The 60,948-nt window shown below is 35.8% G+C and overlaps 1 protein-coding gene across 1 annotated transcript; it reads left to right on the top strand.

The window, feature by feature from the left end:
- The first annotated feature begins 1,197 nt into the window (after window positions 1-1,197).
- Window positions 1,198-54,789, top strand: LOC141287686 (serine-rich coiled-coil domain-containing protein 1-like). The gene is made up of 10 exons (XM_073819829.1): window positions 1,198-2,355; window positions 6,990-7,174; window positions 18,001-18,091; window positions 18,798-18,912; window positions 25,718-25,724; window positions 31,031-31,051; window positions 38,430-38,564; window positions 47,285-47,362; window positions 54,318-54,401; window positions 54,727-54,789. Exons 1-10 carry the CDS (start codon window positions 1,209-1,211, stop codon window positions 54,787-54,789), a joined length of 1,926 nt encoding a protein of 641 aa, XP_073675930.1. The 5' UTR covers window positions 1,198-1,208.
- The last annotated feature ends 6,159 nt before the right edge of the window (window positions 54,790-60,948 follow it).

Raw genomic sequence — 60,948 nt, 5'->3', positions numbered from 1 at the left:
AGGTGGCCTCACACTGCTTGGATTTACATTATTTTAAAAGATAACAAATAATACATTGTAAACAAAATGTAATATTTATTTTAATTATAATGAACATGATTGAAATGGATTAATTTGAGGAAAAAAAAGTATATAGTATTCTTGAAGAAATTGTTAACAAGAATGAAAGGGAAGTAAACACCGTAACCAAAAGTAATATAGTAAGCCTGTGCTCACTGGGAATCATATTTTCTTCAATGAAGAACAGGTAACTCTCATTTTACATACAGTATGCATTGAATATGACATTAATATGATGTATAGCAAACTGGATATAGAATAGCATAGTTTGAAATCAAGGGTTTAAAGTTGCTTGCCGAATGCCAAGAATACAATATATGAAAATTATTATAGCATTTGCCTTTTAGTTGTTAGAATTAATTAATGGTAAATTAATGAAGGCTCCTGTGCATTTTGCCAATTTTTCTTTGTGCGGTCATCAAACTTTTAACAAATTGGTTCCTCAAATGTGAGACTAGTAGAAAAGTTGCCTAGTAGAGAAGACAAAATTATTTGGCTGGTGGTCATTTACAATACTGATTGTGTCTGTTTGTTTAAGGGATAGTTCACCCAAAAAGGAAAATTCTGTCATTAATTACTTCCCATCATGTTGTTCCAAACCCATAAGACCTTTGTTCATCTTGGGAACACAAATTAGGATATTTTTGATTGAATCCCAAAGCTTTCTGATCCTCCATAGACAGCAATGCAACTGAAATCTGAAATGTCAGCAGCTTCCATGCAATCGGATTGGTACTCTTGATAATGGTGGCGGACGGTGACGCAGAGGAGAAGGATTGTCGAATAAAGTTGTTATTTTTGTTTTCTTTGCACACAAAAAGTATTCTTGTAAATTCGTAAAGTTTGGTTCAACCACTGATGTCACATGGACTAGTTTACATATGTCCTTACTACCTTTCTGGGCCTGGGAACATTTCAGTTACATTGCAGTTTATAGAGGGTCAGAAAGCTCTCAGATGTCCTCAAAAATATCTTCATTTGTGTTCTAAAGATGAATGAAAGTCTTATGGGTTTGGAACAACATGAGGGTGAGTAATTAATGACAGAATTTTCATTTTTGGGTAAACTATCCCCTTAAGGCCATCATGCTAATGCTGAGTCTGTCTTTTTACCTGTTTGCAGAGTGTCTGATCTGGTGCTCGATATTAATGGGCGAATCAGGGACACGCCGCTCCACCCTGGTCTCCAGGCTTCCCATCTTTAGACGTAGCGTGCGAAAGAGGCAGGACTCGCTCCCCTCCTCGCCCTCTTCCGGTGGTGTCGGCAATGGCGTCCACACTTCCTCTCCCTCCAGCACCAACTCCAGCTCCAGCAGCACGGGCAAACGCCGCAGCCTGTTCCGCACACCGTCCCTCAGCTTCCACTGCAAGAGGAACAGTGACCCGACCCAGCTCAGCCTGGACAATCGCAGCCAGGGATCTGAAGTCACCTTTCGAGACGGTTCCGCCTCAAAGACACGACATTCATTCGGATTTGGCGGACATAAGAAAAAAATCACCCGCTCTCAGACAGAAGACCTCGAGAAAGCACCCACCAACCGCAACGTGTTTATTAATTGCATCAGCTCAGGGACTAATGAGGGAGATGATTCAGGGTTCCTCGATGATGTGAGCAGCAAAAGATCTTCCAAGCAAAAGAAGCACCTGCTGCCCAAGTCCTTATCAGCTCACCAACGGTTTTCTAAGAACTCGTCCAATGTCCCAGACCAGAGCAAAGGTCAGGATGCTGTGGAAGATCCTCCTAAAACTGGTACTCCAGGTTCTTGGCCTGGAGAACTGGTTGAGAGTTCTCTACAGTCGCCTATGATTTCAGAAGACCGCACCACGGCAATAACACCATCCGATTTTGTTCCTGTCACCGAAGACTCTGTCTCAGAAGTGGACGCTTTGCCAGCACCCAGTCCAGCTGCTCCACCTGAAAACTTCAGCCAAGCTGTTTCTACCTCGCAGGTGTCCTTCACCCCAGTCCAGGCCAACACGGAAAAGCACGTACTGCCAGATACCAGCCACACAGCCAACACACAGTGCGAGAGCACCACTGCCCTTACAGAACCAGTCACGCTGCAGACAGTGAAAGAGATGAACCCGGACGCTAACCCTAACCCTAATGCTAACCCTGATCAGTCAGAGGCCAGTGAGATTGAGCAAGCTCCAGAACTGAGTGAAGGCAGCAGCTCCAATCCAGAGGCCCGTGGGAGGCGGTCCAGGAACACTGTGCTCATCCAGCAGGCTGGAAGATCATCAGGCCTGAGCAAGCTGGAGACCAGGTCAAGTCACCTGAGAAAGCCACACACAGGTAATGTCAGTCAACTCAGTTACTGTTTTGTGTGTTTGTACAGAGGCTGTTCTGTTTCTGTTTTTTTTTTTAGAGGAACAAGTTTCGAGGGAAAGTATTCACATACTTGTTCCATGACAGAAACATGTTAATCTTTGATCTTCAAACCAGTTTCACTAATCTTTCATTAAGATTTCATCTCTAGCTTTTATGACCTCAGAGCTTCCTAATTTTATGCTTCCACCAAGATAATGAACTGCTCTATTGATGGACACTTTAATATCACATGAGGCCATGGGTGCCAAAGTTTTTAAAAATTGGGGAAAAAAAACCCAATGCAAAACAGCATAAGTTGGGTACAACAGGTATGCATTAATTTTTTTTTCTGGTTTAACACAGAAAATTAAGTCTTCATGGTTGTTTTAATACGTAGTAAAGACAAACGACGTGACCAGCTATATGCACGTTTTCCTGCTTATTACATGGCTGCTTGCCATAATAAAAATAGGCTTGAAATAGTGATGTGACTTGAAATGTATTTAATAAATGAGAAGGGACCTCAGAGACACACAGTCTAGCACAGCTATATGTAGTATTTCAGCATGAAGTATTTCAGAGAGCTGTGTAATATGCTAATTGACCCTTTACAAACAGCTTGATTGAAAAGTGATCTGACCAATCATAATGCAGAATCCGCCATTCTGTCCAACAAACACATCATACAGGAGAGTAGATTTACTTCGGTCGACTTAATTTTGAAACATTGTGTGTACTGACGTCTTTCTGCGGTTTCATTAAAATACTTTTGTTGTTCATTCATGTTTATTTCCGTGCTTTAAGTAAAGAAGAAAAGATGATCGGTTAATGTACACTGCAAATTTTAAAGGGTGAATTTAACTCTCTCAGTGTTAAAATTAACACTTTACCAGTGTATATATGGATACCACCAGTAAAGTGTTAAACTAACACTTTTGAAAGTGTTAACATTTTTAACACCCTGACAGTGTTAAAAACAAACTCTTACAGTGTAAAATTTGAACACCAGAATGGATGATAAAAAAAAAACACCAAGTTTGGTGTTCAAAATCAACACTCATGGATTAACTGGTCAACACTGCACCAGTGTTCATGTGAATATATTAAAAAATAAACCCACAAAACAATACACGTGTACATTTATTTATTATTTAATTTAAATATTTTAAATATATTTCTCTGCACCAAAATTTCTTCACATTCAGTGTTTTCAATACATCTAAAAACACATTTTTACAACAATTAAAACATCATAATGTCAAGGCAAATCAATACAAAGGCACAGAATACATATTCTTATTTGGTCCATATGTGCTTTTAATGTCATAAGGTTTGTAATGCTTACATTTATCAGCTTAAACAACCGTCTTTGCTAAGAGTTTGGACCTCGTTGGAGAGAGTAGTCTCATTCTTTGTTTTCAGCATTACTCTGAAGTTTTTAGCCAAGCTAGATAGCCACTCACATTTGCAGCATCACAAAAGTGCTCCAGTAAAATTGGAAAACTAAATAACGAAAATATTGTCATCCATTTATCAGGTGAAATATCAGAGACAAGTATCAAGTACAGTAGTCAAGTCACCGTTATTTATATAGTGCATTTTACAATGCAGATTGTGTCAAAGTAGGTTTACAGTGTAAAACAGGGAAATAATGTGTTGAAATAGTGTTCCATTCTCCTCTGGCCTGACGAAACCAGCAGTTTAAATCTAGGCTGCAATAAAGTCAGATTGAGTAGATGACTTGTCTGGTTCCTGTGGTCTTGCGCCAATGGGTGAGTAGTTGACGAGGTGTTCACTAGGGTGAAACCTGTCTCTAGGGCTCATCTAGTTGTCCTGGTCTCCGCTCCGCTCCGACATTCAGGGCTGTAGAGGTCGTCTCTAGGTGCTGATCCACCATTTGGACTGGATACGAACTGGATCCGGACTGGATCCAGTGAACTGCAATGACCATCTGATCTGGGTGGCCTCAGTGGCCTCGGAATAAGAACAAAACGGCTTTAGTATTAGTGTAGATGCCATTCTTTCTTACGATGCAACAAAGTCATAATTCATAAACAAATGACAGTGCAAACATACCAAAAACTTACATTTGATACATTTTTGGAAGGAGATCAGACTCTTTAGTATTATTGTTTAATAATCAAAACATTAGGCATGATGATCAATAATCTTAAAATATGTGGCTTACCCATGTATCTAGCATGTGTCCTAACAAAGCTCTTCTCATCCCACTTAGAGTATACTCTTCAAGCACATCATTGTGAAAGAAAGAATAGAAAGAATATCTCTCTGAGAAAAAGTTTAGGAGTGCACAACACACAAATATCACTATAAATCAATATGATTCACCATTCGATTAAAAACTGTTTTTTTTTTTTGTATTTCAGGCCTATTTTTATTTTTATAAGCAGGGAAACGCATAGGCCTAGTTAATTGTCATATTTATGATTTTAAAATGACATTTAAGCCCTCATGTAATAACCTGAAAACGCTCTGCATAACATGTAACTTTAAACTGAATGTGAAACTGATCTTCACAGCTCTGGAACTGCTGAAAGCTTAAACTAGTATTTTTATACACGCAAACAAAAAATGGTAACTTCATTTTTTTTTAAAAAGCATTCTACCCTCCCTTTAGAAACAATGCTTTATGCTCCAGTTTGGCTGTAGTTTTCTTACAACCTGTGATTTCCTTTCTGTAAATTATACTTCTACCTTATGAGTGCTTTCACTCCAGAATGCCTGTGGCTTCAAGGTTTATGGGAAACTAACCAGCTCCTCTGTATTGAATTTCCTCTAGTGGTGACCTGATATTGGCTTTACTACAGATCCTCTTGCAGGAGAGAGTGAACTCTACACTCAATGGTTTCATTTAACAATTATAGGCTTGGGGTCATTCATTAAAAATTCATGTAAATGATTAAGCTCTTTATAAGATTATTAAGATGTTTTAGTCATACTCACTTATCTTTAGATAGAAGGAAAGATGTCTGGATGTAGTCAAGTCTGTTGTTTTCCGTGTTGGCAGGCAGATTATATTGGCAATAAAAGTTTTTCCAGAAACCCTTTTTGTTTAATTTAGATTTGCTGGAAATTTTAGCTAGTTTATGTTTTGCATGTGTAGTTGTTCTTGTGAATATATTTACAGTAATCACTGTGTCCTTTTCTGCAGTTTTTCTTCTGACTGTGTAGGTTTTGGGCTTTCACTGTATATTTCACAGTATATTTTCTTTGCAATGCTTGTTAGTATTTGTGTCAGTAGGATCCAGGATTAAAGCATTTATGATGATAGTACAGTCTGTTTTACACATCTACGTTGTTTAGATTTGAATATCTAGTTTAGGAAATAAACAAAACTAAATTTATTTTATGCAAATCTGATGCAGTGGGTGAGTTGTAGTTTTTACCCTAGGGTTAACACTTCTTCTTTGTGTATTTAATATCTTTGCTACATGTTTTACATATTCTTCAGATAGTGACCTAAAACCTAATATAAAGTCCATTGAGATCTGTCTCTGTACGTGCAGAACAGCGAGATAATAATTCAGTTAAAGAGAGGAAACTTGGTAACACGGTGGTTTCCATATTTATTTTTTACACTGCATTTGAATATTGTTTTCCATAGAAGTGCAATTCACAGTAGCATTTTAGAGTCATTTATGTGTATTTTCCATAACACTTTATTGTAACTTAAATATATAAAGTGTATATCTTGAATATATATGTATATATCTTATATACACTGCAATTTGTCATGTTTGTACATACAAGTAATAACTTGTATTAAATATTTTATGGATCTTAGATACTAATGTAAAATATTTATTTATGATTATTTATGTAAACATTATGTACGCAATATATATGTAACATTATATATTTGCTGATTAAAAGTAAGTTAAGAAAGTTAATTTCTTTTAGAAATGAAAAGAGAAAAAGTCTGCTGACTCCAAACTGTTAAACAGTAGTGTGTATTGTTACAAAAAAATTATATTTTGAATAAATACTGCTCTTTTATTTTTTGTTTGTTTGTTTTGAAGGATCATGTGACACTGAATTGTATTTTAAAGTATATTAAAATAGAAAACAGTTGTTTAAATTGCAGTAACGTTTCACAATTTTACTGTTTTTGTCTGTATTTTTGATCAAATAAATGCAGCTTTGATGAGCATAAAAATCTTTTTTAAAAAACATTTAAAAATCTGACCCCAAACCACTAAAAAGTCTTAAGTAAAATGGGTAAATTTGTAGCAATAGCCAAAAATGCATTGTATGGGTCAAAATTATTGATTTTTCTTTTATGCCAACTCATTAAGTAAAGTTCATGTTCCATGAAGATATTTTGTAAATTTCCTACCATAAATATATCACCCTTAGATTTCAGATTTTCAAATAGTTTTATCTTGGCCATATATTGTCCTATCCTAACAATCCTATCCAAAAAATGGACCCTTATGACTGGTTTTGTGGTCCAGGGTCACATATAGTGAATAACGAATGATTGTGATTGTTAATGTACACTGCTTCATAACTCAAAACTGCTGGCCAGCAGCTCTTTGTTTTGAGGAATATGATTTTTTTTTTTATGATTCTCTAATCTTTGTTTGTATCCTTCACAGTTTCCATGTGCAGCAGCGTGAGCCCGTACCATGAAGTAATGCGCATGGAAAGACGTCTACGGTCGGCCTCTGAGGGAGCAGGAGGACCCAGACTTCACCTCAACCTCAGGGATCCTCACTGCATGGAGGGCAACTCTTTATCCAAACAGAGAACCAGTTCCTCATCTTCCAAACTGGGCAGCCTGGTAAGTATAATGAAATTCCACTGCTCAAGCTCACATTTTCAAAAATCAGTCATAGAGTTTGAGTTAAATGCATAACTGTCTTGTAAGACCATTGATGTAGACTCTCACTGTGTCTTTCCGAGGGATTAAATTCCCACCCAGCGATATAATCGCAGTGCTTAATTAAAGAGACTAATCCTCTCACACCATTTTACCCAGCAGGTCAGCAGGGCCAGTATCCATGGGTCACTTTCCCTCTGTAGGAGATTCCAGAATTGAATTTTTAAAGGGATAGTTGAAATTTAAGTTATTATTTTGGCTATTATTACAGCTTGCTTTTTCTCTGGAACAAACTAGGGTTATTACAGAGAAAAATATAAATCTAAAAACTAATTCAATAAAATAAGTGACACAAAGTATTTTTAATCATGTACTGGTTGCTTGTTTCAACGCAGTTACAGTGAAAGAAGACTAAAGCTTTCAAGCTTTAAAAGACACAAAAGGAGATAAACACAGACATGTGACCTTCAGAATTCTTGTCATATGTTGTATATGATACAGTCCTCATTAACATTCATTATATTGAAAAGGGTGGTCAAGATATTCTTCAAAAATTTCCCTTTTGTGTTCCACAGAAGAAAGAACGTCAAACGATTGATTAAATGGAGAGCAGTTGTGTGCATTCAAGAAGTGATTGATTGTAGTATAAATACGCCTTTACTTAGAAGGTCCAAGTTCTGGTGAGCCAGTATTGTGGCAGAACTGAGACCTAAAAAAAAAAGGACAATCGAATCCACTCTGAAAAGTAATTGAAAAGCCCAAAGTAGGTGGAAGATTTCCAAGTCATTGAATATGCCGTGGAGTGCAGTTAAATCAATAATTACGAAATGGGAAAGTGTGACACTGCTGTGAATCTACCTAGAGCAGACTGTTCTCAAAAACTGAACTACTGTGTCTTATGTAATGCTTCATTGTAACTTAATCACTGAGTTTCATGGATTCTCATTCCTCATTCAAAAGTTCAGTTTCATTAGAAATACTTTCACTGTGAAATATCTAGTTCACAGCATAAAACAGCTTTTTTGTACTGTGAGTATTTATTAAAGCCAGCCATCTGTTTATTAAAAGCAGAATCCAGAAAAATACTGTCCTTTAATCTCTTCACAAGACCTCGCAATAAACCTGTGGATTATGCGTAATAACAGGAGCACTGTTCACAGCAGGCCATTTGAAGTCCAACAGTGATTGTGTTGAAGTTTGCTGAAGGCGGTGGAGCACAAGCAGATCTTTAATTCATGTAGCTGTGTTTTCCATGAGAACAAATATATGTGCAGTACTAACTGATAGTACTACCAAAGACTTCAGATGTACAAAGATGGTGTACTCCTATTACTATGAATGGGAGAAAACACAACATGCATTATGGTGAAATTAGACCTGCCTTCTAAATAAGAAAACCAGTTGCAAATTGTTAAAGTCATCACATCACTGCAGCTGCAATTAGAAGCTGTAGTTACTTTAGAGACAATCATTGTCCTGAGACTCAGGAGGTCAGGCCAACCTGAATGGAAGCTTTTTATAACTCTGTTTGAGCATCATTTATTTACAGTTTATGTCAGATTTTGTGGATGATTTGATTTGTTATTTAAATGAGTGCGACAAGCAGTTTTTGTGATTTTAGGATTTTCCCCATTCATGTAGATAGGGCTTGGTCTTGGATGCTCAAAATAGCTGGTGTTGCAAAATATGGCTGCCAAGTGAACAGACTTTCATTGAAAAGGACTTTGGTACTGCATACTAAAACATTCTAAAACACTTTCAAATATTTAAAAACTGTCTTTGTTTAAAAGATTATTTTACTTTCTGAATAAAAGATTCCTGATCATTTACTCACCTCCCTGTCATCTAAAATGTTAATGTCTTTCTTTTTTCAGTCATATAGCAGTTTCAATGCAGTTTCAAAGAGCTCTACATGATCCCAGCCGAGGACCAAGGGTCTTATCTTGTGAAATGATTGGCCATTTTATAAAAAAAAAAAAAAAATACTTTTTAACCATAAATGCACGGTTAGTTCTTCGTCTTTGTAATCTGGTTCGGAAAGGTAGGGTAGGGTTAAAAACTCGATCTCATTTGCTCCAACTTTTGTTCTGGCTTTTTTTATTTTTCACTTTTTGCACGTTTGCTTTGTAAACACTGGGTACTTCCACCTACGTCACGCAATGTTAAAAAGTATTTAAATGTCCTTTTTTATTTATTTATTTTTATTTTTTTAAATGACCAATCGTTTCACTAGATAAGACCCTTATCCCTTGGCTGTAGAGCCTTTTGAAGCTGCATTGAAACTGCAATTTGGACATTAAACCCGTTGGTCCCCACTGAAGTTCACTATATTGAGAAAAATCGTGTTTTTCTCAAAAACTTAAAATTTTTTTTTTTTTTAAAGATTTATTTTTAGCATTTTTGCCTTTATTGTGATAGGACAGACCAGACACGACAGGAATCTTGGATGACATTTGGGTGAGTAAGTCATCAGGATTTTATTCTGGAAGTGAACTAATCCTTTAAATGAACAAATGAAAAGGGGAGGAGAAACCAGTTTGTGACTCGTGTAAGAATATTGAGTGTAAAACATTTTTTAATAGAATGTCTAATTTTAAAAGATATGAGACGTTTTACTTTTAAAAAGGATCATTCCTGGAAGAGTTTTAGAATTTTTATCATTGGGTAGGTTGAAAGAACTTTATCAATACTATTGTTGTAATTGCTGTAAATGATGTATTAAATTGATAGTTAATATTTCCATAAATATAGCTATTGTTGCAGATATGCCGTTAAAACAAACAAACAAATAAATTTAAATGCACAACTGCTGAAAATATTAACTAGTCGACCTGGTAAGTTGGTTATTAGATACGTAAAAGGAGAGTCAACCATACTAACCCATCCCTAGTAGCTTGCTACTTTAAAAGTACTGATTTGTGACGGATATGCGACTGATAAATGTACACTATTATTCAGAAGTTTGGGGTTGGTAAGAATTTGTAATGCTTTTGAAAGAAATCTCTTATGCCCACCAAGATCAAAAATACAAAAAACGGCAATATTGTGACATATACAATTTAACATACCTTATCTATTTTAATATTTTAAAGTGTAATTTATTTATGTGATGGTAAAGCTGCATTTTCAGCATACATTACTCCAGACTTCAGTGTCACATGATCTTTCAGAAATCATTCATATATATTAAAGGAGAAGTTCACTTCCAGAGTAAAAATTTACAGATAATGTACACACCCCTTGTCATCCAAGATGTTCATGTCTTTCTTTCTTCAGTCGTAAAGAAATGATTATTTTTGAGAAAAACATTTCAGGATTTTTCGTCCTATAGTGGACTTCTATGGTGCCCTGAGTTTGAACAATATGTAGTTTTTAAATGCGGCTTCAAACAATCCTAAATGCTCTTGTAAATGATCCCAGCAGAGGAAGAAGGGTCTTATCTAGCAAATTTTTTAAAATTACAATTTATATACTTTTTAACCTCAAACGCTGGTCTTGTCTTGCACTGCCTGAACTGTTTTTTTCCGGTTCAAGACAGTTAGGGTATGTTGAAAAACTCCCATCTTATTTTCTTCCTCAACTTCAGAAGATATTTTAAAATCATCCTGCATCTCTGCAAAAGTACAGACCCAGTGTTTGCAAAAAAAACATACAAAGATCAAACACCCTTAACAAAAAAGGTAAAACAGCGAAAAAAAAAAAATTCCTCAAAAAACATAATTTCTTTATGACTGAAGAAAGAAAGACATGAACATCTTGGATTACAAGGGGGTGAGTCGTGGCCTAATGGTTAGAGAGTCGGACTTGTAACCCAAAGGTCCGGCAGGGATTGTACTGTAGGTGGGGGGAGTGAATGTACAGCACTCTCTCCACCCTCAATACCACGACTGAGGTGAGTCCCTTGAGCAAGGCACCGAACCCCCAACTGCTCCCCGGGCGCCGCAGCAATGGCTGCCCACCGCTCCGGATGTGTGTTCACGGTGTGTATGTGTTCACTACTGTGTGTGTGCACTTGGATGGGTTAAATGCTGAGCACAAATTCCTAGTATGGGTCACCATACTTGGCCTCACGTCACCTCCTTTCCTTTCCTTTCCTTTCCTTTCCTTTCCTTTCCTTTCCGAGTACATTTATCTGTAAATTTTTGTTCTTGAAGTAAACTTCTCTTTTAATTAGGTGATCAAATAAATGTTCCCGCTTATTATTCTGTGGGAACTGCAATACAGGATTCTTTGATTAACTTCTTTTGTAACATTTAATGTCACTTATGAATCATTTAATGCATTTCTGTTGAATGCAGTTTTGCTAAATTTCCTTCAAGAAAAAAAAAACACTTTTGAATGGTTAGCAGTGACTATTTTTAGCTGGTGCTGGTCATTAGTGTTAAAGGGCTGATAGATAAAGAATTATGCTCGAGTGAGGTTTTAGACACAACCCTTACAGGAAAACATTCTTTCAATTAGTAATGTAAAACAATGGCTCAAACTTCTGGCTAGTTCCTACAAAGTTCTAAAGGCTTTGTTTTGTTTCTGAATAGTGTAGCCTGCACCTGCACAGCTTGAGGCCAAAGTAATTGCTCTTGTTTTCCAGCGTAGCGGAGGAAAACGCCACATCCTGTGTTATTGTTCTTTAATGCTTGCTAAGGTGCCACTGCTAATTTGTCATCAAGTCATGTGCCGTGCAAAATTTCTGAGTGAGGGTTACCTTTACCGTGGCTGGGCTGACCTGGCCTTTCCATTTACATTATCATGTTTGGCAGTTGTTCTTGGATGGGGCTACATCCTGAAGGCACTGTGTCTGATCAGGTTTGTCAACAGAACTCGGAAATCTTAGGAAACATGCTGTGTGTTTTGGGTGACTTTGAGGATCCAGATTGTGTTATCGAAGCTGTGGCTGATAAAGATAAATGGATATGTGAGCCTACGTTTTAATTGCCGGATGAAACGGATTTGTTAAAGGAAAATCCTCTTCTATGGTGCAGTCATTCTGCAGTGAAGTTCAGAGAGTGGGCAGCTTTTTGCATTGTGCATGCTGCATGGAACAATGAACATTGTTATCCGTGATGTCCGATTTGCGAATGAATGAGTCGGTTCTTAATGAATCAGTCTCAAGCATGTCCCAAACTCACAAGTTGTTTGTATGAAGTGGTCTAATAACTGACTCGCTCACTGAAGCGTTAGCCATTTTCAAAATGAACTTCAGCATGAATAACACTGATGTTTATTTATTTATTTCGTTTTTTTTTCTTGAATTATTTCTGAATGTTCCATTTTAAATACCAATTGCTACCTACTCATTTTTATTTTAAAAGAGAGATTTCTATGTGTGTGTGGATTCTGCTTTTAAAAGTCTTTTTGTAGATTTTTCTAAGCTGACTCTGTAATCACCAGAGAATGGAAATGCTCATTAACATACTTTTTACAGGCCCGACTCACATAACTTTTAATTTAAACACAAAGACAGGCAGGAAAAGGGAAGCATTCCATTGTCACAGCGAGAAATTGTGGTCTTGCTCACTGCTCTCAAGGGAAGCATGCCAGTTACTGCTCTCAGTGTTCTTCAAACATTAACATTTGAGGAACTACAGTTGCTTCCCATTTCTGTAATCTTTGGCTAACACGCTTGTAAATCGCGTAAGTGTTGTTTGATAGTTTGCCTTTTGCAGCTTCATTTGCATAAAGATGGTTCTTGTTTGATACAGCTTAATTGTTTTTAGCTTGCACTCAGCCTTCGTGTTGTAGAGCAGGAGACTTTGGTCTTGCTGATGAATGAAACATTTGGCAGCAGCCAGTGCTGGTTAGATGAATGTGCCTAAAGGGCCTGACTTTCACTTATGAGAAAGCTGCCTTATTGAATCAGGAATACGTTGTGGCCTAGACTTGAAATTCGATGATTTTTGTTTAATTGAGGTCGTCTTTGCAGCGTTATTGAAACTTGTACAAAAGAGCTGTAATACTGTTGCTGACAGTTAATTATTCTGATTTATCTGTCAGCCCTATAACACCAGTGTCCAGCGTCAACTAAAAATAATCACTACTGACTTAATGGGATAGTTCAGGCAAAAATGAAAATTCTGTCATTAATTACTCACCCTCATGTCGTTCCAAACCCGCAAGACCTTCATCTTCCGAACACAAATTAAGATGAAATCCAAGAGCTTTCTGATCCTGCATAGACATCAACACAACTGCCACGGTCAAGGCCTGGAAAGGTAGTAAGGACATCGCTAAAATAGTCCATATGACATCAGTGGTTCAACCTTGATTTGATGGCGCTATGAGAATAATTTCCATGCACAAGTAAAACTAAAATAATGACTCTATTCAATAATTTTTTCTCTTCTGTGTCAGTCTTTGATTGACATTCACAACAATACCATGACACATACGTGTGCATTCCTCTGCTTAAAAACAAGGCGCAGTGAATCCAGGTTCTAAGTTAGAACAACAGGTCACCACACGTATGCAGGGTGGTACTCTCTGGGGAAGAAATAGTTGAATCAAGTCATTATTTTTGTTTTCTTTGCACCCAAAAAGTATTCTTGTAGCTTCATAACATTACGGTTGAACCACCGATGTCACATGGATTATTTTAGTGATGCGTTTATGTTCTGGGCTTTGAACATGTCAACTGCTTTAAATTACTTTTTTCCCCACATCAATCTACACTCCATAAACCATTATGACGAAGCAAAATCAGAATTCTTACAACTTCGTAAATTTATTAAAAATAAAAACTGAAATAAGTACATTGCATACTGTAAGTATTCATACTCTTAATTCAGTACTTAGCTAAAGCATCTTTTACAGTCTCAAGTTTTTTTGGGGTATGATGCGACAAGCTTTGTACATCAACATTATTTGGCGATTATATGCCATTTTTCTCCTAACCTCTTCACCGCTCAAGCTCTGTCAGGTTGGATGGGGAAAGACACATTTTCAGGTTTCTCCAGAAATGTTTGAATTGGTTCAAGCCCAGACTCTCGCTGGGCCACTCAAGCACATCCACAGTTGTCTATAAGCCACTCTTGCTGTGTGCTTTGGGTCATTGTCCTGTTGGAAGTTGAAGGGAAGTTTGGAAGGTGAACCTGAATGCTCTGGACTGGGTTGTCATTAAGGCTATTTCTATATTTTGCTGTGTTAAGCTTTACTTTTACTCTGAGTCCCTCAGTCCCTGCTACTTGAGGTTCACCAGACCAGAAAATATTGTTTCTCACAGTCTAAGGAGCCTTCAGGTGCTTTTTTTTTTTTTTTTTTTTTTTTTTTTTGCAAAGTCCAGGTGTGTTTTCATTTGTCTTCACTAAGAAGAGGATTGAGTCTTGCCACACTGCCATAAAGCCCAGATCGGTGGAGTGCTGCAGTGATGTTTGTTTTTCTGTTGGTTTTTGCTATCTTCACATATGATCACAGAGCTCAACTTGAGTGACCATCAAGATCTTGGTCACCACTCTAATGAAAGCTCTTCTCCATCAATTGCTCAGTTTGGCCAGGAGGCTGGCGTTATGAAGAGTCCTGGTTGTTTCAAACTTCTTCCATTAAGGCTAATGGAGACTGCATGCTTCTGTGAACCTTTAATGCAGCAGTTTTTTTTTTTTTCTGAATTCTTCCCCAGATCTGTGGCTTGATGCAATCCTGTTTCTGAGCTATACAAGCAGTGTTTTTAACCTCAGGGCTTGGTTTTTGCTCTGATATGCATTTGTGCTGTTTGACCTTTTAATTAAGAAGTGTGCCTTTCCAAATCATATCCATTCAATTGAATTTGCCACAGGTTAACTTCACTCATATTTAGTAACATCTATAGGCAGTATGAATGTTCCTGAGTTAAATTCATCCGTCCCAGATAAGGGTATTAATACTTATACAATGGAATCATTTAAGTTTTGTATTTTTTATAAATTTGCCAAAATGTTAACCTGTTTTTGCTTTACAATTGTGGCCTATGGATTGTAGATTGATGTGGAAAAAAGGCAGCAACATAACAAAAATGTAGGCATATGAATACTTTCTCAAGGCACTTTAAAGTGTCCTGGACCTTAAGTGCAGGCACCCCGAGTTCAGGTTGGGTCATTTCCTAATCCCTAGGATACATTTGTGCAAATGTTTTCTGACTCCTCATAACAATTTCTGGTAGCAGCACAGATTTGTTGTGAATGTTTCTGAGGGTGTATACTTGCATAACCTGCAAATGTGAAACCTTTTAGGTTGCCTCCTTAAAATAGTGTTTCTGTTTATTTTCTCAAAGGGATATTTTTTTTTAGAAGCGATTTCTTAAAAACGAAGGGAGGAAAAGTTGTTTACAATGCCATTGAACTGATTTGGCCTTTTTGTCAAGGGCCGCAGGATATTTTGTTAATAAGTAAAGCATGTTTTCTCCTGACACTGACATGAAAAGATCAAAAAAATCAATCTGAACATCGGGAGATGGAGAGTGAGTCACACCAAATGTCAGCTCTCTGTCACCTTCTCAATCCCTCAGAAATAAACGCTCGAGGAAAAAAAAAAAGACTATCATCTCATATCATCTCATCACCTCTTTTTTTTTTTTTTTTTTTCACGCAGACATTTTTATCGAGCACTGGCAGTTTTTGTCCTTTATGCTTCTGTTGTCAATCTCTGTATCTGTGATTAGTGACCTTGTTGATTGAGAAAGTTTGCATGCTTACGCACAAAACCAACCTGTGTTCTGTGGTTTATGTTGACAATGACATTTATGAACCATGACCATTTTTTTTTCTTTAATATATCTAAATAAGCTGTCTGGACAGGTCAATGAATGAGGCCATTCACTTCATCAATATTACGTTCTTACTAAGATTGTAATAGTAGTGATGCATTATGTTCATTTTGTCATTTGGCATCGTAATATTTCACAGAGTTAAAGGCCAGGCCTTTTCATATCCTGAGAGTCTTAATTAGCTGCCCAGCGACCCTTTAATTTCTAGCAAAGTCAAAGTTAAGGCACTTTTCTGTCCTGATGCACTATGCAGTACTTTGCTCTGTCCTGCTTAATTAGCCACAGAACTGCGCTTCTCCACTTTAATAGGACATAATAGCCGCTCTTTTGCCTTTTTGTCTTTTACATGCACTTTTAAATAAGATTAGCTTGAAATACTCCACATTAGAGCTTTGCTGAGTCCGGTGCATGCTAGAATAAACGACCCTGTTTTAGTATTCCTTTTTCCCCTCCACCTATAGCTTTCATTTTTAAACAGTTTTTTTCATTCTGGACACAAGATGGCAGTGTGACACTTTGAAAAACATCAGAAAACCCAGAAGCCCACTTTGGTTTGAGCCTGAGCGATACAGGGTTTCTGCTTCTTGAGTGCACAGTGGAATTTTTGCGCTGTTTAGTCAGATGTGTGGAAAGGTTGCTGTGGAGGCGTCTTTGAATTAAATTAAATCCTCTTTTGTCATCTTGCGTTAACAAAGAGACCATGACACGCAGCTGGAGGTTCGGGCTGAATTTAAGAAAGTCATTAGTCACCTTTAACTGCAAAGTAGATGCATTAAAATGGAGTCTAAAATGGCATAAATGGTAAAATATCAATCTTTTATGGATACCAGGTCTTAACAGTAAGGACTTTTTAAATGTATTTTATTAGCCTGGTCATAAAATATTTACTCATCCTCATTTTTACTTTTTTTTTTTTTTTTTTTTTTTTTTTTTTTTTTTTAACTGGCTTAACCTCAAAGAAATGATACAGTATGTATTAATTTAAAACAAACAAACAAACAAAAATGATTTGTGCCATTAAATAGCTATATTTTTTTTCCCACTAATTTATGTACTTTAAGGATATAATGCATTTATATTATTATTACTTTTAATTCTGATTATAAATCCAAATTTATATATACAAGTAAATTACTGTAAGAACTGGAAATAAATATTACATGCTATCAATGTATATTTCTTACATTTTACACATTAAAAAGTTTGGGATCATTAAGATTTTTAATGTCTAAGCTTAAGTCTTTCCTGCTCATTAAAACACTTTAAAAAATGATTAAAAATACAGACAAAACAGTAATATTGTGAAATATTATTACAATTTAAAATCCTGTTTTTTTTTTTTATATATACTTTAAAATGGAATTTATTCCTGTGATGCAAAGCTGAATTTTTAGCATCATTACTTCAGTCTTCTGTTTATTGTCAATGTTGCAAACCGTTGTGTTGCTTAATATTCTTTTGAAACCTGTGATACTTTTTTCAGGGTTCTTTGATGAATAAAACGTTAAAAAGAACAGCATTTGTTTAAAATAAAAATTGTTTGTAAGAATGTACACTATCATTCAAAGTTTGGGGTCAGTTTTCTTTGAAAGAAATGAATACTTTTATTCACCAAGGATGTGTTAAATAGATAAAAGGTGGTAGCAAAGACTTAAGTTGTTAGAAAATATTGCTATTCTGGATAAATGCTGTTCTTTTTAACTTTTTGTTTATCAAAGAATCCTGAAAAAAGTATCATGGGTTCCAAAAAAAAAATATTAAGCAGCACTGTTTCCAACACTGATAATAAATCAGCATATTAGAATGATTTCTGAAGGATGTAGATAAAAATTCAGATTTACATCACAGAAATAAATTGCATTTTAAAGTGAATTTAAATTGAAAACTGTAGATTGCAATAATATTTCATAATATTACTTTTTTCCTGTATTTTAATCAAATAAATGAAGTTTTGAGCATAAGAGACTTATTTAAAAAACAAAAAAAATCTTTGTAAAATGCCATTGTCTGTGAAACTATTTTCACTCTTACATGATCATTTTTCTTGCTTTTCCAGGATGTTTTGAATAACCTTGGCTCATCTGAGTTGGATGAGGATGACCTGATGCTGGATCTTGACCTCTCTGATGACCAGCGACCTCACCATGGTATGTTTTCACTCCAGTTGACTCCAGTTGCTCTCTTCTTTTTGCTTCAGACTCTCAAACATGTTATATGGCGTTTCTCTCATTCATATTCATGCTGTTAAATCTTTGAATATCTTGTTATAGTAATTACACATTCTTATAATAGCTGCATCGCTTGAAGAAATGATTTTTGCCTTGATAAAAAAAGATGAGACCTTATCCTCCTCCCTACTTTAGCGGAAGAAGACTTCTAGATTTTAATACCTTGTAAAATATTACACCATGAAGTTATGCACGAATACAATTATGAATTAGTCATGTCGTCATCTTAATTTTCCAAATGTTCTGATATTTCGGGAGGAGTTACATCAGCGCGTGTGACGCTACACGTTAACATGCACCACAGGCAGAGCCTCTAGACAGATAAACACTGCGAATGTCATTGCTGATATTTACTAAAGCAGTTTTTTTTCGCAAGAGAAGTAAATAGCGCAGCGCCTGTGCATGAAGTCGTTTTAGCATGAACTTCCACTGGATCAGTGGTTCTCAAGTGGTTTTGCTTCAGGACCCAGATTATTGGACAATTGGCCATCTAACACTACTAAATTTAGGCTTTTTTTGTACAAAAATGTCTTAAAATGTAAATAAATCCTTCATTTCATGAAAACAAAGTTGAAGCTTGTTTTCACCCAGAGGTTTTTTTTTTTTTCTTAATTTGCTGTTAAAGCCTCCCGGGAGGATTCTAGTCAGTCTCTTGCATCTTGCCTCAACCTGCTGCCCTCACCCCTGGAGGCATCCACCGACCGGACCCCTGGAAGAGAGCCCAAGGAGCCCACCCTCAGGTATGTTTTCGCAATTTCACAGACACACTGTGAACATGAATGTTTCAACAGTGGGGATAATGTTACATGCCCGCTTTAAGGACTCAGTAATGGTGTTTACCTTGTTACAAACCACACAATGATCATCCAATTGTTTCATGAATGTGAATAGATTTGAAGAGCTCAACATTTGGATTTTTTCTGCTGGCCTAGCCAAACTTGTAGTTCACATTGGTACTTGCCTGCCAACATTACAAGAAAATGGATATTAGAAATAGATTTTTTTGGTAACACTTTACAATAAGATTTATTATGGAGGCCCGTTTCCGCCACTGAATAGAAAATAAAAAAAGGTTATTGCGACTTTTTATGTCACAATTCTGACTTTTTTTCCTCAGAATTGCGTAATACACACTTTTACAAAAGGTAAAAAGTTGCAGTTGCGAGTAAAGTCAGAATTGCGATTTTATATCTTGCAGTTCTGAGAAATAAAGTCAGAATTGTGAGATATAAACTTGCAATTCTCTGAACATATCAGTCTTTTTTTTCACATCACTTATAACTCGCAATTCTGCCTTTTTTTTTTTTTTTTTTTTTTTTTTTTTTTTTTTTTTAGAATTGTGAAGTAAAAAGTCGCAGTTGCAGATTTTAAAGTCAGCATTGCGACTTCATATCTTGCAGTTCTGAGAAATAAAGTCAGAATTGTGTGATATAAACTCACAATTATGAGTTCAGTCAGTGAGTTGCAATTCTGTGAATATATCAGTCTTTTTTTTTCTCCTCAGAACTGGACTTTATAACTCTCAATTCTGACTTTTTTTTCCTCAGAATTGTGAGTTTAAGTCAGAATTGTGTGATAAACTCACAATTGTGAGTTATTAAGTCAGAATTGTGTTATATAAACTTGCAATTCTGAGAAATAAAGTCAGAATTGTGTGATATAAACTCACAATTATGAGTTCAGTCAGTGAGTTGCAATTCTGTGAATATATCAGTCTTTTTTTTCTCCTCAGAACTGGACTTTATAACTCTCAATTCTGACTTTTTTTTTTCTCAGAATTGCAAGTTTAAGCCAGAATTGTGTGATATAAACTCACAATTGTGAGTTAAGTCAGAATTGTGAGATATAAACTTGCAATTCTGTGAACATATCAGTCTTTTTTCCTCTTCAGAACTGGACTTTATAACTCGCAATTTTGACTTTTTTCTCAGAATTGTGAGGTAAAAAGTCACAGTTGCGAGTTATAAAGTCAGAATTGCTACTTCATATCTTGCAGTTCTGAGAAATAAAGTCACAATTGTGTGATTATAAACTCACAATTGTGAGTTAAGTCAGAATTGTGAGATATAAACTTGCAATTCTGTGAACATATCAGGCTTTTTTTTTTCTCAGAACTGGACTATAACTCGCAATTCTGACTTTTTTTTTCTTAGAATTGTGAGGTAAAAAGTTGCGGTTGCGAGTTATAAAGTCAGAATTGCAACTTTGTATCTTGCAGTTCAGAATTGTGATATGAACTTGCAATTCTGAGAAATAAAGTCGGAATTGTGTGATTATAAACTCACAATTGTGAATTAAGTCAGAATTGTGAGATATAAACTTTTTCCTCATATTTGCGAGTACATATTTCGCAATTCTGACTTTATTTCTCGCAATTGTGAGTTTATATCCTGCAATTCTTACTTTATTTCTCAGAACTGTGAGACATAAATTCACAATTGTGAGTTATAAAATCAGTTACAAGTTTATATGACGCAATTATGAGAAAAAAAGTCCGAATTACGAGATATAACCTCGCAATTGCAAGAAAAAAAGTCAGAATTGTGAGATTAAAAAGTGGCAATTACCTTTTTTATTCAGTGGTGGAAACAGGCTTCCATAGTTATCATTAGTTAACTACATTAATTAACAAACTAAGAATGAACAATACTCTTACAGCATTTATTAATCTTAGTTAATGTTCATTTTAGAATTTAATAATGCTTTTTGAAAAGTTGTGTTTGTTATTGTGAGCTAACATGAACAAACAATGACGGTATTTGTGTTAACTAACATATCTAACACTCAAAGATTATTAAATAGTGTAAAAAATGTATTGTTCATTGTTTGTTCGTTCATGTTAGTTAATACATTAACTAAAGATAACACGTCACCTTATTATAGATGTTTTTCCTGAACGCGGAAGTCACGTCTGACTCTTAACCTGAAGAATGCTTTGCATTTCCGGTCTCCAATGTTTCTAGTCAAATTATCTATATTCCAAGTTGATAATCTAATGTTAAACCTATTAAAATATTTTTAAAAAGCACATGGCTCTATAGCGCCATCACTTGACAATAATGCAATAACCGTCATTTGTCAGTGCCTCACCCCTCCAAGTTTAATGAGTGTGTAGATGACACGAAGCTGCCAATGTTAGCTACGTTAAAAACAGATGAGGGCTATTTGAATAGGTTCCTATGGAGACCGGAACAGAAAAGCATTCAATCTGACGTTAGACTTCGTAATGGCGGCGCTCTTGGTTTACTAAGGAAAAAGCTCTATAAAGTGTTACTGATTTTGTTTTATTTTATTATTATTATTTTTTTGATTTGTACTTCTGTTTAGCAAGGATGCAGTACATTCATCAAACAAAAGTCACAGTAAAGGCATTTACAGTGTTACAAAAATATATATTTCAAATAAATGCTGTTCTTTTCAACTTTCTATTTATCAAAAAAGTATCACAGTTTCCACAAAAATATTAACAATTGTTTTCATCATTTATAAAAATAGTAAATGTTTCTTTAGCACCAGATCAGCATATTAGAATGATTTCTGAACGGTTATGTGACACTGAAGGCTGGAATAATGGCTGAAAATTCAGCTTTGCCATCACAGGAATAAATTACGTTTTAAAATGTATTCAAATACAAAACAATTGATCAAAATTGTAATAATATTTCACAGTATTACAGTTTTTACTGTAGTTTTTAACAAATAAATGCATGTTTTTTAAATCCTTAAAAAGTGCTTATTGTTTTTAGTTCCTTAGAGGAATAGTTCAACCACAAATGAACATTCTGTCATCCTTTATTCACTCTTATGTTGGTTCAAACATCAATGGCTTTTTCTTTTGTGAAACAGAACAGAAAGATTTTGATCCAGACACCGAAAATGTCATTAAAGTAATCTCTGCTTCAGTTATTGACACGTTACTGATATAAGCAAGGAAAAGCTATTAAATGTTTATTAATAAACACTTGGCCACATTTAAAAAAACGCTTAACGTGTATAAAACTGAACATTTGGCTGAAACATTACATTTAGTAACAGAATCTTTGACATCATCATCAGCAAGCATGTCAAATGATCCGTCATCATCCATCATGTAAATAATGATGGATGATATATTGATGGAAGGAAGTTTTTTGTTTACAGAGTGTCAGTTTAAGTATATTGTGATATTCTGAGAATTTTCATTTTGGAGCATCAACACTTATTTAAAGGATTGTCGTACTATGTTAAAGGGATAGTTGCCCCAAAAATGAAAATTCTGTCATTAATTAATCACCCTCATGTCATTCCAAACCTCTGAGACCTTCGTTCATCTTCAGAACACAAATTAAGATATTTTGCAGGGTTTAGAATGCTCTTGGATTTTATCAAAAATATCTTAATTTGTGTTCCGAAGAAGAATGAAGGTCTTATGGGTTTGGAATAACTTGAGGGTGAGTAATTAAAAACAGAATTTAAATTTTTGGGTGAACTATCCCTTCAAACTGAAGCACAGCTTTAGCCAGACTGAAGCATTTTGATCAAATGAATTCATAGACGAGCAAGTGAACTACAGCGTTCGCTAACTAACATGTCAAGAAATACAGTCACGTCAAAAATGACGTGAGATTAAACTGATTCATACAGTTGTGTTCTCAGTGGATGCGAGTCCTACTTCATCCACAGCTTTGCATCTTGTTCCCTAAACGATCAGAACTAACTTTCTCTGATGTATTGACATGGGCATTGAGTGCGCCGACAGTTGTATGATTTGATAACGTTCTTTCAAACTCTACTCTACTCTGGCTGGCAGTTTCATCCTCATGCGTAATGAAAGCAGAGTCATTTCAAAACCGGATGAATCCCATGTGGACACAGAGCAAATTATATTAGCATGGAAATTAGCCTAGAAAATTGAATACATTTCCTGACCTTATAATTATTTGTACAGTTTTTAGAGCATGCCCCAAAATAGAGCGGGTTTATTTTGAAATTATTACAGAATGTACTCTACACAACTGTTACATGTCGGCGACTTGTAATAAGTCCCGTATTTGTTTTCTGCAAAAGTTTCAATGTTTAAACGCAACACCATAGTGCCAAATATTACCTTATATTGCTGAAAGGTTATGAGAAGTACTTTTCCAAACCAACACTGTTATATGACATTTTATAGTATATTTGAGCTAGCGAATGCCTCATAAAAGCCGTGCTGCTTCTAGAAAGCGTATTTTCGCCTTGTCAGCAGGTGGTGATTGAATGACCTTGTCTTGATGTCTTTGACACAGTTTTGAATGAGATTTCTTAGTGAGTAGCCCCACAAACCAGTTGTTTTTTTTTTATTTGTTTTGCTATTACTGCATCTGAGGAAGTTCTGTATTTTGTTCTCATCAAGTTAAAGATCTTACAGTTTGCGCCATGATTATCTGACCCTGTTATTGACAAAGGGTTTTTGCTTTTTCATTGTCAGCCAGGCTATTGCTATTCATGTTGCGTTCGCTAATTTCATTAGCAATTATTTATGGCGTGGGTTGGTGTATTAACAGTGTTTAAAGAGCTTTCAAAGGCATAGTTCATCAACAAAATGAAATTCTGTATATTTACTTAGCCCTATGCTATTTTAGACGCACATTCTGATACTTTTCTGTGAAAAACAGAAGCAATATGTTTCGGATCTTTTTAAATAAACAAGTTCATTGTGTTTTTAAACAAACAAACAAAAAAACAATGACAGAAGTAGGCTATTTGACTTGTACATGATACTTTGAGTCTTCTGAAGCTGTATGATAGCTTTATGAGGTTGAAATTTAGGTGTATATTTACTGGAAAATGTTTTCTCCACTGTGTCTCTCAAATCTCATTCCACATACAGTATAGTTTAAAGGTGCCATAGAATGGAAAACTGTATTTACCCTGGCATAGTTGAATAATAACAGTTCTGTACATGGACATGACATACCAAGAGTTGCGATCATTAATAGTTACGCCCCCAACATTTGCATAGCCGAATCATCAGAAGTTCTGCAGCTAGGCTATTGTGGAAAAAAAAAAAAAACAACAAAGCGAGGACAATAGCGAAAATGGCAGATCACGGGAATAAATGTTATGTTCCAGGTTGTGCAGGGGATGTTAAGTGCAGGGATGGGTTGGTGTCTGTAACTTACTCAGAAAGGCAAGGAAACCAAATAAGGTAATCTAATAAAATAAGGCGAGCCACTGAAAAGAGACGGTTAGCTTATTGCTAGTGGTAGCCTGTTACATTGCAGTACATAAGATTTCACTTACCACATACACAGTGTAAGGGGAGATGACTGCACGGGGGGACGATGGCGAATGATTTGCAGATCCTGATCACTGCTGACAGCATTTAAACTTGTCAAATGCGGTAAGTACTGCGGCTGTAGTATAACGTTACACAGAGCACGTGTGATCGCCGATCTCAAAAGTGAAACTAAAAGTTATCGTGCATTCAAAATGGCAGTTTCAATGAACCGCATATTAATAGCGGCTCGAGCTCCGTAATTAAATATATATTTTCCTCCATGTGTTCCTTCCTGCTGTGTGAGAGCGAGCCGCTCTGTGAAACAGCCAATCAGAGCAGAGCTCATCATTATTATTCAGGAACCTTCCAAATAAGGTAATAACAGAGCATTTCATTCTAGGGACAAATCCTAGGGTTGTAAATGGACCGTTTCTGGAGACTTTTTGCCCTTACCTTTTATGTAGATATCAGAGAACAATTTAAAATATTGTATACATGCATTCTATGGCAATTTAAAAGTGTATAGTCTAAAAACATAAATTAATCAAAGCTGGCATCTTCTGTACATTTCTAAAATTAAAAGTATTTCAAAATAATGCTGTTCTTTCAAACTTTGTTCATCAAGGATCGCAGTTTGTATCATGCTTTTCACAAACATATTAAGCAACAAAATTGTTTTCAATTGTTCAGTTGATGATGATATGATTCTTGAGCGCTAAGTCAGAGGATTAGAATCATTTCTGAAAGATCATGTGACACTAAAATAATGTAAATGTATAGGTACATTGCATATTAAAAATGACCAGTTATTTTAAATTAAAAAATATATAGTAATACTGTAAAATATTATTACAATTGAATAAATTCAGGAAGCATAAAAGATTTCAGTTACACTTTACTTAAAGCCTTTATTTATAATGAATTAGGGTTTTTAAAGGGTATAATGCATTATTATCATTCATAATGTGCTTTGTAATACATTATATCTTGTCGTAATTAATTATAATCAAATTTAAAATTAATAGTGTTAACTTAGGTTACAATTATTCATGACTGAGATCATACAATACATTATATAGTGCATTACAATGCATAACTAATGCATTAAAACTACTTTTAGAATGCATTATACAAAAAAAAACTTTAAGTAATGTGTTAGTCAGAAGTCTTCCCAACTCCAAACTTTTTTGAACAGTGGTATATTTGGATGTATTGCATTTGGGTATGACGCGCATCTGAATGTTTGAATAATGACTTAAACTTCAATATGTTCCTATTTGTTCCTATATGGCTTCTGCAGAATATAGCTCACCAGTCATGGATTTTTTCTTTTATTTACTGGAGCTCTCTGCCTGCCATAATCACCCTAAACTATTTTTGTATGGACAAAGAATGTTTTCTATAAAGGCAGCATACTGCTTTGGAGCAACATGAGGGTGAGTAAATAATCACAAACTTGCATTTTTGGGTGAACTATCTATTTTTATGTTGCTTGTAGCATCTAATAAATCATCCAGCATTGAAAATAATGAAACTCAAAAGAAGTAAAGTAGTTGGCTTTTTCTCATGTTTGTCAAATTCATCATTTGAAAGACTAGAGAGAAACTGCTTCAAAGATGCATGGGATTGCGGGATAGTGTCATTATGGTGGGGAGGTGTCAGCTAGTATAGATGTCTTTAATGGACAGTGGCTGGGAGGCCTGTTTTCTGCTGTGAGTCAGCTCAGCTAGAGTTGAGGATGCACTGTTTGATGGGCTATAATCCTACACCCTGACTAAGTGACAAGATATATTATCCCAAGGCGAAATCTGGGCTGTTGGTGTGGAAAACGCATCAGCCGTCAACGAGACTGATGCACGGCAGCTCGTGTTATGTTTTTCTCGCTCAGCGACGCAGCGCTAGCCCATTTTACAGCTCTGAAGAGAGGCAGAAGGAAGTGTTTTGCTCTGTGAAGGGAGACAGCAAGATGAAGCTATAGGAAGAGCCGAAAAAAGAGCTTAGTCCATCTTAGCAGTGCTGCAAAAGACAGTGTAAAGGTTTATGATTGGTTTTCTCTTATACAGCTTTCACACACAGAGAGGCACAGTTTAAATGAAAGGAAACTGAAATCCTCAACCATATCCTTTTTTTTCCATTTTGTGAGGAACAAAATGATCAACTCTCTATTGCAGTTTGATCTGATTTAGTTATACTATCAGCAAGGTCGTCTAGAAGGAAAGAAAATCTAATTGCTCATAAGACCCATTTAGTTTTCTTGTACGCTTTGTCTAAATCATATTTTCTTCGTCTTTTCTTTAGAGGTCAATCATATTTTCCTTATTAAAAGTTTCACATCAAGACATTTTTAAACGTATGTGACCCTGGACCGCAAAACCAGTCATAAGGGTCGTGGGTAAGCTTTCCATTGATGTATAGTTTGTTAGGATAGGACAATGTTTGGCTGAGATACAACTATTTGAAAATGTGGTATCTGAGGGTGCAAAAAAATCTAAATATTGAGAAAATCACCTCTAAAGTTGTCCAAATTAAGTTCTAAGCAATGCATATGTGACCCTGGACCACAAAACCAGTCATAAGGTTAAATTTTACAAAACTGAGATGTATACATCATATGAAAGCTCAATAAATAAGCTTTCTATTGATAAATGGTTTGTTAGGATAGGACAATATTTGGCCGAGATACACCTATTTGAAAATCTGGAATCTGAGGGTGCAAAAAAATCAAAATACTGAGAAAATCACCTTTAAAGTTCTCCAAATTAAGTTCTTAACAGGCATATTAATAATCAAAAATTACATTTTTATATATTTATAGTAGGAATTTTACAAAAAATCTTCATGGAACATGATCTTTACTTAATTTCCTAATGATTTTTGGCATAAAAGAAAAATCAATAATTTTGACCCACACAATGTATTTTTGGCTATTGCTACAAATATACCCCAGCGACTTAAGACTGGTTTTGTGGTCCAGGGTCACATATTACAAATCAGAAATTAAGTTTTGATATATTTGCAGTACGAAATTTACAAAATGTCTTCATGGAACATGATTTTTACTTAATATCTTAATGATTTTTGGCATAAAAGAAAAATCGATAATTTTGACCTATGCAATGTATTTTTGCATATTGCTACAAATATACCCATACTACTTATGGCTGGTTTTGTGGTCCATGGTCACCTAAAAAATCTGTTGTAACCTACAAGGAGACCATTCCTGGTGACTTTCATGAGCAGACATGTTGGCTATAGAGCTGCACTGCCATGATGTTGATCTGTAGGTCAAACCACAAAGTGAATTCGTCCTATGTTCTCAACAGAATTCATAATGGGTTAGAATAGTTTTTGAATAAGTAAAATAAATCTCCTACCTACTAACATAAGGATTATATAAACAACCATTTGTAATGTGAAATTCATGTTGTAGAACTAAATGTGAACATCTCCAAGTCATGTAAATGATAGATATTTTACTCATAAGTTAAAAAATCTTATAGAAAATAGAGAACATTCTAATTGTCTACCATGTTTAGGACTAAACTGAACAGCTCTATATTAATGTACTTCTACTGCTACCAATACAATTCTTATTATGATTTGTTATTAGAAATTAGGGGTGGGTGACTAAAATATTTATATCACGATATGAATAATTTTATTTCACGGTAACAACATATTGCGACATAGTTATTTTTTTTATCTTTATGATATCAATTTTGGATACCATAGAAATTTCATATTTCTTGTCACCACACTCTTAAAAATAAAGGTTCCAAAAGGGTGTTTTTGCAGTGATGCCATAGAAGAACCATTTTTGGTTCCCCAAAGAAACTTTCAGTGAACAGTTCTTAAAAGAACCATTTTGAAGAATGTTTAAAAAATCTAAAGAACCTTTTTTGACTATAAAGAACCTTTTCTGCATTTGAAAGTTTCCATGGATGTTTAAGGTTCTTCATGGAACATCGATGTCAATAAAGAACCTTATTTTTAAGAAAGATCACAAAAAAACCCCCTAAAAAACAAACTAAAGCTTACTGAAGACGAGTAAACCGTCAATGATTAAATAAGAATTAGAAATTAATTACAAACAATAGGACAAAAAAACTACAGTAGAATAAATAAGAAATGCTACATGCATTGTATAAAGTAATTAAATGTATAAAAACACTGGATATTATTCACTGTGTAAATTAAATATATATTTCATCTTATTAAAGTTACAAAAGTTACTTAGTTAGCAGCAGTGAGGATTTTCTCTTTTGTTGTTTAAATATGAACAACAGACGGCAGGAATATTAGACTGCTGTCATTTTAAGAGCTACCAGGATCCAATATACTGTTACACACTTGTTTTCTCAGCTGTTTGCTTTCACCTAAGTCCTAACTTACTGTGTTTATGAGGATACTTGCAAAGACGTGCAATTTGACAAACACAAGTGTGTGTATTTAACCATTGAAGGCCTATAAAGTGCTAAAAATAACTCCCGTGCACACGACTCTCTGACAGCGAAATGTGGTCTCTTTAGCTGCTGTTTGCATTTCAACATCATGTTTTTAAACCGCAATGCTTAAAAAGATGCAAACAATACATTTTGTGACCACGTAGCACAGTAAAGTCACGTGAGCATGTAGCTGTAATGGAGATCATAATTGAAAATCAAAATTCTACCGGTTAATCATGTCTACCGGTATATCGCCCACCCTATTATGAGTCATTTATTTATATGGTTAAATATAATTATAATTAAATTAGAATTATTAATAATTGGTCAAGTATTACAGTATGTTGTCGTTCATGTTAATATAAATCATGTTTAAATTATGTAGAGGATTCCAGAGCTCAATGTTTTATAAAGCGCAAACATAAAAGTACACAAAGATGAAGAGACTGCAAAATGTAAACAACTTCCTGAGTGCACCTTTAGCCCAGAGACAGAGAGAAAGCACTGAAATGCTGAGACGCAAAGCTTACGACCAGCTGGGTTCTCGCTCTCTTTCTCTCTTCCTCTCTTCCTCTTGTCCTTCAGGAGCAGGTTTGCTTCAGCAGGGGGCAGACTCCTCAGCTCTCCGCAAGCTGTGGTCCTCCACAACAGAAGGCAGCATGTCTGGCCTTGTGCTACTTTCCCCAGTCTCCTTACCTAAGTCTGTCAAGGTGATTCAAAGAAAGAGAGCGAGAGGGGACTTTCAAGGAAACTCGGGTGTGACAAAAGGAGCACTAGACTTTTTGTGTGAGCATAACTAATTGCTGAGATCCAGTCAGATGTGGGGATTTTTATTTATTTATTTTTTCCCTGAAGTGTTGAGTTGGGGGTGTGATTATTCCTAACCTTTGATCCCACTTGCGGTTCTGGCGTCATGTTGATTTCTCCACAGTCAGTGGTGTGTGTGAGACAAGGAGAGATCTGGCTTGGGGAAAGTCTCCTGGGGGTCTGGCTGAGTCACAGCGGCAGAATCCATTGTTGTCACACGTAGCAAGGAAGCTTGTGACATCACTGATTGGACACACAGTCTTTGTGAGGCCGACCGCCTCTTCGCCTGATGTGCATCCACAAGCCATGAAATGTTAAAACACTAATGGTTCTTAGTCATAAATGGATTTTTTTGAGGCTTTTATGACATGTTGACTCTACATTCATTTTCCTCTACAGTAAGAATTGCTACCTTCTAATAGAAAAGGATTAGTTCACTCCAGAATTAAAATTTCCTGATAATTTACTTTACCCTTATGTGATGCAAGATGTTCATTTCTTTCTTCGAAACGAAAGGTTTTTGAGGAAGACTTTCCTGGATTTTCAATGGGGATCAGCAGGTTGAAGGTCTAAACTGCAGTTTTGATGCAGCTTCAAATGGCTCTGTACAATCCCAGCCGAGAAATAAGGGTCTTATCTAGTGAAAAGATCGGTCATTTTCTAAAAAAAAAAAACATTTCTATACTTTTTAATTACAAATGCTCATCAAAGAAATCAAACAGCCTTTACAAAACCAAAAAAAAAAACCTGAGGTCTGATCCAAGCGGGTTCGGGTCCAAAACTTCTACGAGTGCATTGGACACGGTTTGGGTTCGTTATTAGTGGTCTTAGGTAATTAAAATAAATGCTTTTTCTTTTGAACTATCTCGTATCCTTAGCCTCCTTTTGCGTTCGTATTGAGTTAATTTTTAAGAAACGCATATAGAAAAGGAAAATGTAGGGCTTTTCTTTTTTGTGTCTCTTCACCGGAGATGAGGTAAATAATTTTGCAGACAACGCTAACAAATCCATGACTTATTAGGCTGTTAATTACATTTTTATCGAACTATCACATTTATTATTCAAATCCACTGGTCACAATTGAAAGCCGAACTCAGAAATAACATGTATCCATCAGGCAGGCACAAATATAATGTAGGCTAATAATAAATAAGTAAATAAATTTGTGGTGTCAGTCGATTAAAAAAAAAAAAAGTAATAATAATAATTAATCGCTCATTTTTTTTCTGAAATTAATTGCGATTAATCCCACCTAACATTAAAGTTTTTAATTATACTTTTTATATTGCAAATAATTTCACATTCAATCTTCAAATTAATTTAGAAACAACAGCATTGTTTAATGCCATCTTTATGACTAAAGGCAAGTATTCATTGATACCAACTGATGTCTTTATGAATTTTTTCCCAATATTTAACCATTGACTATAGCCATTCAACATTACAGTATAATTGAGAGCTATCAATTTAACATTTATTAGACTTTTAAAAATAACTTCTAATATAAGTTAACCTTAAAACAATCTTCACATAAACCCATTATAATAAATGTCATATAGCTACCCGTACTTTTCAGAAAGAAAATATAGCCTAATTTAATGACGTTATCAAAAGCTAAATTCTAAATGAAATAGAGATAAAGCTTAAAACTACAGAAGCTATTGATTTCCTCTTTGTAATTTTGTCCTTTGATTAACAGACATCACAGCAGCTGCCGCTGCTGAACTTGACGCGGAATCTGAATCTGACATTGCTTTTAATGTGACTCCTAAATAATAAATACTTACATGCACAGTTTTAAGGCAGATTTAATTGCCTTTTTGTAACTTAATGACTTAACTGACAAAATAAATACAACATTGCATAATCATAGTTTCATATGGGTTTGAATATGATACAGTGCCTTAAAGGAGTAGTTCACTTTCAGAACAAAAATTTACAGATAATGTACTCACCCTCTTGTCATCTAAGATGTTCATGTCTGTCTTTCTTCAGTCTTAAGGAAATTGTGTTTTTTGAGGAAAACATTTCAGGATTTCTCTCCATATAATGGACTTCTATGAGGCCCCCGAGTTTGAACTTCCAAAATGCAGCTTCAAATGGCTCTAAACGATCACAGCCGAGGAAAGAAGGATCTTATCTAGCAAAACGATTGGTTATTTAAAAAAAAAAAAAAAAAAATACAATTTAAATACTTTTTAACCTCAGATGCTCATCTTGTCTAGCTCTGTGTGTACTCACAGATTAAAAAATATATAAATTGTAAATGTTTTTAGAAAATGACCGATCACTTTGCTACATAAGACCCTTCTTTATCGGCAGGGATCATTTAGAGCCCTTTGAAGCTGGATTTAAACTGAATTTTGCATTCAAACTCGGGAGCACCATAGAAGTCCATTATATGGAGAGAAATCCTGAAATGTTTTCCTTAAAAAACATTATTTCTTTACGATTGAAGAAAGAAAGACATGAACATCTTTGATGACAAGGGGGTGAGTACATTATCTGTAAATATTTGTTCTGAAAGTGAACTACTCCTTTAATATAGCCTAATACAGCGCGGCCGACATTCGTTCGTGCATGTGATGAGCAGGCGCTACGAGCACCAGTATAACGGCTGACAGGAAAGAAAGATTCGTTCAATTCGACAACATCTCATCTGACTGCAGTTCACTGTTGTTCTACTGAAGCTTCTCGTCACCAATACCGTTTCCGCACTCGTTTGACTCGGGCCTAGCGCTTAGGTTGGACCGCGGCTCTGAAAAGTCTCACGTTTGTGTTCGGGTAGAAGTGATTTGGGTACGGATTTTAGGACCAAGGAAGACCTCTAGTAGAGTTCTTTGCAGCTGCGCTGAAACTGCAGTTTGGACCTTCAACCTGTTGGGTCCCATTGCAGTCCACTATATGAAGAAAGATCCTGGAATGTTTTCCTATTACACCTTTATTTCTTTTCAACTGAAGAAAGAAAGACATGAACACCTTGGATGGCATGGGGTGAGTAAATTATCAGGAATTTTTATTCTGGAAGTGAACTAATCCTTTAAAGCTTGAGCTATTCATATTTTTGAGGGGAGAAACAAAGATTTAACGTTAATTGTTCATTGAATTTGTCAATTTTAAATGAAGCTCATTCAAGTAAGACTTTGAACAAATGACTCTTCTAAAGGCATAAATATTTGATCAACCAGAAACATTGCTTTAATGTCAACAAACCGCCTGCAACCACTACCGCGTCTGCTCTGACATCACCGCTTAATTCCCTGCTAGAAATAAACAAACCACAATTAAGCCACAAGGGACAACACGTAATGAGCAGAATCAACACATTTAAGCTTTTCAGATGTTTAGGGTTGAAAAGTTCAGAATAAACAAACAAACAGAGATGATGTCATCGCCGAGGTTGCTGATCCTGGCCTGAAGCTAGTCGGCGTAATAAAAATGAGTCAAAGCTCAAAAATGAGTTTGAGGGAGATGGTTGATGGCAGTGTGAAAACAGTTGACTTTTAGTTTTGCTGCCAGAAATCCTTGCATTTATAGGACTTGACCAATTTGTTGCAGTCTGTTGTGTTTGTCAGAACGTCTTGCTTGAATAAACAAAATGGCCAATGGCATAAAGAAATGAGCGCTCTGTGAATATGTAACGTTAGTAGTCAAACAATGTGGTTTTTTTAAAGACTGATACCAGTATAGAGAGCACAATTTAATGTTTTTACTTGTTATTTTTATGAAAAAGCTAAAAAAAAGCATATTGGATCAGGGTTTTTTTTTTTTTTTTTTTTTTTTTTTTTTATTCAGCAAGGATGCCTAAATTGATCAAAAGCCTGTTTCCACCACTGAATAAAAAATATAAAAAGGTAATTGCAACTTTTTATCTCACAATTCTGGCTTTTTTTTCTCGCAATTGAAAAAAGAAAAGAGAAAAAGTCAGAATTGTATGTTTTTATCTCACAATTCTGTCTTTATAACTCGCAATTGCGATTTTATATCTCACAATTCTTAGAAAAAAATCTGAATTGTACGTTTTTATTTCACAATTCTGACTTTATAACTCCAAATTGCAAATTTATACCTACAATTCTGAGAAAAAAAGTCAGAATTGTAAGTTTATATCTCGCAATTTTGACATCATAACTCGAAATTGCAAATTTATACCCAATATTCTGAGAAAAAAGTTAGATTGTAAGTTTATATTTTGCAATTCTGACTTTTTAAACTCAATATTGCAAATTTATACCCACAATTCTGTGAAAAAAAATCAGAATTGTACGTTTATATTTTGCAATTCTGACTTTATAACTCGCAATTGGGAATTTATACCCACAATTCTGTGAAAAAAAGATCAGAATTGTATGTTTATATCTCACAATTCTGACTTTATAACTCCCAGTTGTGAATTTATATCTCACAAAAAAGTCAGAATTGTAAGTTTATATCTCGCAATTCTGACTTTATCGCTTGCAATTTTCTTTTTCTTTTTTTCAGTGGCAGAAATGGGCTTCCATACAAAAATGTACCAAAAAACAAACACATTTAAACTAAAATTATTTCAAATAAATGCTGTTCTTTTCCAAATGCACTGAGCCCAGAAAACAGTGTAGTTTTCACAGAAATATTTCCACTAATAAGTTATATAACCTATAATAGCAGCACAACTGTTTTTAACATTGCTAATAATTATAATAATGTTTTCATAAATTCAACTAAATTAAACAGAAAACATTTACTTCTTATTTCACAAGATTGTTTTTAATTTCTACTTAAATATAAGAAATATAACCTTGTTGTGCATAAAAGACAACTTTCAAAACATTTAAACAATCTTATGGACTCACAAATTAATGGTAGTATTTAAGCATTTGGGGGTATTTCTAGTAAAAATAACTATATTGTGAATGATACTGTTACCATGATAAAATTACTCATACCGTGTTAAAAGATTTTGGTCATACCGCCCACACCTAGTGTGAAAATTTGTCTTTCCTGCTAGGGAAGATCATCTAAATTCATTTAATACCACTTTTCACGTTTTTTTTCTCTCTCATGCTCTCTCTCATGCTCACAATCAAAGATGAATGTATCTTGTAGACTCTCTCAGAGCTTACAGCAGACCATCTCTGTGTCTTGTTTGCCAGCAGAAAAAGGGCACAAGTTTTTGGATCTCTCCCATTACAATCAAGACCATACTAAGCAAGGACAAGGAGCATTTCTTTGATCTGAACACTGCACCTGGAAGCCAAGCATTCAGATCACTGGTTTCCAAACACGTTTCTTTGCAACAATGAACATGGGCGGGACTTTGCTCCTCTAGTGCAAAGTTAAAAATGTGATTAAAAGAACAAAGGGCCAGTCTTGCCTAATGCTAATGAAGATGCTAATGGGCTGATGAGAAAGCGGTGCTAATAGGTGTAATATAGAACACTGACTCACATGAGGGAGTCTTTTTACATCTGACAGATGCCAGTACAAAACTCTTGTACTCTGCCTCTCAACGACTTTAAATAACATACAGCTTTTAAACAAGAGCTCCTGCTAAGCAGAGGTCATGCATAAAATATCAGACTGGGTGACAGTGTTTACCGTGGCATAATCAGATCATGGCCAGAAGTGAGGTGATAATGGATATTATGTAGCGGGGTGATGCAGGTGACTTAATGATTCAAGTGAAATATGTAGGTGTTACTGTTAGTGTAAATGTTGAGACAAAGCTGCAACTAAGGCATAATGAAAAGACCCTGGGGTCAGCAGCTTTTAGGTACGTCTCGGAGCAAAGTGTATCCCAAGACCTGATTAATAATAGCATTGCCTCAACTAAATGTAAGTGGATAGTGTGATATTGTAAATAATATACAGGCTTTGTTCCAAAACTTAGTGAGCTGCCTACGTAGGCAGCATTTTAAAGGCTACATAGTCTCTATTATTATAAATTAACATGATGGTCCACTCATAAATAAATGAATGGAAGAAATCATAATCTATACTATACTATACTTTTTGTATATCAATTTCATTGATAGCGAAACACTTGGTTTGGTGGCAATAGGATTGGAAGTAAAGACTAAATGTTAGAGGAAAGAGGTTCAATTCTTGTTAAGAAGGATTTAGGGCGTCCAAGAAAGTCCAGCAAGCGCCAGGATCGTCTCCTAAAGAGGATTCAGCTGCGGGATCGGAGTGCCACCAGTGCAGAGCTTGCTCAGGAATGGCAGCAGGCAGGTGTGAGCGCATCTGCACGCACAGTGAGGCCAAGACTTTTGGAAGATGGCCTGGTGTCAAGAAGGGCAGCAAAGAAGCCACTTCTCTCCAAAAAAAACCATCAGGGACAGATTGATCTTCTGCAAAAAGTATGGCGAATGGACTGCTGAGGACTTGGGGCAAAGTCATATTCTCTGATGAAGCCTCTTTCCGATTGTTTGGGGCATCTGAAAAAAGGCTTGTCCGGAGAAGAAAAGGTGAGCAATGAATAAAGAATGGTACCAAAACACCCTCCAACAGCAACTTCTTCCAACAATCCAACAACAGTTTTGTGAAGAACAATGCATTTTCCAGCACGATGGAGCACCGTGCCTTAAGGCAAAAGTGATAACTACTGTAAGTGGCTCGTGGAACAAAACGTTGAAATTTTGGGTCCATGGCCTGGAAACTCCCCAGATCTTAATCCCATTGAGAACTTGTGGTCAATCCTCAAGAGGCGGGTGGACAAACAAAAACCCACTAATTCTGACAAACTCCAAGAAGTGATTATGAAAGAATGGGTTGCTATCAGTCAGGATTTGGCCCAGAAGTTGATTGAGAGCATGCCCAGTCGAATTGCAGAGGTCCTGAAAAAGAAGGTCCAACACTGCAAATACTGACTCTTTGCATAAATGTCATGTAATTGTCGATAAAAGCCTTTGAAACGTATGAAGTGCTTGTAATTATATTTCAGTACATCACAGAAACAACTGAAACAAAGATCTAAAAGCAGTTTAGCAGCAAACTTTGTGAAAACTAATATTTGTGTCATTCTCAACTTTTGGCCACGACTGTACAATCACTTCTGCAGTGCTCACTCTGATTTCCTTTTTAAGTAATAAACATTGTGTTTCCATACTTCTGCTTTTATAATTCATGTGTGCAATGATCGATTTTCCATGCTGCGCTTTGACAAATACGTCAGTTGACTCCGTGTCAGGGTAAAATACAATATTAGAGGAATCTGTTAGGTGCCGTAGTCGGTTCTCACAAGCAAAAACAAAGAGTGAACCGTGCTTTTGCTGCTGGCTTTCTGTACAGACACTGAGTTATACAGGCTCTAATATTTTAATGAGTATGTTGAATAAGAACGCCGCCTCCTATGCCATGTCTCAGCGTGAGGATCATGAATAAGTCAGGATTCTGTCTATGCTTTCGGAGGCATTTAACAACCCAAGCCATTTTTGTAAATTTGCAAAGCAGAAACAATTGATATATCCTTCAGGAAGGATAGTATGTTTTTACCACTCAATGCTGTGGATTGAGAAACAAGAAAACATATTCCCATTTTTCAGCGAGGATGTTTCAGAAGGTGATATTAATTGACAGGTGTGAGATGGAAAGCTTGTAACCTGCCATGGAGTAGCAAAGTGAAATTTCACTTTCTTCTTGCAGCTCCAAGGACACTCACCACAAAGGCTCTGAAATAAACAGTGTGGTAATGAAAATCGACAACAAAAGTGTCAGACGTTTGTTTGGAAGACTGACTGTGTTTACGGACTCTCTCGTTGGAGGGGTTCCCAGGAATCGATGCTTAATTCTAATCAAAAACTCAGAGGTTCCTTTTGATCTCCTGTTATCGGTGTAGTTTTTAAAGCATAAATACTTAATTATATCTGAAGCAGCTTGAATTAAATTTAATCTGAAATGTATAAAGACGAGTCTGGAGCTGCAGTGTGATCTTTCTGTTGAGCAGAATCACAGTTGTAATTAGGAAGAGGTCTCTCCTCGTGTTTTGTGTGGAACTCTCAATAAGAGATTTCTATCGGTCCAAATACCCTGTGCCTCCTTTGAAGATATCTTTGATATACGCTATTGATATACGGTGGGCTTTTGTTCTTTCAAAAATGAAAAGCGAAAAAGATTTTGTCTCGAAAAAGATATTGCCTTACCTTTGGGCGGTAAGTCTTTGATTTATTTTTTTATTTTTTTATTTTTTTGTTCGTCATCCTTGGAATAGACGCTTTTCCTCCTCATATAATTCCCCTGATATTGATGCTGTGTCATTCAGTCTGGATCTCAGTAGATTGCAAAAAGTAATGTTTTGTAACCTCTTAATGGTCTAATTGTCTGAGTTTATATATAGATTAGTATCCACTTGGACCCAATGAAAGGCCTGATGAAGAGGGTATGACTATCCTCTGAAGTGTCTCTCGAGGGTTTTTTCTCCACTCTAAACCTTTGCCTTTGTCGTTTTTTCAAGAAGTGCTTCTAATCAAGTTTAATTTGATCCCATTCGCTACATGAGTGATTGATCTGTTCATTTGCACAGAAGTCTACGTAATGTGAACAATAGACAAAAATTAGGTTATTTACATTTAAGTCTAGTTTCAATCACAATCAGAGGAGAACAGGATTGAAATTGATATTGTTAGTGCATCGAATTTTGTTAAGTTGCACTGAATACCCGTTTGTTTTCCCAAAATGTACTGGGAAATGGAAATCCATTTTTCTGTGGGATTTTTGGGATCTTGTCCCCAAATCTCAGACCATTTCTTGCTCACAAAAATTGTTTTCTTTTCATCCTTCCAGGGAGCAGCGACCGATGTCCCTCTGTCTGTCTCGTGATGATGAACCTTTGCCCGGGCTGGAAGCGTTGCCGTTCAGGCTGATGCAGCAGGACTGCACAGCGGTAAAGACTCTTCTGCTGCGGTTACGCAGGACCCTGCAGGAGGTAATGTTCCACCCTGACAGTTGATTCATGAAGCTGCTATGGCCTTCATCACAGGTACATTAGAACAGGTAGAAGAGCTCTCCGTGCCCTGCCAGTTTCATGCCTCATCATTCAGGGCGAACACCAGGAGGATCTCACACTCAGAAGAGACATATTCAGTCAGTAGGTAGCCCTTGGTTAGAGTAGAAACTGTACTTAATGTGACACGAATGAAAACAAGACTGTGAGAGGAAGAAAAGCATGTCAGAGCGTGATTTGTTCAACCAGTAAAATGTTACAGCAAGACTACTACTGTACAGGTACATCATCTGCTTGCAGATGCAGATTTTGTGTTACTAAAGTATCCAAATACGTTTTATATATTTAATACTTTTTTTGTAGAGATTTATTGATGACATATGGGTTACAGACCTATATGTAGAGGTTCAAGCGCTAGCACTGAAACCCTATTGTAATTTTTAGAATAGTCATGGATCAGCGATCTCAACGTAAAACTGATCGTGCAGACCAAACAGTAAGTCGTAGAGACTTGAAACTTGAAGGGATGGTAGTACTCACACCACCCACAACGTGACCAAGGCTCATCCCAAACGGCCTGACGGAGGTGCTACAGTGAACAAAAGTACGAAATCACTCATAACTCCTAGTTGTAGGCTCAAGTGTCTTATGACTTTGGAATCCCTGGCGGATAAAATGCACGCCTACTTTTGCAAACTAGTCTTAGAGTCTGGAGTCTGTAGAGTGAATATCAAAAACTATCAAAAAAAGTTTAACTTTCGACTTACCGTCACAAAGGGACACCAATACGTTCGAAAAGGTCAGGGCCACCTGACAAAATGAGATATATTTGCCAAACTCAAAACACTTATGTAAGAGCTCAATCTTAGGTCACAGGAAAAACATTGTGGAGCTTGGACACTTGGTGGTGCTATTAGAATATCTATAAAAATGGCTATAACTGTGCAACCATTTGTCCTTTCAACATGAAAATCAGTGTGCACGGTCTTGGTCCAAAGTGCCAAAAGTGTCTATGAACATTTGCGTATCTCAAAAAACAGCCATCATTGGCCGACAAAGTTTGAGCACCTGTTAGACAAGGTTAACGGAGGCTGATCTGAATGAAACTAGGTGGGCCTGTTCGACTTATGGCCCCAAAGGTCTGATAGAAATTTGAAAGAAATTGGCCATTTTTTAAGGGTGTAAATGATTGCACGTTGCATAATATACGATAGAACTCCTTGTTCCAGACAACTTTGCCTTTAAAACCACTGTTGTCAATCAATTTGTTGTCAAATGATTGTGAAGATGTCAGAAACCTGCTTTTGTGAACTTGTTCTAGGTTTTTTTTTGCTTAAACTGGAAAAAAAAAACACTGCAGTACAATTCTCTGGACTCTCTAAGTCAATAATTATGCAAAAAATAAAGTTTCCCTCTGTGGGATGCTACAGTGGGGTCGTTTAGAAAAGGGGCCTGTCCAAATTTACCCAAACTCCTATAAAGCCTATTGTAAAACGCAACAATTCACAAATCTGGTGAGCACATACAATAGGTAATTCCATTGATTTAGGTGGTTACAAGCTTGCTAAATAATGTCTTATTTTCATATGTGCTCAAATTGCTGCTTGCAGCTATATTTCATTTCTATTTTTATTGATTGATATCACTTGATATTGCATGTTTATTGTGCATGTTTATTTTTCCTAATGTTTTACATAAAAAAAAAGAAAGTATAGAACTTTAAATGTTCTGAAAAGAGGAAATGCAATATTAAAGGATTAGTTCACTCCAGAATTTAAATTTCCTGACAATTTACTCACTGCCATGTCATCCAAGATTCATGTCTTTCTTTCTTCAGTCAAATAGAAATGAATGTTTTTGAAGAAAACATTCCAGGATTTTTTTCCATATAGTGGACTTCAATGGGAGTCAACAGGTTGAAGGTCCAAATTGCAATTATCTTAAAAAAAGTTTTAACCACACAATGCTCGGCTTTGACTAGCTCTAGCTCTGCAAATCACGTTTTTTTGTCTGTGTAATCCTGTTCAAAAGGTAGGGTAGTGCGAAAATCTCATTTTGTCTTCCAACTTCAAAGTCTGTCATTTGATGTTTTACCCGTTTTACTTTTTTTTTCACACATTTGCTGGGTAAACACTGGGTTGGGTACTTCCGCCTACGTCATGTGTGACCTTTCCAAAGTGACTACGTAATGCGTGGAATTAAGATGCGTGAAATCAGCATTTGTGTTTAAAAAGTATATTATTTTACATTTTTTTTTTTAAGAAAATGGCTGATCGTTTCACTACATAAGACACTTATTCCTCAGCTTGGATCATGTATAGGCTTTTGAAGCTGTACTGAAACTGCAATTTACACCTTCAACCTGTTGATCCTCATTGAAGTCCACTATATGGAGAAAAATCCTGGATGGTTTTCCTCAAAAACCCTAATTTCTTTTTGACTGAAGAAAGAAAGACATGAATACCTTTGGATGACATGGGGGTGAGTAAATTATCAGGTAAGTCTTTTAACGGATATTATAATAATAATATGAAATTTAATTTGAATGCTCTTTGAAGTCACCACAGTAATAATAATAATGTTATTATTATTATTATTATTTTTTATCCCTTACTGTTATTCATGCTAACCCAACTTAATTTATTGACTAGAACACCCTCATTTCCATTTCACTTTCCCCAAGTAGTAGCTGCATGAACTCTGTTTTCCATTCTTTCACAATAACAATCACTTTTCTCAGTGAAGGTCCAGAGAACAGTGCACAACAGAGGAACATGAATATTGAAAAGGAAGTTCTTTGGCCTCTTTACTGACTCTTCTCATTAACATGTAAATTAGCCATCTTCCTTCAGCATTTGTAAACTACAGTGTAACAAGAATCACAATGACTGGTGCATTGCTGTGGTGGGTTTTATTTGCTTGACCAGTGATTTTACGCACAGCCTGTTCTTTCTTTGTTCGTGCGTCTTTTGGGCTTTTGATACCTCGTAACTGACTAATTCAGGGCAGCGCAGCGAGGATGCCAGTTCAAAATGTTCAGAGGGGTTTTGAATTAGCCAAATGCTAAGTAGTAAATATGTGAAAGGGAGTAGATTGTCTGCTCACACTTAGTTACTATAATAGGACAACTATAGACTGGTTTCAGAGCCTCTCAGACAAACATAGTGTTTTTTTTTTTTTTTTTTGCTCGAATGTTACATAGGCTTGAATTGAATAGCTCTTATACCTTTGAACATTATGTACTGTAGTGCCTGTTGGCATTCAGAACCTGGCACGGCATCCTTCGTGGATTAAACTGGCTTTTTGTTTTATTTTTTTTTGTGAGTCCTGCCTGTTTCATTTACATAACTATTGCATTTCCCACCAGCAAAACAGTTCATATAGCACTATGTGCATACTGTATATAACCATTCTGATAATTACTTCATATTCTGAGCAGAGATTTTAGTTTTAATATTGAACAGGGTGAATTCTTAAATTACTGTTTTGCATTTTTCAGAAAATCATTTTGACTCCACTTGGTGTTTTGTCGTTTAGCAGTTTTTATTGGAATGCACTGGGAAGAATCTGCATTAGCGAAACGTTTGTCTTGCTTTTGCTTTCGTACCTTCTTTGATTACCTCAATATGTTTGCACTTTTCATTACAGTTTTCTTGTCCTCTCCTTGTACTTAAAATGCAGGCGTAGAAAACACATTAATCAAAAGCAGCACATGCTGGATCAGTCTTGAATCCTTTAATAATTATGGAGTCTGAAATGCTGCTTAAAATCCATCCACGTTTGCTGTGAAGCATTTACCAAAATGACATTGTAATGGTTGTGATATTGTACCTTGTTTGAAATTTATAGACCCGTTGAAACTACTTGATTACAGTCACCTCATTTTCCTTTATTTTATTTTTTTCCTCTTCTTGCCGGTGGAATAACTGAATCTCATTGGCCCTTCCATACACACCCACAAATAGTGCTGCTTTAAAAAATAAAGCATTGCCTCAGCTTTTATTTTATTTTACTTATTTTTTTTGACCTGGTTGAGATGCGTTAGTAGTGTATTGTCTTTAGGGACGTAACTATATCAAAATTTTTTTTTTTTTTTTTTTTTTTTTTACAATTTTTAGTTAAATTCTTCTATCTAATGTACTTAAAAATGAAGAGCTCCAACCCATGTTCTTAACTATGAAAACTTAAGTCAGAAAAAAGTCAGTGAATTGACTTGTACCTGAACTTTAAATGGGACTCAACCCTCTTTTTATTTGTGATATACTGTCTTAGTCTAAATTACATTCACACTTGTGTTTTAGCAAGTTAAACAAATTAGAATATAATAATAATAACAACAATGACAGTAATAGCCATACATTTTAAAACTATTACACTGCAATTAAAAACATTTATTTTTTTTTGGTATATTATTTTTTGCTTTACACTACTGTAGCGAAATTGCAACACTTCTTTCCTAAGTTCTACACTTATATTTTGAAATTGGACTGCAATAACATTACCCATTTAAACCGCTAGCTGTCAGCAATTCATACTGCACTTTTAAGCTTTTATTTTGACAAAAGTGGCAGTAAAGCTTTTAATTTGAAGGAAAATTCCAGCTTCAGTGAAAACAGGCTTACAAAAATGCGCACTAAACTCACAGTACATGCAATAAACGAGTTCACTGCATTCATTCACTGTGAACGGAGCCGTTCTGAGGTGCAGAAAACACCGGATCACCTGAATAAAGTGTGTGCTTCGCTTTAAAACACGCAGCGAAATTGGTCTTCATGAAGGGATTAAGCCATATTGCACTTTTGGTTTTAGTTCATTTGACAGATACTGTGCCAAAGCATAATGGCCCACAACACAAATTTAACGACGTTTTATGTTAGAATAAGAAGTTTAAATATATTTAAAAAAAATACACTTCATATAGTTATGTGACCACGATAACATTGAGACAGTTTTAGTCTCTCAATATCACAATATCACCAGTATACCCCTTTGAGAAGTCTGAGATCCTGTGGCCAGAATCTCCTTTTAATTCCACACTCTAGACTAAAGCGCAGAGGTGACCGGGCCTTTTCAGTAATTGGGCCTCGTCTTTGGAATGACTTGCCAGTTGAGATCAGAACGGCTCCTAATCTGACTATTTTTAAATCACTTTTAAAAACTCATTTGTTTTCAATGGCCTATTAGGTCTTATTTTGTTTACTCCTTTTCTTAATTATGTGTCTTGTTTCCTTGTGTAAATGTTTCTTGTGGATGTTTCTAAGTGTAAAGCACTTTGGTCAGTCTTGTGGCTGTTGGAAATGTGCTATATAAATAAAGTAAACTTGAAACTTGAAACAATATTCATAATATTGTTACATAATTGTCTCCATGTCCAAGAGACACTATTTCACGGATCTCATATACTCATACTCATACACATGCACCTCTTTATGTTTGCAGACATAACCGTCTGTGTTTGTGTAAACTTTGTGTGTTTTTTTTGACATAACCTTGTGTGTACTTGACAGCTGGCATAAAAGAGTCAGCTTTCTGTGAGTGCGCTTTGCATGTGTGCACTCAGTAAATCGTGCAGCAGAAGTTCAAACTGACGAGGCTTTTTAAATTCGTACAAAGAATAAACTTTTCAGTAACACTTTAGAATAGGGAACACACATTCACTATTACCTAAGAGTTTTCCCTCAATAAACAACAAATTTGCTGCTCATTTATAGTTAGTAAGGTAGTTGTTAAAGGGACAGTTCAGGCAAAAATGAAAATTGTGTCATTGATTACTCACACTCATGTTGTTACAAACCCTGAAGATCTTAGTTCATGTTCAGAACACGAATGAAGATATTTTTGATTACATCTAAGAGCTTTCTGACCCTGCATAGACAGCAATGCAAATGGCAGGTTCAAGGCCCAGAAAAGTAGCAAGGACATTGTTAAAATAGTCCATGTGGCATCAGTGGTTCAACTGTAATTGTATGAAGCTATGAAAACAGCTTTCGTGTGCAAAGAAAGCAAAAATAAAGACTTTATTTAACACATTCTACTCTTTCCCTGGCGCAGGAGCTGGCGTTTTGCTTCTGTGGTGAATTTTGAGTTAAAGGGATAGTTCACCCAAAAATGAAAATTTTATGTTTATCTGCTTACCCCCAATGCATCCAAGATGTAGGTGACTTTGTTTCCTCAGAAAAACACAAATGAAGATTTTTAATGAAAACCGGTGCAGTCTGCCAGCCTTATCATGGACGTGGATGGGCACCAAACCTTTAAAAGTAAACAAAAACATGCACAGACAAATCCAAATTACACCCTGCGGCTCGTGAAGATACATTGATGTCCTAAGACACGAAACGATCGGTTTTTGTGAGAAACTGAACAGTATTTATATCATTTTTTACCTTTGATACACAGCCACGTCCATCTCTCCTGAGCACGAGTTTGGCATCAGTCACGTCACATGTGCACGCGCTCTGTCGTAGAATACGCAAACGCCGGAAGCAATCTGTCGCATGAATACGACACTCATTGTTTACACAGTGCACAGAGATTGTGGGTATAGCGGCTATTCAAAATGGTAATTACTTGCGCGTATCCTGATTGTTTAAACTGATTTAAAGCTAAAAGATTACGTTTGCTTGCACAAACTCATCCGGGACTTTTCACTGATTTCCCCTTACGGCGTTTGCGTATACTACGCCAGAAGCACGTGCACATGTGACGTGACTGATGCCAAACTCGTGCTCAGGACAGATGGACGTGGCTGTGTATCAAAGGTAAAAAATGATATAAATACTGTTCAGTTTCTCGCAAAAAAACGATCGTTTCGTGTCTTAGGACATCAATGTATCGTCACGAGCCGCAGGGTGTAATTTGGATTTGTCTGTGCATGTTTTTGTTTACTTTTAAAGGTTTGGTGCCCATCCACGTCCATGATAAGGCTGGCAGAATGCACCGGTTTTCATTAAAAATCTTCATTTGTGTTTTTCTGAGGAAACAAAGTCACCTATATCTTGGATGCATTGGGGGTAAGCAGATAAACATCAAATTTTCATTTTTGGGTGAACTATCCCTTTAAAGCTTCAATCTTACACATTCTGGGTACACCTGAGACTTGTATAAAGGACATAATAGCCATTTAGGTAAATTTTTTACTTTTGCCTTTTTATTTTGGCCAAAATTTGCAGCAATTAACATTTGTATCGTCTTCCTTAGCAGATTTTATTTTTTTTTTGTCAAAAATGTCTGACATTTACATTATCACTCAATATTTTGTCTGCGCACCTCTCTACTCAGACTAAAGTGTTCCACATCTTTGACAGTGTCACTGCGTCTGCAGCTCTCTTCTTCACATTAATATGGGGAAGAGGTAGCAGTAGCGTGATGAAGGAAAGAAGCGTTTGAGGCTAGAGCCCAGAGAGGACAGGGCTGCCTGCTCCCCTGTTTGGATGCTATAATTACATAATATGTACGACACAAGCTAATTTCCCAGTGTGCTTTGTTAGTGAGTTTTGGAGTATTAAAAGTGTGGCTCACTTTGTGCATTAGATATCATGAACAAGAGAAAATTCTATGAAAGTATTTATTGAGGTTGATTAATATTAATTTCCTCATTGATATTTTAACACTGTAAGTTGTATAAATTAACATTAGTAAATTTATTATACAGTCGAGGTCCAAAGTTTACAAATAAGAAGGATCATGCAAAATGCATGTGATTTTGTTTTTATTAGTACTGATGTGAATAAGATATTTTACATAAAAGATGTTTACATATAGTCCACAAGAGAAAATATTAGTTGAATTCAAAATGACCCAGTTCAAAAGGTTACACACCCTTGAATCTTAATACTGTGTTCTTAACTAAATGATCAACATTTTTTGTTCAGAAAGAGTTGTTCATGAGTCCCTTGTTTTTCCTGAACAGTTAAACCGCCTGCTGTTCTTCAGAAAAATCCTTCAGGTCTCACACATTCTTTAGTTTTCCAACAATGACTGTATGGTTTTGAAAACAATCTTTTCACACTGAGGGCAACTTTCACACATGAGGGACTCATATGCAGCTATTACAGAAGGTTCATATGCTCACTGATGCTCCAGAAGGAAAAAACAATGCATTAGCCAGGGGGTGAAAACTTTTGAACAGTATGGAGATGTGTACATTTTGCCTATATATCATATTTTTTCATTTAGAACTGCCTTTCAGAGGCTACAAAAGATAGCTACATGCTTTCCAGAAGACAAAATAAGTTCAATTTAATTTGATCTTCAAATTCAAAAAGTTGTGAAAATGCATCTTCTATGTGAAATATCTCATTCAGGTCAGTGCTAAATAAACAATAACATGAATTTTGTATGATCCCTCTCATTTAAATAATTAACATTTTGCAGATTCAGAAAGGGGGATGTAAACTTTTGACCTCAACTGTATATGTTCATTCAAACATAAATTAACAATAGTATACAATAATTTTACAATCATTTTCTTAGTACACTTCTCTTAGTATTTTCTTGTAAAACATCTTGTAGTCTTTGGCTGTGTGTGCGTCAAATATTTAACCACAAACGTTATAATACCAGCAAACTTAGTAACCCCAGAGGCAACTAGTTCAGAGTAAGATGAGGAGAATATTATTTACAGTCTTTTTTTTTTTTAAATAGTTATTTTCTTTTCATGTGCTCATTAAATATTAAGATGTCTGATCTTTGCCTTTCAGAGCACCGAGATCAGTCCTGCCAGCAGCCTTCACTCTCTACCCATAAGCCCCTGCAGTGAGAAATCACTCCCCTTTAAGGTAATTGTCCAGATTCAGTGTTGTCAAAATGTGTTTCTTTTCTATTAATAACGTGGATGAACACTTCCTTTGCTGAAGTATCATTGTCGGGTCACTCTTTGATTTTAAAAAGCTCGCTTTTATTTTTTTCCCCTCCCTGAAGATTTCAAAGCCTGTAGATCAAACATAACGACGGCGCTAAACGACTGCATTGAGACAGAGGTCTCTCCATTTTGTGTAGTTAATTTTCTAACTCCATTGTGCCTCTTCTAAACACACTGTTTTCTCTCTGATAGAATTTGAGTTACGTGTTTCTCCACCAACAATAAAATTTTCCCACTATCTTGATGGGATTATTTGGTGATGTGCCCTAATCTTGTGGAGATGGGCTTGGGAGAGGTTTATGATTTTGTATGAGGAGAAGAGGATTTTGTTTTTTCATCAGGACTCAAAAATACTGCGAAGTGGAAATGAGGTCTGCGTCTTTCTCTGTCCTCCTTACTGACCTACATGGAGTGCTAACAGAAGCGACAGTTGCGGCAGCGAATCACGTGACATTCCGGCTCATCCGTAGCCTAGCGCCACGCAGCGGGAGAGGGAGATGCTTAGAATAGGACCCCATGCATTCTGACATTGTGTTCAACTGACAGGAGAGGGGTGGGACTTGTCCTGATTCATTCCGTTAAAAAAAAGGAAAAAAATTCCCGATTTTAAAAATAAAGCCCGAGAACCCACCTGAGATGGAACCGTGTCACTTCACGTCCTACTTTTAACAGAAAACTTCTCTCACCAAACATTTGTTATCCCCACCTTCTTAATAATTAGAGCTTGCGGAAAGCGTTCTCCTGCGGCGAGAGCGTGGCGTCGGTTACGGGAATAATGGAGGCTCTTGCTCTGCACCCTGGGAAAATGAGCTTGGACTGGGGTTCCAAAGTCATTTGTCCTGGTGTCCCTGTCAACTTTGCATTAATAACTCCTTGTTTAGTGGGTGTAGTTGCGCCCGACACTCTGAGGGTGTCCTGTTTGAAGTTTATAACATCACAAACCTCCTTATACAGGAATAACTAAGGACATCTATCACATTTACTCCCTTTTATGCCTACCTTCAAAGTACATTAGTGAAATACTCTGCGTTTCTCTAATCTTGTAACATTCTTGGTAATGAAACTGCCAAGTAGGGCTGAGCGATATGGCAAAAAAAAATTATCCCTTGTATTTTCTTTTCATTCTCCTTTTCTTTAGCCTTTTGATAACATAAATATGTAATGACATACACTACCATTTTAGAGTTTAGGGTCAGTACGACTTTTTAAAAGAAGTCACTTATGCTCACCAAAGCGTATTAGTATATATACACTACCAGTTAAACGTTTTTGGACAGTAAGACTTTAAATGTTTTTTTTTTTAAAGAAGTCTCTTCTGCTTATTTGATCCAAAATACATTAAAGGCAGTAATATTGTGAAATATATTTATGATTTAAAATAAACGCTTTCTATTTGAATGTATTTTAAAATATAACTTATTCCTGTGATCAAAACTAAAATTTCAGCATCATTACTCCTTTTTTCAGTGACACATGATCCTTCAGAAATCTAATCTAATATGCAGATATGCGCTTCAAGAAGCAAGAAGCAATAATTATTTTTTAATTATTATTATCATCAATATTTAATGATTCTTTGAATAGATTTTTTTTTTTGAAAATGGAAGATAGATAGATAGATAGATGCTGTTCTTCTGAGCTTTCTTTCATCATAGAAATCTGAAGAAAATTCTACTCCGCTGTTTTCAATACAATACTAATATTAAAAAATGTTTTTTTGAGCAGCAAATTAGAATACTAGAATGATTTCTGAAGGATCATGTGACTAGAGAAATGATGGTAAAAATTCAGCTTTGAAATCACAGGACTAAATTACAGGACTAAATTACTAAATGTATTCAAATAGAAAACAGTTATTTTAAATGGTAAAAATATTTCAAATTTTTACTGTTTTTGCTGTACTTTGGAGAGCTTGAAAGAAATGCAGGCTTGATGAGCAGAAGACGCTTCTTTTAAAAAAAAAAAAAAAAAAAATAAAAATTATAAATTAAAATTAAAATATATATATTACTCTAATATGCTGATGAAATATTACTTAAACATTGCTCATCAAACATACCTGTTGTTATTAATGTTAAAATCAATTCTGATCAATATTTTCGTCATACTTGTTCAGTTTATTAATTTCCAATAATAGCTTGAAATATCTGATTTTTTTTTTTTTCATTTGGTGGAATTATATTTCTGACCACACAGCCATGGTAGTCAATGAGATTCAGAGTAAGCTAAAATGCTGTATTAATAATATTAATAATAACAATAATAATTTAATATAATTAAGGCATTTTCCTCTCACTGTCTTCAATCATTAAATTGAGAAACAATGATATATTTAATAATATATTTATTTAGAACAAAAATAAATAAATAAATAAATAAACAATTGATTTAGACACCCTCAACATTTCTCGCTATAGTTTAGGAAATGGTAATAAAATACAATAAGAACTCAAGAGTTAAAGTGTGTCAGAACAAATTTATGTTGATAATCACAAATGAATTACAGTCAAACCAAAATTAATTAAGACACTTTCAAAATTTCTCACATTATCAGTTTATTTGCTATAGAAAATGGTTGTTTAGAAAATGGTAAAAAAAAATGACAAGAACTCAGGAGTTAAACTGTGTTAAATTATGTCAGATTACTTTAATAGAAAGGTATGTAACAAAACATGGTCAGGTCAAAGTGTCAAATCAAATTTTTGGTCCCAAATTTGTATACATTTTACTGGTAGTCTGCTGTGTGAATAATTTTTGAGTATAATATGTCACAGTTTACTTTATTTTGCTATCCTCACTTAGATAAATGAACTATACTGTCCTGCACCCACTAGTTAAAAAAATCAAAAATTATATCTGCTGTGTGAATCGTTTTTGTTAATTTTTGGTTAAAGTAGCAATAAACACCAATATTTACCTAAACATGCTATATATTTTTACAAAAGTATTTAATTTGAATTGAATTTATTCACAAGAATAAATTAAACGTAGAGTAACCGCTCTAACATTTTTCTGCTAAAGTTGAAGTTACACACAACTGAAACATCTCTGTCTTAAAAAGGATTGCAAAACTTACCTAATGATGTGGTCTTTAGGAAAGCGAATATTCAATATATTTGATATATATATATATATATCACCCAGACCCACCTAGGATATATTTGCGACTTAAACAAGACTGATGAACAGAATGCTCACCGCATTCTTGGTGACATAGCATTATTTCTTTGACGGCATTGATTGCTGTAATATTAAGTGTTGGCTTTTATGATCAGGGCTCTGTGATAGTAGGACATTCTCATTTATTAGGTCCTTCGTCCTCTTCTTGCCTCAAGTATTTAATCTAGGACAGACAGATGGAGGAGCCACTCAAACGCAGCTTTACAGCACGGGGTAGAGACCCAGCTCTCTGTCCTGCGTGTTGTGTATCCGTGTGTGTGCGTATGCAACTGTGACCAAACGCCTCTCTAGAGGTCCTCCATGGCACTGCACAGATAAAGTGCCTCTTGTTAAACCTCTATAATTAAGATATAATTAAATATTCCCTAAAGGCAGGGATTTGGAGGAGGTTACATTATGCCTGTCTGCTGCATACATTGCATTGCTCAGGACGTGACCTTTTTTATTTATTTATTTTTAAATTATGAATAATTAATTTTTAAATACTTAATTATTTTATGTATACTACACAGTTTCGTGTCAGTAAGTTTTATTTAAATAATATTAATTTAATAATGAATTTTAATATTGCAAAAAAAAATAAATAAAAGCAGATGTTATGTAATCACTTTTCACAGTATTTTTCTGTATTTTTGATAAAACCTAGGCTGGTGAGAATAAGAGCTGACTTTCAAAAGAATTAAAATATCTTACCAGTCTAAACTTTTGATTAAAAGTGTGTATTCTTACAGTACTGTTCAGATGTTTGGGATCATAAAGACATTTTTGTGTTGCATTAATCATCGTAAATACAGTCAAAAGTACATCTTTACAATTTAGATGAACACCGTTTCATCCACTGCCGTCTTGACAGAAGAAAGCAGGCTGTATCTAACCAGAACAAAGATAGAAATGGATGGCTCTGCTTCACAATAACAAGAGGACAAGTACATCAGAGTCTCTAGTTTGGAAAACAAACCCCTCAGTGGTGCTCTGTTGGATGCTTCATTGAACATTGCACACTAAAAACCAGCTTCAATTGTAACAGTGAAGAGAAGATTTTTAGATGCTACTGGCCTTTAGGCAAAGTTTCAAAGAAACAAAAAAATCTGAAACTGGCAAATAAGAACAAAAAAGTGGAAAGGGCAACAGATATGAAGATTCAGTGATAGACATTTAAAAAAAGTTCTATGTGAAAAAAAGTATGAAACTTCACCTGAATTGCTTAAGAAACGGACTGTTTGAAGGCTAAAGTTCTGCCTTTTCAGCAGATGGAAGATTCTTGAAGACCTGAGGCCAAATTTAAGAAACATTTTTAAAGTGATAGTTCATCCAAAAATAAAAATTGAATGAAAGGGCAGAAGGACAGAAGAAGTACAGAAGCATTTTGAGGAATGTTGGTCACCCAACAGTTAATTTAACTTTCATAGAATGGAAAAAAAAAATACTGTGGAAGTCAAAAGCTACTGTGAACCGTTTAGTTTCTTCGAAATATTTTTTTGTGCTCAGCAGAAAAAAGAAGCTTATGAACTATCCCTTTAAGAATAAATTTAATTTCATTTTCATTAACTGTTATTTTATTCTTATATATTTAACTTGGGAATAAAGATTAAGACGATTTTTGTACTACCAAAAACATTTCTTCAGATTGTTTTGAAGGCAAAACTCTAGCTGTGATTAAAGGAATTAGTTCACTTCCAGAACAAAAATTTACAGATAATTTACTCACCCTTTTGTCATCCAAGATGTTTGTGTTGTTTTTTCTTCAGTCGATAAGAAATTATGTTTCTTGAGGAAAACATTTCAGGATTTCTCTCCATATAATGGATTTCAATGGTGCCCCCAAGTTTGAACTTCCAAAATGCAGTTTAAATGCAGCTTCAAAGGGCTCTAAATGATCCCAGCTGAGGAAGAAGGGTCTTATCCAGCAAAACGATCGGTCATTTTCAAAACAGACTGACAATTAATATACTTTTTAACCTCGAACGCTGGTCTTGTCTATGTCTGTGTTTTTTCCAGTTCAAGACAGTTAGGGTATGTCGAAAAACTCTCATCTCGTTTTCTTCCCCAACTTTAAAATCGTCTTACAGAAGTACCGATCCAGTGTTTATAAAGTGAACATGCAAAAAAGATCAAACGCCCTTTATAACAACAACAACAACAACAACAAAAAATGCGATGTGGGACGATTTTGAAGTTGAACAAGAAAACAAGATAGGAGTTTTTCGACATACCCTAACTGTATTGACCCGGATTACATAGACTACGCATTCGCATTGCAGAGAAGAGCCAAGGCAAGCATTTAGAGTTAAAGAGTATACAAATTGTCAGTTATTTTAGAAAATGATAGATCGTTTTGCTAGATAAGACCCTTCTTCCTTGGCTGGGATCGTTTAGAGCCATTTTAAGCTGCATTTAAACTGCATTTTGGAAGTTCAAACTTGGGGGCACCATTAAAGTCCACTATATGGAGAACATTCCTGAAATGTTTTCCTCACAAAACATAATTTCTTTACGACTGAAGAAAAAAAGACATCAACATCTTCATCATTAACAAAGGGTAAGTGAGTAAGTGACATTTTTGTTCTGAGAATGAATCCTTTAAGTCAAAACTTAAGTTTTAAATTCTTAAGTAACTTAGGTCAAAAAGTTTTATTTGATTTAGAGATTGCGGAGAAGGTAATAATGTTCATAGGTGCAATTCTTGAAAAATTATTTTGACATTTTTTAACTTCTTTCTTAAGAAGATATTTTTGATCAATTTAATCTTCCTTAAAGCATAAATTATGAAAAGAAGCCTTTAAAACGTAGCAAAATTGGTGAGTGTGTTTTTCCTACCGTAATTGATTGTTTTTAGTTCAAGAGTGACTCGTTGTAATAATGGCCATTTTAAATCTATTGTAATCATATTAATGATAATTAATGGCCTTTATTATACTGCTAAACGAATCCAGTATTTGAGTTCAAAGGAACACATTTCAGTTTGGTAGCGATGAAGAGATACTTGAGCTTTGCTGATGGGGTTGTAGCGGTTAATGAAAAAAGTGTAGGTACTGTATGATTCTAGTTTAATGCCTGTGTATGTCATCATCATCAACTCCAGGCAGAAATTAGTTTCCTTTACAGAGAAGCATCAAAGATTGACAACAGCTCCCTTGAGATGTTTATGTAATGTCAACAAAAGGAGCACATTCAAGCCAAAGCCAGAGAGAGCTTTGAACAACGATGTCTCCAAGTACATGACATTGAAGCTCATAATCCCCTTCCCTGATCTCTCATGAAGGGCTCCCGACTCATGCATATTGTGTCCGGCTACCTCACGCCAGCGCCGTCTAATCTCCACCAAGTGCTTCTTTTAGAGGAGAGATGTCGTTTTTGGGGGCGGCGGTTCTTTTCGGTCATTCGTGGAGGCCGTATTCTGCTTCTGGGCCTCTCGGTCCTCCTCTGCTGCCCTTGAAGCTTCGGTCCCTCCCTCCCCTCCCCAGCCTCACATAATGGATGCTGACAGCACAAGGTCGTGGGAAAGTGCCTGCTAGTTCAGGTGAAGTTTATGGAGGAGAGTGAAACCACAGCACAGAAAGCACACCTCCACCTCTCAAGCGCGGCAGTTTTACGCCCACACACGAGGCTGCAGATTCAAACTGGGGGCGATGGCTTGAATAACGCAGACTGACTTTTTTTAAAAACCGTGTTTGTGTGTGCTTTGTGTGCAGGATCCTGGGAGAGAAGAGAACCAGTTCCTGCAGCAGCAGCTGAAGGAGAAAGACGAGCTCATTGTACGACTTCAGGCTGAGTTGGTGAGAAAACTCGACGAGTTTAATGTACCATTTCATAACCGCAGGTTTCATAACCACCTTCAGAAAGTCTTAGGATCGCAAAAACAGGTTCCTTTGCTCCACTGTCATTGGGATACCCTAATTTCATGCATTTATTTGACAGTTCGAGTTTACATCCTGTTGGTTTCATGTCCTTTCTCTCTCCCAAGGCTCGCGTTAGGAAGTTATGGAGATGCCGCTCGGCAGTTTCCTTTGAACTGGGATGATATTTGATAGACTCACTTAACGTGCAGTAAACAGCTCGTCGTGTGCTTTACATGCACTGTGAGACACATAATGTTCCCAGTCTCGGCAGCCAGGGCAGAGACGAGTGAAGGAGAAATATGACAGGTCCATCTCAGATTTATAGAGTAGTGGTCTTGAAAAGAGGGATGGATGGGACAGCGTGATAGGCATGGAGGAGGGGGTAGGACGAATAAAAACAACAGAGGGCAGTAAAGAGGCTGTAAAAGCAAAAGGACAAACAAAGCACATTTTGTTTCAAACAATTAATGACTGATTTTTCATTTTTTTTTCTATCTAGAATGATTGGATGAGAGGAATAAGTGGTTAAAGGTATTGTTTACCCAAAAATTTTAATTCTGTCATTAATTACTCACCCTCATGTCGTTCTAAATCTATAAGACCTTCGTTCATCTTCGGAACTCAGAACCCTTCGAACTCGGAACCCTGCATAGACAGCAACGGTACTAATACATTTAAGTCCCAGAAAGGTAGTCAGGAAATCATTAATGGAGAACCTAACTTCCAGAACTAAAATGTACAGATAATGTACTCACCCCCTTGTCATCCAAAATGTTCATGTCTTTCTTTCTTCAGTCGTAAAGAAATTGTTTTTTGAGAAAAAAATATTTCAGGATTTTTCTTCATATACTGGACTTCTATGGTGCCCCGAGTTTGAACTACCAAAATGTAGTTTAAATGCAGCTTCAAATGATCCTAAATGTGGTTGTAAATGATCCCAGCTGAGGAAGAAGGGTCTTAACTAGCGAAACGATCGGTTATTTTTTTTTTTTTATACAATTTATATACTTTTTAACCTCAACCACTCATCTGTCTGAACTCTGTTTTTAAAAGACAGTTAGAGTATGTCGAAAAACTCCCATCTTATTTTCATTCCAGTATTTGCAAAGTGAACATGCAAAGAAGATCAAACACCCTCAACAAAAAAGGTAAAACAGCAATCTAAGATGATTTTGAAGTTAAGGGAGAAAATGAGATGGGAGTTTTTCAACATTCCCTAACTGTCTTGAATCAGGAAAAAACTGAGTTGAGGCAGAGCAAGACAAGACGAGTGTTTGAGGTTAAAAAGTATATAAATTGTAATAAAAATAAATAAATCAATGATCGTTTTGCTAGATAAGACCCATCTTTCTCAGCTGAAATCATTTATAACCATAAATGGATAGTTTGAAGCCGCATTTAAACTGCATTTTGGAAGTTCAAACTCAGGGCACCATAGAAGTCTACTCTATGGAGAAAAATCCTGAAATGTTTTCCTCAAAAAACATAATTTCTTTACGACTGATGAGAGGAAGACATGATCATCTTGGATGACAAGGGGGTGAGTATATTATCTGTACATTTTTGTTCTGGAAGTGAACTTTTCCTTTAAAATAGGCCATGTGACATCAGTGGTTCAATAATTTTATTAACCTAGGAGAATATTTTTTGTGTGCAAAGGGTCAGAAAGGTCTCAGATTTCATCAATAATATCTTAATTTTTATTCTGAAGATGAGCAAAGGTCTTAGAGGTTTGGAACGACATAAGGATAAGTAATTATTGACAGAATTTACATTTTTGAGTGCGCTATCCCTTTAAGATTCACCCACAAATGTAAATTGTGTCATTTTCAGTACCCATGAGAGATTTGAAGTGTCTTCCTGGTTGCTTTTTTTCCCCATTTGTTTACACTGAATGGCCACTGATGCTTTTAAAAGGTTGCAAAAGCATTATAAATGCATCACAAGCCTCATAAGAGTCTTATAACGTTCATAAGAGGTTGTATGCTGTATTCCACGTCCAAAAGGCCTCTTTAAACCCTGTCCACACTTTTGATGACTCCCATTTATAGTCCATGAATCTCAAAAAGTCGAACTTGAAAAATGAATGTCTTCTGGAATCTTTGGTCATTTACTTATCCTTACGAGATTTTCAGGGTCTTCCTTGGTCGCAAGATTGAACTCTGTTGGTAAAGACAGAACTTGCCACCGTAGTTGCTTTTGAGAAAAGAACCGCTGTTTTTACACTGAATTGTGAATGATGCTTTTAAACTTCAAAAGGGTGGAAAAAAAAGCATATTAAATATCATAACAGCATTTTGTTCAACATGTGCTATAGTCCATGTCCCAAAGGCCTTCTTAAACCCTTCCTGCAGTTTTGATGACTCACATTTATAGTCACCGCATCGCAAAAGAGTCGAGCTCTGCAAATCGCCAACTCTCTTTGAAAACTAAAGACTTCAGCAAGCTTTGGTGCAGAAAATGTTTAACATTTAGTGTCTTCTGATTAGACAAGAATTGAGTGGATTAGATTCACCCAAAAAAATGCAAATTGTGTCATTTTGAGATTTTTAATGTCATCCTGCTTGCTCTTTTTCATGTATTAACTTTTATTAACGTTTTGCGACCTTTTTGAAAGCATCACACAACATTCAAACCATCATAATGTAACATTTCATACGAATCACACTATATTCCATGTCCTAAAGGCTTTTCTAAAACCTGTCAATACTTTTGATGACTTCAATTTGTAGTCACCGCAACGCAAATAGTCAAGATCTAGAAATCGCCAACTCTTATTGAAAACTAATGACTTCAGGACGCTTTGGTACTGCATATCTGAGCGTGAGATTGTGCGAGTGAATGCACCTTTATTCTTCCAGCTGCAGCACTGCATTACTAGTTTTAACATTCTCCATACTTGCTGATCGCTGTCTAGGTGTTCAATGAAAAGATTGCGAGTTTGACTTTCGCTCAGTCTGTAGAGGTTTGAATTGATGTTGTCCTTATCTGTCTTCTCTTCGAGAACTGAATTCAGAAAATGTGCTCCCAATAGTGTTAAGCACATCTCTGAAGGTCACAGTCTTTTTCTCAGGAAAAAAAAAACAGTCTGTTGGTAAATACCACAGTGCTCATTGCAGTTTCTCTGCTTCATAAGAGCACAATGACTCAAACTCTGTGTGATATGGGTTTTGACCTGGTTGTTTTATCTCCAGTAAACTTGTACGTAAACACGTATGCATAATGTGGCATCCTGCTGACGACATTGGAATCAACAGAAGAGTTGGTCATTGACATCATCACTTTGCAGATTCTTTCGCCCAGAGACCTCCGCTCTATTTTTAGTGGGGAAAAAACCTGCGGCCACAATGGCTTAATAAATCATGGCAAAGGCTCGTAAAATAATACTCACTGGTGAAACTGGCAGCCTGCTGGCTAGGCTCGTCTTTGTCAATTTTTACTGTCTTTATTGAATGTCATTAATGAAGTATGGCTGCCCTAAATTTTGCTGCACCATATTTCTTATTTTATTAGTCTGCTGTTCTGGTCCGTTCGAGAGGGGTATTAAGCCTGCTTGATATTCCAAGTCAAGATTTTTTCTGATCCTATAGCTGATATGAATGTACAATCAGAGGGTCATTATCCTGACCCTATATGTGTATGTATGTGTGTGTATTTCATTCAAATGTACAGTTTTATGGAGGACTAGGAGTGCCATTTAAAAATGATTGTCAATCAAATCAAAATAAATGTTTGCTTTTCAAATTGACTGATAAACATACCTTTTTAGAATTTTAAAAACAGTTCCCTAGGGCTCCTCTCCTCTTTTCATGTTCATATACAGTTGCAATCAAAATTATTCATCCCCTTTGACCTGCAAACTATTTTCTGCAGAGAACAAAATTTTGTGAAAACTATAAGAAAGGCATCAGTACACTATTGAAGAAAGTTTATTAATAGGTATTTGAGTAATTCTGACAACGTAAGTTGATGAATAATGAAAAAAGTCAATTTGGCGCTAAACGTTTATGTTCAAAATTATTCAACCCCCAAAAGTAAAATCTACTGCGACGTCTTTTATTCTTTTAAACCATCAATAAGCACTGCTTGGAAGTGCTTATAAGTTTTTGTCACCTCTCTAATGCGAATCTTGGCCCAATCCTCACCTGAAAAAGGTTTCAGATCACTGATAAACTTTTTACTTTGCCACTGCTTTCTTCAAATTCAACCAAATATTTTCAAAGAGAATTAAATTTGATCCCTGAACCAAGCATAAGTAGATTTGGATGTATACTTTGGGATGATTGTCCTGCAGAAATGTCCATTGATCATTAGCTTCAGCTTTTGCACCAAAGGCATCACAATTCTTGCCAAAATGGCCTGATCCTTTAAATAATCTATGATATCCTCCATACGGTCATGTTTTCCACTCCCTGCTACAGTAAAACAACCCCATAACAGGACTGGTCCACCTCAGTGTTTGACCATGGAGATGGTGTCCTTCTGCTTAAAAGCATTGCCTTTTTACAAAAGACATACTGCTGATCCTTGGGTCCAAAAAGTTCCAGTTTTGTCAAATCACAGCATAAAACATTCTTCCAGAACTCCACAGATATATCCAAGTTAATTTTAGCATGTTCAAGTTGGCCTTTTTGTTCTTCTTGGTCAACTTGTCTATTGTTCTTCTAGTACAAAATCCTCCTTTTCCTCCTTTCGTCGAATCATCTTGCAAGTCTTTGGCTGTACATTGCAGGTTTTTATCAGTTGTTCTGATCAAACATTTTATGATATTGTGCTTTTTTTTTTTGTTCAACACCCTGGTACAACACACTTTAAACTAAGGAAAAGGCTGCCAGCAGTGTCTCTATGAACTTTTAATGTCTTGGAAATCTTCATGTAGCCTTAGACTTCCTAATATAATAAAACTAAAACTTCTTTATAGCTTTTGTGAGAGCTCTGTTGGCTTTACCATATTTTCTCCTCAGCTTCAGCGCATTCAGCCCAAGCTAATACAGTTTTTTTTAAATGGAGTTTTTAAAGGCTTGTGTTTTAAGACAATTTTGTTTCCTATCATAAAAGTAAGTGACTTAAAAGAGCAATGCTGAATAGGGGTTGAATAATTATGACATAGCTGTGTTATTATAAAAATTATATAATTCAAAAACATTACATTATATATTGACATTATCACTTTTAATATGCCATCAAACTGTTGTAGATGCAATTTTTAAGTCATGGATCTTCGGAAAAGCTTGTATTTGTAAAGTACTGCAGTCTCTGGGGGGGATTGAATAATTTCGATTGCAACTGTAAGACGTTTCTTTCTTTGTGTTTTCCTTTTCTTTTCTTTCTTTGTCACAGCTTGCAAGCCAGCTGTGACAAATGGGGGCTCATCCGGGATTTTGAACCTGGGACCTGGGACCTCTCCCCTTTAATTCATGTTTAGAAATAAATGATCAGTGTATTCTCTTGTTACACTTGTTTACGCTTGTTATTTTGGAAAGTTGTTTGAAAATTTTGTTCCTTCATTTATTTTTAAGTGGCACTTGTAGTCCTCTAACAGTTTAACCAATGTGTCGATATACGCCAATCTATGGCTAAGCAATTATATGACCACAAAATCCTGAGATTGACAGGAATCAAGTAAACTGCTGTATGTCATAAAACTTGTGTTAATGTTATGTCACATTTTTTCTGATACATACATCTTTTTAACAGGAATCCACCCGCGCTGCTCTGAAATCTCTTTGCCAAAAAGCTGACAAAAGCACTCAGACAGATTTCTTACTCTCAGAGGTGAGTACCCATTAAAGCACCGTACGAACGCTCCTGACGACGCTGCTAATGTTCTGAGGTCATTGAGCTGTGTCTGGTTTTTCTAATTGAATACAGGTCCCTACATCTGTCTTTTTTATTTCACTGACTTTTAATGGTAAAGGGCACTGAAAGTTGATTTTCAATTTGAGAAGGAATCTATATAGGGAAATTGTGGTTACTGATTTCAACAACACTTTTGCTAACCCTTTTGTCCACTGCCCTTTTGATAGTTTGACTGCCCTCCTTTTCCCTCATGCGTTCAATAATTCCCATCCTCCTTTTTATTTGTTTTTATTATTAATTTTGGTGGAAAGCAAGGTGCTATCTTGTTCCCACAGGCGGCTTTTTAATGGCTCACACACAACAAATGATGATGCTATATTGCAGTGAGTCAGCAAACTGTGTTCAAGTGCTTCAAACTTTAAAAGACTCATTAACAGAGATTAATGCAAGAGATATCAGAGACAAACCCAGTCTTTTAACGGTCTTTTCTCTTTCCTATGCAACACTTACTCAAATGAAGACCAAGTGATCTTTTGATAGTTTGATTAAAAGCTATTTGCGCAGTTTTGACAGATGCCTTTCTAGTTATAAATCTGTGTGTGGTTTTTCAGCCTTTGTGATGAGCATATGATGGTTAAGATGAATGATCGAGATTTTCTTTACAGATTTCTGTCATATATTCCAT

The sequence above is a fragment of the Garra rufa genome, chromosome 15 (genome assembly GCF_049309525.1).
Source record: "Garra rufa chromosome 15, GarRuf1.0, whole genome shotgun sequence".
In the NCBI taxonomy this organism is placed as follows: Eukaryota; Metazoa; Chordata; class Actinopteri; order Cypriniformes; family Cyprinidae; genus Garra; species Garra rufa.
This window is presented reverse-complemented; position numbering and strand designations above follow the sequence as displayed.

What these genes read in the sequence shown, in the direction of transcription:
- LOC141287686 (XM_073819829.1), top strand. Translation starts at nt 1,209, where the DNA reads ATGGGCGAATCAGGGACACGCCGCTCCACCCTGGTCTCCAGGCTTCCC. An exon ending in CCTGAGAAAGCCACACACAG is followed by an intron (nt 2,356 to 6,989) that starts GTAATGTCAGTC and finishes TATCCTTCACAG; the next exon opens with TTTCCATGTGCAGCAGCGTG. An exon ending in TACGACTTCAGGCTGAGTTG is followed by an intron (nt 54,402 to 54,726) that starts GTGAGAAAACTC and finishes TAATGTTCCCAG; the next exon opens with TCTCGGCAGCCAGGGCAGAG.